The 72,089-nt window shown below is 40.6% G+C and overlaps 1 protein-coding gene and 2 pseudogenes across 1 annotated transcript; 1 reads left to right on the top strand and 2 right to left on the bottom strand.

The window, feature by feature from the left end:
• The window catches only part of Hnrnpm-ps2 (heterogeneous nuclear ribonucleoprotein M, pseudogene 2), a 22,245-nt pseudogene extending 11,293 nt beyond the window's left edge, over positions 1 to 10,952 (top strand).
• A 3,560-nt stretch (positions 10,953 to 14,512) lies between these two features.
• Positions 14,513 to 55,388, bottom strand: Luzp4 (leucine zipper protein 4). Its single transcript, NM_001408923.1, has 8 exons — positions 55,204 to 55,388; positions 38,757 to 38,882; positions 37,966 to 38,045; positions 32,013 to 34,285; positions 23,149 to 23,230; positions 21,885 to 21,934; positions 16,535 to 16,655; positions 14,513 to 15,154 (listed from the first exon to the last, which is right to left on the bottom strand). The coding sequence occupies exons 1-8, from the start codon at positions 55,220 to 55,222 to the stop codon at positions 15,080 to 15,082; spliced, it is 2,826 nt and encodes a 941-aa protein (NP_001395852.1). The 5' UTR covers positions 55,223 to 55,388; the 3' UTR covers positions 14,513 to 15,079.
• On the bottom strand, positions 40,861 to 44,028 carry LOC134484101 (heterogeneous nuclear ribonucleoprotein A3-like; annotated as a pseudogene).
• Positions 55,389 to 72,089: the final 16,701 nt, after the last annotated feature.

The raw sequence follows: 72,089 nt of genomic DNA, 5'->3' as shown, positions 1-72,089 counted from the left end.
TGCCAAGACGTTGTACCACTCCCAGTTTTCAATGGATTCATAGGGAGCGTTACAGGAGTTCAGATAATTATATTCCTAGCTAGCGACTGTGTAGCTTCATTTTGACTGGATTGAGAAACACGTAAGAGATAAAGCACAGTATTGATCAGAGCATTTTCCAGGGAGGATTGACTAAGAGGGGAAGTCCCACCCTGAATGGGAACCACACCTTCCCATGGGCTTGGTGGAAAGAAATAGATGGAAAAAGGAAGAGGGAGGAGATTGCCAAGGTGGACAGGTGTTGTCTCTGCTTCTGGGCCACCAGGTAGTGAGGAAGAGAAGACACTCCTTTACAGTGCAGCCCCACCTCCTTGGCTGAGCTAAGCACATAGGGCTCAGTGACTCGGCACTGAACTCTCTGAAACCTTAATTCAAGACAAATCCTTCCTTCAAGGGTGTAACAACAGAGGCACATACACTTAACTAAGGACAACTAAACTAGGGCTAGAACCCGAACCTGTCAACTTTTCATCCAGCTCATCTGCCATTGAGGGAATCCTACAGTGCAGTCACAAATTTCCTAAGCATATATTTCTTTATTACAACCCAACAACAAACATCTTGCACCTCACATGTTTTAATGTGCATTTGTTCTGTTTAAAGCTTAGTGACCTTATGTATAAATTCTTTGATTTTTCTAATTGGCACCATTTCTCTAGCATAAAGTTGACCATTCAATGAAAAGTCATTTGTTTTATTATATAAAGTTAAAAGTTAAGTAAAGAGGTATTTTCACATACACTCCTCCATTGTTGGTGGGATTGCAGACTGGTACAACCACTCTGGAAATCAGTCTGGAGGTTCCTCAGAAAATTGGACATTGAACTACCTGAGGACCCAGCTATACCTCTCTTGGGCATATACCCAAAATTGCCCCAACATATAACAAAGACACATGCTCCACTATGTTCATAGCAGCCTTATTTATAATACCCAGAAGCTGGAAAGAACCCAGATGCCCTTCAACAGAGGAATGGATACAGAAAATGTGGTACATCTACACAATGGAATATTACTCAGCTATCAAAAACAATGACTTTATGAAATTCATAGACAAATGGATGGAACTGGAAAATATCATCCTGAGTGAGGTAACCCAATCACAGAAAAACACACATGGTATGCACTCATTGATAAGTGGCTATTAGCCCAAATGCTCGAATTACCCTAGATGCACAGAACTCATGAAACTCAAGAAGGATGACCAAAATGTGAAATGCTTCACTCCTTCTTTAAAAGGGGAACAAGAATACCCTTGGGAGGGAATAGGGAGGCAAAGATTAAAATAGAGGCAGAAGGAACATCCATGCAGAGCCTGCCCCACATGTGGCCCATACATATACAGCCACCCAATTAGACAAGATGGATGAAGCAAAAAAGTGCAGACCGACAGGAGCCGGATGTAGATCGCTCCTGAGAGACATAGCCAGACTACAGCAAATACAGAGGCGAATGCCAGCAGCAAACCACTGAACTGAGAACGGGACCCCCGTTGAAGGAATCAGAGAAAGGACTGGAAGAGCTTGAAGGTGGCTTGAGACCCCATATGAACAAAAATGCCAAGCAACCAGAGCTTCCAGGGACTAAGCCACTACCCAAAGATTATACATGGACTGACCCTGGGCTTCAACCTCATAGGTAGCAATGAATAGCCTAGTAAGAGCACCAGTGGAAGAGAAGCCCTTGGTCCTGCCAAGACTGAACCCCCAGTGAACGTGACTGTTGGGGGGAGGGCGGAAATGGGGGGAGGATGGGAAGGGAAACAGCCATATAGAAGGGGAGGGGGAGGGGTTAGGGGTATGTTGGCCGGGAAACCAAGAAAGGAAATAACAATTGAAATGTAAATAAGAAATACTCAAGTTAATAAAGAAAAAAAGAAAAAAAATGTTAATATGATCCACACCCTACAACCTCGCCTATTTCCCAGGAGACCTGCTCTAACCAGGGATACAGAGATACAAGTGAGACCTCTGCCTGGATAACCCCATCTGCTGGGACCACACAGAGTTTTGCAGACATGGGCTCTGCCCTGCCCTGTTGGCGCTCCATCTGCCTACTTGCCCATACCTCCACCTACACTAGATGCAGATGTGAGACCAAGGAAGCATTGCAAAGCTTGCTATGTAAGCCAGCCATCACCGTATGTGCTGTGATAAATAAATCCTATTTAGACTCCCCCCAAGCATCACATGTCCTTCCGTGGGTTTTGCCTCAGCAAAACACCATGTGAGTCTGTATCAGCTGACATATCTGGAAACTTCCACTTCATTCTGCCAATCAGCTCAAGTCTGAGGAAGTCACAAGAAGCCACCAGAACACCACCAGAAATTTTTTGGTGTTTCTTTCTATGAAGTTACAAGAATAACCACGGAGGAATGGCAAGGTGTACCAATACCATCCAGTGTCATCCACCGTCTGTTGGGTTATATTTATATTCCTTCTTAAAGTCATGTATCCTCTTTTGTGCTTCCTTTAGCAAAACAGCCTTCCACCTGTCTGCTCCAGTGAAACATTCCTTCACGAGTCTGCTTTAGCAAAACATCCTTTCACCTAAGTGCCCCAGAAAAACATTCTTTGACATAATTGTCTTTCCAAAGAAACCAGAAGTATCCACTACAGATGATGGTTGCCTATAAAGAGGCTATAAATAATTCCTTTAGAAATACAGGAAAACACAATCAAACAGGTAGAAGCCCTTAAAGACATACAGGAAAATACAGTCAAACAAGTGAGGGAAAGGAGCAAGGGGGTCCAAGAACTAAAAAATAGAAATAGAAGCAATAAAGAAACCACAAATGGAGTTAACCCTGAAGATGGGAAACCTAGGAAAGAGAACAATAGCAACAGATGCAAACATCATCAACAGAATACAAGAGATAGAAGAGAGGGTACCATAGAAGGAAGTCTCAATTCTGAACACCTATGCCCCAAATTCATAAAAGAAACACATTCATAAAACAAACTTTACAAAGGCTCAGAAAACACAGTGAATCTCATATAGTAAAGTAAGAGTCTTCAATACCCCACTCTCACCAATGGCCAGGCCATTGAAACAGAAACTAGACAAAGACACAGTGAAACTAACAAAAGTATGAGACAAATGGATTTGATAGATAACAACAGAAACTTCCATCCAAAAAAATAAAAGAATATACCTTCTTAGCACCTCACAGAACCTTCTCCAAAATTGACCATATAATCAGACACAAAACAAGTCTCAATAGATACAAGAAGATTGGAATAACCCTATTCATCTTATCAGCTCACCATGGGTTAAAGCTGGACTTCATCAACAACAGAAACACTGGAAAGACTACAGCATTCATGGAAACTGAACAACTCTCTACTCAATGATAACTTGATCAGGGAACAAAGAAAGAATTAAAAGTCTTTCTAGAATTAAACGAAAATAAAGGCACAGCATACATAAACTTATGAATGATAAAGAAAGCAGTGCTAAGAGGAACATTCCTAGCACTAAGTGTCCCCATAAAGAAATCGGAGAGATCTCCTATTAGAAAGTTAACAGTTCACCTATAAGCTCTAGAACAAAAAGAAGCAAACACACACAATAGGAGTAGATGGCAAAAAGTAGTCAAACTCGGGCTGAAACCAATCACTTAGATTCAAAGAGAAAACAAGAATCAACAAAACCAAGAGCTGGTTCTTTGATAAAATCAACAAGATAGACAAACCCTTAGCCAAACTCACTAAAAGGCACAGAAACAGTATTCAAATTTACAAAATCAGAAATGAAAAGGGAGACATAACATCAGAAAATGAGGAAATTAAAAAATCATCAGGTCTTACTTCAAAAGCCTGTAGTCGACAAAACTGAAAAACTGGAATGAAATGGCTGATTTTCTAGACAGATACCACATACAGAAGTTAAATCAGGAACAGATAAACCAGTCAAACAACCCCATAACTCCTAAGGAAATAGAAGCAGTCATTAAAGGTCTCCCAACCAAAAAGAGCCCAGGTCCAGACGGGTTTAGTGCAGAATTCTATCAGACCTTCATAGAAGACCTCATACCAATAATATCCAAACTATTCCACAAAATTGAAACAGATGGAGCCCTACTGAATTCCTTCTATGAAGCCACAATTACTCTTTTACCTAAACCACACAAAGACCCAACAAAGAGAGAGAACTTCAGAACAATTTCCCTTATAAATGTTGATGCAGAAATACTCAATAAAATTCTTGCAAACCGAATCCAAGAACACTTCAAAATGATCATCCATCATGATCAAGTCGCTTCATCCCAGGGATGGGGATGGTACAATATATAGGGAAATCAATCAACGTAATCCATTATATAAACAAACTCAAACATAAGAACCACATGATCATCTCATTAGATCCTGAGAAAGCATTTGAAAAAATTCAAGGCTTCTTCATGATAAAAGTCCTGGAAAGATCAGGAATTCAAGGCCCACACCTAACCACAGTACAAGCCATATACAGCAAACCAGTAGCCAGCATCAAACTAAATGGAGAGAAACTTGAAGCAATCCCACTAAAATCAGGGACTAGACAAGGCTACCCACTCTCTCCCTACCTATTCAATATAGTTTTCGAAGTCCTAGCCAGAGCAATCAGACAACCAAAGGAGATCAAAGGGATCCAAACTGGAGAGGAAGAAGTCAAAATATCAACATTTGCAGATGATATGATAGTATATATAAGCAACCCCCAACATTCTACCAGAGAAATCCTACAGCTGATAAACACCTTCAGCAAAGTGGCTGGACACAAATTAACTAAAAAAACAAGAACAAGAACAACAACAACAACAACAACAACAACAACAACAACAACAACAACAACAGTCCTCTTTTATACAAATGATAAATGAGCTGAGAAAGCAATTGAGGAAATCAGCCCCTTTCCAATAGCCATGAATAATATAAAAAATACCTTGGTTGGTGAAAGGCCTGTATGTCAAGTTTGTTATTGCTAAACACAAATGACCGTGAAGCCCCCAGAGCCCCGGAGGTAAGAGAGGAGGCCTGGATTTACTTAGTTCAACTGCTTGCTAGCCCTTGAGTCAGGGATAAGTTATTAAACTCCTTAGCTTCAGACTTCTTTCCAAAACAACAGAAATCCCAGTCATTTTATTACTTTTCAAATTTAAAATTCTATGACCATTCATTCCTTTTGTTCTAGGGATATGTCAAATTTAAAAGGGAACAAATGTTTGATATTCCCCACTTACCTGACAAGGGAAAGTGGCTTGGGGGAGCATTAGTTAGACCTGTGGGGGCAGAAGTATTGTTTAGGGGTCTGAATTACCCCTGCCCCTCTTTGAGCAGCTGCAAAACATATTCTCTAAAGGCTGCTCTTGAGGACAACTGTCAGATGTGGCTCTGAGAATGCCATTAATGCTACCATTCCTCTTGTTTACAAAGTGTCATAAGACAAATCATTAAACAGCCCCAAGATCATCTACCTAGATGAAACTGGGGAACAGCCCTGAAGAGCAGCTACTTTACAGTTTCTTTCCATTGTCCATTTTTGTAGTATCCAATGTGTTTAACGATAAAAGGACTATTATTATTATTATTATTATTATTATTATTATTATTATTATTATTATTATTATTATTATTATAATATTATTCACTTAAAGATTTTCATCATTAGGTTCTAAGTTAGGGCCAGGCTAATTTTTTTGGAGGTTGAATGCCGCCCTCTGCTGGCACTCTTTCAGACACAACAAAATGCAAACCCCACACAGCCACGTGCTCAGAAGTGAAAGCCAGAGTTAACATAATTTTACCCACAAAAATGATTACTTCTTTTATGATGTAAGTAAAATACGATTCTTTTAGAAAAGTATAAAATGTAGAAAATGCGAATAAGGAAACGTATACATTTCCCATCACTCTTCAGTCCTACACCTTGTTGAATTTTTTTTCTTTTCTTCTTTCCCTCTTTCTTTTCTTTGATCCCCCCTTCTGTGTGTGTGTGTGTGTGTGTTGTTTTGTTTGCTCGCTTGTTTATTTTGAAGTAGAACTTCCTATATAGCTGAGGCTGACCTTGAAACTGTCCTTTCTCCTGTGTGGGCTTCAGAGTACTGGGATATCAGGACATCACTACTCCCTGCCACGCAATCTGTATGTGCTCAGTGACCTCAGTAGATGCTGAAATGGTACTTCACTATTAAGCCCACCTGTTTTTTTTTTATTTTTTAGATTCTAAGACAAAAAGCATAACTTTTCTTGGTGGTCATGACATCTCATAGCTCTAAGCACTCAGGAGGTAGAGGCAGGAGGATTGCCATAAGTTCCTCATCTCATGTGGCAAGTTTGAGGCCCGACAGACACACATAGGGAAAAGGCGTGTCAGAGCAAAAGCAAACTCCACTATGAACGTAGAAATGAGTGGAAGAGCGCTTGATATATTGTTAGCTTACAACCTCCTGCAACTTCAGCTCTAGGGAACTCAACACTCCTCCATTCCCATATCCACACGCACCAACATCATTCAAAATAAAGCTGTTCTTTATCATTAGAAATGAACAGATTGAGACAGAGGGAGGACACAGAGCCCCACACAGAGACTTTAACGTCAACCATCCCAGGCAGCACTCTCAGTTGCTAATCATAATCGTTGCAGTGTGTCATCTGAGAGATTAAGTTTTTTTTTTTTAATGTGGGATTCTGAGGCCTGTAACTGGAGTCTCTTATTCAAGAGATAGGAAGTGGTGCTTTGGAACGTGCAAGTTCCCAGGTGATGCTGTCAATACTGCCCTGATGACCATCCTTGGAACATTACGTTCAAATGAGACAAGCATCGGGAATCGAGTTACTGTTGCTTTGTTCATGTACAGACAAGTGGAAGAATGCTTGGCTCTTTGAAGTGTTCAATATTATGATTTGTATTCCCTTGTTACTGTGTTAGTCAAGGCAAATAAGGAGAGACTTGTGAGTGAGTGAGTGACGCGGCTGAGGTTTAATCACTCATTGGTAGCAATTCTGTATTCTCAAACTATTAACATATGAGAAAATCTACCCTTTATAGAAGTAGAGCTGTCTGTTAAATAGTTCAATCTTTCAGAGCTGCCATTTATTATAATATATAGCATTGTACACACCCACCATTTGGTCTAGCCGTCTTCTAGAAACTAACCATATACAATGAATTAAACATATGTTGCAAATACATAGTAATGGAACTTCTCTATGAGCATAATTTAGCAAAAATCACTCTGGAAACAGCTTTGCAGTCCAGCAATGGAAATTGGATACATGCAATGGAGAACTTCATTGTGGAAGAAACCTCAGTGACAAGAAAAGAAAGGCGAAAGTAGAGAGAGCAAGTGGTAGATACTGTCCCTGTCCTTCCTCACTGCTCCCACATCCTGTGATGCCATAGGCAATCACTAGTTGTGCACAGTACACATTGAGTGGCAATGGGAAAAAATTGTAAACTGGTGGTATGCTATTTCTTACTCAGTGCTGCCATTCGTGTTTGATGCTCTCCTGCCCCCAAAACAGATTTTACTTTTGGGAAATAGATGCATTATATTGTGGATTCAAGTACTCTAGGAACCAAATTGTAAGAGAACATTATGCTGGAAAACAGGAAGGGCTGTACAGTTTGCAGACATCAACTATGTCCCTACTAAAGAAAATGGTAGAATAAGTACCAGGCTGGTGGCTGTCATACTGCTGGAACATGGAGATAGGGAGATAGCTATGACGTATTTAATGAAAAGGCCCTATTACTTCTGGGTTTGCATAAATATTTAGTTTGGTGATCTTTGAATTATGGTTTAAATTTCAAATTTGTTACTCCCCTCTCATACATAACAGAGGAAACTTTTTTTTTTACAAGTCAGACTGTTAAAGGAAAAACCTTTGGAGATGTGTTTTGTGGACTGCTTTTGGATCCCATTCTGCAGGCCAACAAGGTCGAGCCACAACTCTTCCATCTATGAGACAGAAATTGCCCAGCAAGTACTCTTTACCTGCATCCCAGAGATGTTATCTTGTCTGAATCCTGGCATAATCTATTGATGCTTCCCAGGTATGATACTCAAGGTGAGAGAGGATGGAGACTTGACATACATAAATCCTGGGTTTGATCCCCAGAATTTTACAAGTGTGTGTGTTGCAGACCTGTATTCACAATGGCAGTAGGAGGTAGTAGCAAGAGAATCAGAAAGTCATCTGTGCATACATAGCAAATTCATAGCTACAGGGGAAGGAGAGAACCTGAGCTAGGCATGCCCATGCACCCTCACTCACACTTGTCAATACAACACCCAAAAGCATGACAACATCATTTTTTTAAACAGTGACAAGGGGCCAGTGAGATGGCTCAGGGCTTAAAGAATGTGTCAGGCAAACCTAGAGACTTGAAGTCAATCTCCAGAACCCAATAAAGGTAGAAGGAGATTGATTGGATCCGCCAAGTTGTCTTTTGCTCTCCACATGTGAGTCCCGGAAGTATTCACACTCTTGAGAATATGCAATCCCATACACACAAATAATAACAATTTCAACATTTTAAAAGTGTTAAAAATTCAGTTTGAAACCTTTGCATCTTGCAGGAGAAAGTCTGAAGGACTTCATGCACTAGTCAATTATCAGTATTAATAAAGAAAAATAGACACAAAGCCCAGACGCGGAGAAAATGGCGGCAGGGGTCGAAGCGGCAGCCGAAGTGGCAGTGACAGAGCCCAAAATGGAGGAAGAGAGCGGCGCGCCCTGCGTGCGGAGCGACAGCGGAGCTCCGGGCCTGAAGGGTGAAGAACGACCTACTCAGAAAGAGAAGAGGAAGGAGAAAAACATAAAAAGAGGAGGCAATCGCTTTGAGCCATATGCCAACCCAACTAAAAGATACAGCGCCTGCATTACAAACATACCTTTTGATGTGAAATGGCAGTCACTTACAGACCTGGTTAAAGGAAAAGTTGGTGAGGGAACATACGTGGAGCTCTTAATGGATGCAGAAGGAAAGTCAAGGGGATGTGCTGTTGTTGAGTTCAAGATGGAGGAGAGCATGAAGAAAGCTGCCGAAGTTCCAAACAAGCATAATCTGAGCGGAAGGCCACTGTAAGTCGACGAAGATCCTGACGGTGAACGTGCAAGGAGAGCAATGCAAAAGCCGGGAAGACTTGGAAGCACAGTATTTGTAGCAAATCTGGGTTATAAAGTTGGCTGGAAGAAACTGAAAGAAGTATTTAGTATGGCTGGTGTGGTGGTCCGAGCAGACATTCTGGAAGATAAAGATTTGAAAAGTCGTGGAAGATGCACGGTGACGTTTGAACAGTCCATGGAAGCTGTGCAAGCTGTATCTATGTTTAATGGCCAGTTGCTGTTTGATAGACCGACGCACGTCAAGATGGATGAGAGGGCTTTACCAAAGGGAGACTTTTTTTCCTCCTGAATGCCCACAGCAGCTTCCCCATGGACTTGGTGGTATCGGTATGGGGTTAGGACCTGGAGGGCAGCCTATTGATGCCAACCACCTGAACAAAGGCAATGGAATGGGAAACCTAGGACCTGCAGGAATGGGAATGGAAGGCATAGGATTTGGAATAAATAAAATTGGAGGTATGGAAGGACCCTTTGGTGGTGGTATGGAAAACATGGGGCGATTTGGATCCGGGATGAACATGGGCCGGATAAATGAAATTCTAAGTAATGCAATGAAGAGAGGAGAGATCATTGCAAAAAAAGGAGGAGGTGGAGCTGGAGGCAGTGTCCCTGGGGTCGAAAGGATGGGCCCTGGCATTTGACCGCATTAGCGGTGCTGGCATGGAGCACGTGGGCGAAGGCTTAAGCCATGGCATGGATCGAGTGGGCTCCGGCATCAAGCGCATGGGCCCACTAGGCCTTGACCACATGGCCTCTCCAGTATTGAGCGCATGGGCCAGACCATGGAGCGCATGGGTGCCGGTATGACCTTCGGCCTGAAGCGCATGGCTGCACCCATTGACCGTGTGGGCCAAACCATTGAGGGCATGGGCTCTGGTGTAGAGCGCATGGGTCCTGCCATTGAGCAAATCGGTCTAAGCATGGATTGAATGGTGCCCACAGGCATGGGGGCCGGCCTAGAGCGCATGGGTCCTGTGATGGATCCTTTGGCCACCGGCCTGGAGCGCGTGGGCACCAACAACCTGGAGTGCATGGGCCTTGAGTGCATGGACCTGGAACGAATGGGCGCCAACAGCCTGGAACGGATGGACCCTGCCATGGGCCCAGCATTGGGCGCTGGTATTGAGCGAATGGACCTGGCCATGGGTGGCACCGATGGTGCTGGTTTTGACCGAGGCATTGAGATGGAGCCGGACAACTTTGAAGGAAGCTTCGCAGGTTCCTTTGGCGGAGCTGGAGGCCATGCACCTGGAACAGCCAGGAAGGCCTGCCAGATATTTGTGAGAAATCTCCCATTTGATTTTACATGGAAGATGCTAAAGGACAAATTCAATAAATGTGGCCACGTGCTGTGTGCCAACATCAAGATGGAGAACGGAAAGTCCAAGGGGTGCGGTGTGGTTAAGTTTGAGTCTCCAGAGGTGGCTGAAGAGAGCCTGCCAGATGATGAATGGCATGAAGCTTGAGTGGTCGAGAGATTGATGTTCGAATTGATAGAAACACTTAAGCAGTTGCCTTTTTTAAACATCAATACCAGACCTCTGAATTTGTATTTTTTCTTGTTAACCATTTTAATTTGTTGGCTGGATATATAAAGATGTTTAAAAAATTCAGTTGCTTTTTGGGGTAATTTGAATTAATTTTTTAATGATTGGGGTTCCATTTGTTTGCATTGAGATTGCAATTGCACAAGTTTTTTTTTTTTTTTTTTTTGTAGTTGTGGCATATTGTTGACATCGAATATGACTTTGATAATAAATACCAGTTCCTGAAAAAATAGCTTATTTTTTCATAATTCAGCAGGCTTATGAAGACTAGTTTCTATTATTTACAAAAGGGACTGTCTAAATGTAAGATACATGCATAGACACTATACTCTCCATTTTATCATTTTATTTCTTTTTCTTGTTCCTCTTGAATAAGGAGGCACTATCAACATCTAGGCCCAGATAGCTATCATGAAAGTTTTTCCTGTACATTCTAGCATGTTTTAGCAGCATCTCTGGCGTGTACTCTCTAGATACTCCCTCATCTATCTTGGCAATTAAAAAATCCTGCCAACACTGTTACTTACTTGCTCCCTGGGAAGCAACTGTGCACCTGATTTACAGGTAATCCATTTCCTTGAATTTAAGTCCAATGTTTTGTTTAACCAGGAACATTTGCATACACCCACAACCCCAGCAACTTGGAGGTTGAAGCAGGACGATCTACCATTCAAATCTAGCTAAACAGCAAGGTTGAGTCCAGTCTGGCCTTTTTAAAGTGCTGTGTCAAAACAGTTGCTTTAAACTGTTTTGTTTTACTCCTTTATTTCCAGTCCCTAACACAGCAAAGGACCTGGAGTGCGACTTAGTAGATATTTAGAATTACAGGGGTGACAACTCTTTTTAGACCTGAGGCTAATCAGAATAGTGTGACTGAAAACTGTCTTTGAAATGATGAAACCTGGTTGACTGTTTTTATTCTGTCACTAACCTCTTTAAAACACACACACACACACACACACACACACACACACACACACACACACACGTATGTGACTGTTTCAGAAAGCTAGCTGAGGATAAGCCAGCTAGAGAGCCAGTAAGCAGCCTTCCTCCATTTTCTGCTCTATTTTCTGATTATATTCTAGCCCCAACTTCCTCCAATGAAGGATTGTAGGCTGGAAGTATAAGATAAATCATCCCTTTCCTCCCCAACTTGCTATTAGTCATGTTTGAATCACAACATCATAAAACAAACTAGAAGAAGGTGCAATATAGATGTTACAATGCTATGATTCATATATTTACTTTTGGTAACCTTCTTACTATGGTCTAGTGAGTTAATTTATTAATTTATTATTAACTTATTCATTAATATTAATATCAATAGAAATATCTTAGTAAAGATAGCTTGTTTCTTTTGTCACAATCACTTAGTGTAGAAATTTCAATTAGTCAGAGAGTTGTAGGGTTACGGGTCCTGGGTTCACTTTAGCCGCAGGGTATGGCCACTGGGAGGCAGGATTCAGGGAGTTTGACTGTGTTTACCCCATGCCTCAGCAGGCCGGGCAGACTGTAGGGAAGTGCCAGTGGGTGAGAAAGTGTAGTCTGAAGTACAGGACAGCCAGAGCTAGTAGGGGGTCCACAGGCCTGCAATGAGGTTCTCAGGCTCTTGGACACACAGGTGCCCTGGTAGCCTCACAAGAGTTGAGAATGGAGTTTGGGGCCTGCGGGCTGGGTCTAGTTCCTGGCCTGGGGGTAGCTCAGACCGATCCCACAGTGAGTCCTTGGTTTGGCTGGTGGTAGGCAGTGCAGAGAGGCCTTCTACAGATTAGACAGAAACTCTGTAGACAAAGACCTTTTCCATAGATCCCCACAGCGGATCCAGATGAAAATAGACAGTCTATGATTTCAAACCATTTATTGCCAAGTGTAAAACCATACACCATTTCTCAGGGTGGGCCTGAGATTAAATACCTTTTACAGGGAGGAGTGTCTGGGAAGGAAAGTTTATTGGCTAAGCCTCCAGGCCTCCAAGTATCTCATTAGAATGGAGATCTCTGTCTTGAGCCTACATGACCACAGGTCTGTCTTCTTTCCTATTGTCTTGGTCTGAGACGTTAGAGAGGCCTCATCTCCATGTGAGGGGGCTTGGGGCATTGCTCTTATGTGACTGATGCCACAAATCTATGGGGGCTGGGGAGCAGGCAAAGCTCCTACTGTCTCCAGGGCTTCAAAGAAAGCCTTTAGCTCAACAGAGGACTAGGCTACTTTCAATGTCCACTTCCCCACAGAGTGAGAACATTTTTCAACTCTTAGGAACACATTGCTAAGTGCAGTTTGCCAATAGGTAGCACTACAAGAATCACTTGGGTGTAGTCCTCTCACTACAGCCTTTTTAGCTTCGTGCAGAATTATTTAAAGATTTTTAAATAGGAACAAAATTGTGCTTTTTCTATTCTGAGATTCAACAGTCCAATTGCTACATGTGGGTATTTATGCTTTTTCAAATTTCTCTAATGACCATGTATTAATTTTGTATCATAAGAAATATTCTTGGGTTGAAGAGTCAGCTCATTTGGGAGAGTGCTTAGTTACCATGCAGAAAACTGTAGGCATCTATAACCCCAGTACTTGGTAAGTGGAGGCAAGAAGCCCAGAAGTTCAGTTATCCTTGGCATCATAGCAAACAGGAGGCCAGCCTGGAATACATGAGTCCCTGTCCCCCAAAATGAAAATACATACAAATCTGTCACAATTCAAAATCATTTTTGAAAAGGGGGAAGAAATATTTTCTCTCAAAGCAATTTTTCATACAAATGGTATTAGGGCAGGGTCAGGCAAGGCAGGGCACATCTATATTCCTTGGATCTGGGAGGCCGTGGCAGAATAGGCACAAATTTGAGGCCAGCCTGGTCTCTACACATTATCTTTGGAGTAAGGATCAGGTCTTTGTAATATAAAGATAGCCAATGCTTTTGATGTTAAATCAAATGAATGATCACTTCGTATTTCAACCCAGTAATATAAATAATTGTCAGTTATTACTGTTAATTTAGTTAAGGAAATAGTGTCAAAGTATAGGGTTGATTTTTTTTCTTGTATTGCCACAGTATATCTAATTGTCCATGCAGAAACTACTCCATGTGAGGACAGAACTTGCTATGTAATTCTTAAAAGTACTGGCTGCTTATTTACATTTCATGTCATTGTGCTAAAATACCCAGGTAAAAGCAACTCAGGGAAGAAAGAAAGAGGTACTGTAGCTCACTTTTAAGGTTACAGACTGCCAGGGGGGATGAAATCACAGCAATAGGAACTTAGGGACTTCATCTCCTTTTCATACAGTTAACATTCACAGCCCAGGGAATGGTGCCACCCACAGTGGGTGGATCTTCCTACCTTAGTAGACCTAACCAAGACCATCCCCCAGAATCATATAGAGAGATCCTCTCCCAATTGACTCTAGATCTCATCAAGTTAAGAACTGGGATTAATCATCATACAAGCCTTTAGAATGTCTAACTAGGGGCTGAGGTCCAAATCATATTTTGATAATTCATCCATGTCAAGAATATTATTACTTAGTCCAAGTATTAATGGTTAGGAAAGGAATGACATTTATATTTAAATGTTATTTGAGCTGGAGAGATAGCACAACAGTAAATAAAGCATACCTACCATGCTTAAGGCCTTGGTTCTTTTTAAAATTATGTTGTCTTTAGTATGTGTGTGTACATGTGAAGGAAGTTAGATGATAATTTGTAGGAGCCAGTTCTCAGATTTAGTCAGGCTTGATGGCAACAGTACTGTCTCACTGTCCCAAAGCCCTGCCTGCACTCTAGTCGGAGCACTGAGACAAAACAAACAAATAACAATGCTCAGTACTTTATTATCTTTCATGTGTTTGTAAAACCAACAATAAAAGAAGTTACATTTAGAATTATGACAAAAGTAAAAAAATTAAGCTGCTTTTCATGTTACAGTGTACATGTCTATAAAATGTAAAAGTATAAATGCTTCCTATTGCAATCCTCACACAGTTAAAGTCACTCACATGGACTGGTTTGTGCATAAAACCTTCTTATTGCTTGTATGGGTTCCGAGCTTAAGGATTACAGTAAATTACACACAGGTTCTCTAACATTGAAAAAAATCCATGTATTTCTGATAGCTGATTTCTTAAAATAACCCCATGGAAACCAGCTTTCTTCTTGCTCATCTCCTTGTTCATTTATGCAAACAGTGCTAAGCACTTATTATTCAAATTGCTTAATATGAACAGAATCCTGACATCTAAATCTATCTAAGAAAGAACATTAACAAGAACAGTCAGAAGTCTAACATTATATGACTGTATGTATGTTCTCAACTGTGGTTCCATGCAATTAGCTAGCAGCCAATGCCTGACAGGAAAAGGCAGTTTACTCTCCAGGTCTTCATATCCTATTGTTCATTCTGGCTTCTCTCAGATTCCTTAGTATGGTGAATCTAGCATGGAGCGACAGATCAGTCTGTAAAAGAGAAAATGTTTTAAGTTTGGGAGCTTAAAACTTAGTGAATACTCTTGAAATTTGGTTATTAAAAGTAGACTAGAGAGCCTAGTGTAGCACACACACCAGAATCTAGTACTTGAAGGTGGAGGCAGGAGGGCCAGGAATTCAACATCATCCTTTGCTACAATACTGAGTTAGACAGAAGTCAGCCTGAGCTACCTGTGACTCAAAAACCAAAAACAGAAAAAACAAGAAAGAAGGAAGGAAAGCAATCAAGCAGGCAGGTAGGTACATCGGTACATACCTGTACATCCAGATAATGGACGTTTGAAATTTGTTTGGCCAGAGAGTTGAAGGTACCAGAAAAAAGCAAAAGGAACATACTAGGATGGTTTGAGAAGACTGAGGAGGGCTGACATCTGTTTAGGTTTGGAGAATGTACGCCAACTCTCCTTGTGACTCTAGAATCTTGGGTAGTTTGCCTGACCCTTGGTCTACCCCTGAGGCTAATATTTAGTTCATCCATGCAAAACAGCAGACTCATAAACCTTTAATGGAAGAGAATATCACTACAAAGACCAAGCAGTGATATCTTTCACAGTGGAATGAATGGCAGGCTTAATTCTACATGCTCGAATTAAAATGTCTGCCCTATAATCAGAGGTTTTATAATCTATTGTGTGAGAGCACTCCTAGGTAGCAGAGTCTTCCTATTGTCTTTCTAGTATACAGCTGACTAGACTACCTCAAAGATTGCCTAAGTCAGACTTAATTCCAGTTTCATTTTAAATACATGACTACAAAGCCCAAGTTCTTTCCCCCGTATTTCAGACCTTCCCTTTTCAACATCATTTAAAACCCAAGTCAGAAAGTATTAGTATTGTAGTTTGTATGTTTTCTGTTTTCCATTATGAAACATAAAATTCATTCATTCATTCATTCATTCATTCATTCTCTCTCTCTCCCTCCCTCTCTCTTCTCCCTCTCTCCCTCTCTCTCTCTCTCTCTCTCTCTCTCTCTCTCTCTCTCTCTCACACACACACACACACACAGACACACACACAGTGAAAGAGATAGAGATAGATAAATAGACAGACAAGACAGACAGACAGATGATACATAGAAAGAAACAGAGATAGAGACTCAGAGACGAATGTACAGAGACAGGCAGACAAAGATAGATCAAATACACATAAAGATAACTGAGGTTGGCTTATTTTCCTAATTTTTCTGTCTTTCACAAAGGCAGTGAACAGGAAAAGGTTCTTTAGTGTATTACAGGGTTCTCATTTTTCCTTTACGTAGAAGATAACCTTATTGAGTTCAAGTTGACCTAAACTAAACATGGCTTCTTTAATATCTAGTGAGCAAGCAATTCTACAATTCCATCATAAGTACCCGATTACTCTGTGCTCCAACATCGAAGTTCAGTCTCACTCCTTTTGGATGGCGTGTCAGAGTCTTAATGGCAGTGTATGTACCATCAACAAATTCAGCATCAACTTCAGGTCTCCAGCAACTGTCAATTACAGCATAATAATTACTAAGTCATTATAGTGACCTCTAATCAGATGAGCAACTTTGGGGCCTTCAACTTAGTGTCTGTAAGTTTCTTTTTTAGAGGTCTAAAAGAAGATACATTCAAATATCATCGATGCTCCCTTTAGAATCCATGGTCTAAATCAGGGAGTATGTCTACAGAATGCATTAATATGGCTTTCCCCTGCTGTTGAGAAAACTCAGGGCTCTAATGGACTAAGTGTGTGCTTTCTCACTCAATTATATTCCTAACCCTAGGTGGTATTATTATTAATTTATTTTACATCTTTAGGTGAGTTTTCACCTGTTAGATAGGGATACAGTTTTACTCTTCTTTAAGTATAGTATATTTTGGGACAAAAGTAATCACAACTTGCATAGGAAGAAAATGGATTTGTGAGTGCCTTGCACTGGGTTGCGGAGAACAGGGGAAAGAATGGTCTGAATGAGGAGCATGGCATTTTTGAGGTCAACAGTAAAAATATTCAAAAGTTAGATCATGATGAAGAATGCACATCTCTTAACCTACTAAAAGCCACAGACTTGAGTTGTCGAACTATATAATATACAAATTATAGCTTAGAGAAATTGTTTGAAGCTGTGCCTATAATCGTAGAACTCAGTAGGTAGAGGCAGGTTGATAAGGATTTAATGAATATCCTTGGAAACAGAAAGCTTGAGGCCAGTCTTGGCTGTGAGACCCTCTTAAAAAGAACAAAAAAAGAAACAAACAAAGCAGCTACTTGCTGATATGCACCTACCTACTTGCCTGAGTCCTAACTTCAAAAGTGTCACGTTCCCTTTCCCCATTTCTATCACTTTTTAAATAGTGGTTAAGTCCTAAGCCTGTTCTGACAGTCTGGGTATTCTTATTCTTTCTCTGCAGACTACTCTTCCCCATGAAGATGATTAATATGTTTGTTTTCTTGTGACTTCCTCTCTTTTGCTTCTCCATCTCCCTCCTCCTGGAAGCTGCTGATTTTTACAACTTGTCTGCCCTGTCTATGTCTTTTTTCTAACTCATAAAATTATTCTTAAAGTTAAACAAAAAAGAAATATAAAAGGAAAAAAATTACAAAAATGTTAGCTGGAGGGTTAAGGGTCCAGAAAAGTGGTAGAACACTTGCTTAGCCTGTGTAAAACCAGACTTCCATTCTTAGCACAATAAATATTCCAAATGAAAATGGGACCAAAACGTCAGTGTGGGAGGACATATCTAGAATCCCCTAAAATCTGGAGACTGAGGCAGGAGGATTTGTATTTAAGAGCTACCTGATTACATAGAAGGTTGAAACTCTCTTATGATATCAAGATCTTGATGTCTCCCACCCAACAAAGAGACAATGGAAGACAATGTGGTAACACATACCAAGAATCCCCCAAACCAAGATTTAGGGCAAGAGAATCTTGACTTTAAGGGCAGCTTGGTTATATAGGAAATACTACAAAAGCCAGATTGGCTTACTTCAATATTTGTTGCAAAGGACCTCATTCATGTATGGCTGCTATTGAGTCTGGTTTGTGTTTTATTAGAATAGCTCTTCATGTAAGTAAACAGTACAGAAAAAAATGAGATAGCATCTCATGTAGCCAAGGCTGGCTTAATCTCATTATATACTTGAAGATAACCTTGAACTTTGGATACTTTTGCCTCTACCTCCTGAGTGCTGGGATTTCAGATATAGGCCAGTACACTTGGTATGCATTTCTGGATACTGACTTAAGAGATTTATACATGTTAGTCTACCATCTGGACTATATCCCTAGTCTAAGAAGAAAATTTTAACTGGGTAGCTAAAATAATATCAGGGAATAGGTTTATCATATGCAGTCTCACACTGCTATAAAACAACAAATGTCCAAAGGCTGCATAATTATTTTGATATTATTACTTGAGTCCTTGTAGTCAGTAGTTCTGCGTAAGCCAGATACTTTCTATAACGACTTTCTGTCTTGTAATGAATATTGTTCCTTTTAGGCTTTGAATAGACTAAACACTGTATGAGGAAGGGGATAAGTGTTCAATGTATAATTAGATCAATAATATTTCCTTTCTCCCCTCCTTCCTCCATCTCTTCCTTTGTCCTTGCTTCCCTCCCTTCCTTCTGCAGTGAGTGCTCGGTATGGAACTCAGGGCTATAAAATTCTAGGCAAGCACTCTACTGAGTATTTTCATGGTAGTTTCCTCATAAATTTTCTGTTATATTTTCTCTGACTAACCTTTCCTTCCTTCTTTCCTTTCTTTCTCTTTTCCTTTAACAATATACCACTAGGCAGTGGTGCCACAGGCCTTTAATCCCAGCATGTAGGAGACAGACAGACCTCTGAAGTCATGGCCAGCCTGGTCTACAGAGTGAATTCCAAGACAGTCAGGCCTACATCGAGAAACCCTGTCTTAAAAACCAAAAACTGAAAACCAAACCAAAAACAAAACAAAACGCCCCCCCAAAAACCCCCTCAAACCAAAAACCCACCAACTTCCCCCACAAAAAAAAAAACTCAAAAAAACAAACCAGACCAAAACCCCAACATATACCTTGGTTATCCTAATGCAATCATAGGACAAAGGTAGAAGTGGAAACCAGGATGACTGACTGACAGTGAGAAGGATGTGTGGGTTGTGCTGAAGATGAAGCTGGTCTCTTTACAAGATGGACATGGGGGTAGTTCAAGTTTTGTTTTTGGAAGAATGGATTCTAACAAGCAGCAAGAAACAAGATTCTGTCCATAGCCAGAATGATCTAGGAAGTAGACACTTCCCCAGAACCTTCTATTAAGAGGGGACCCAGGGCAAAACCACAATTTCAGGCACGTGAGTCTCTAGCAGACAACTGGCAAGCAAACTTGGACAAATTGGGACAAAAAAAATACCTGGACAAAAAAACCCTGGACGAACCTACCAAACTGGGAGATGATGTATGGGGTCCTGTACTAAGGTATGGGGTGGTGAAAGGGCTACTAATGTTTTGAATGTCTTTTAAAATAACCCTAGCTTTCAAATCTGTTGAGTGACTGTTTGAGCTGAAGCCTTTGAAAAAATTTTGAGTCTGTGACTCATTCACTTCAGTTGACCCTGAGTACATTTTTTACATTGTACTAAATTCTCCACCTAGAGACATTTTGACATCATTTTTGTTTTGTATTTTAACATAAGGTATAAGATCTCTGAGCATGTTGTATAATATGCTAGGTTCCAAAGCAGCAGGTCTAAGAACATCCTTTCTGGAGGCCAAGGACATCAGGAGAATTCTATTTCTTGGTTTAGTATCTCTTCATTGTGCCTGGAAGCTCTGCAGGAAGAAGTGACTTGCGACAGAGGATTTGCCAGACACCACCTACTGGACTGACTTTCCTTCCCTAACCTCACATCAGCTTTTGTCCTAAGTTCTTAAAATAATCCCCAGAGTAGGACCTCAATGGTCCCCTGTCCCTGGAGAACCATCTTTCCTCTATAGGAACCATGCCTTCTTTCTTTTAAGCTCACTACAACAACATGCTTCTTCCTAAAACTCACCCCCCCCCGGCCCTGTGGCCCAGGAAGGTCATTCTTCAAATGTGCAAGACAAGAATTAGAAAACAATTGTCCTTAGTGGATACTGAGTTTTCCAAGAGTCTACCTCTCTAATGCTGAGCTCACCAAGAACTGAAAAAGATACATGCCCCCACAACATTTCCCACATCACTTACTTGTTCAAATAATAAACCTCTTTACACTCCTGTTTCCTGGTTATGGTTATCCTTTTCCTACTCACCAAGACTGAATCCAATGCCTACAGCTATAGTAATTATTTAAGCAACAAAAGGTAATGAATATTCTAGTATTGCAAGAATCGCACCTCCTTTGTACTTCTTGTTGTGGAAAGACAATACTGACAGTAAAAACCCATATGGGCTTTGTAGAAACACAAACTGTATTTGACTATACCTTTTAGCTTTTATTAGCTAGATGATTTGGGTGAAGTTACAAAACAAAACAACACAAAACAAAATATCCCCTTCCTTGGCTGGAGCAGAAGTCCATGGCACAGTGGTATATCTTTTCACTTAGTGTGTGCACGTGATCCTAGGTTTGATTCCCAGTAGTGCCAGAATAAAAAACAACAACCACCCCTTCTTCAGTTTCAATCCATCATTGTAATATGGAAATGAAGTTCTAAGGCTAGATTAAACCCTGAATATAAAAGTACTTATTTAGAGCTTTCAATTATTTCGCAAGTACCTTTGCTTAGGTCCATTTCAAAGCTAGTATAGCAACATATTTCTCTTTCCCGTTTGTATAAATTCTCCTGGTATCTTTGGTAGAAAGATACCAGTGTATGAAGCCAAAATATATCATCCATCAACTAGCCTTTTCCCTGTAACAAATTAGTCATTTTGAGAAACACAAGACACATAAGCAGTTGTGGAAACTAAAGGAAAAAGTAAAAGTTGCCCTTTTATGACAGCTAGTCTCCCGTTATAAGCGTTTCTCTTCCTGCTGTATGAAGCGGCAGAAAAGCAATAAAGGCAGCCCTTGTTTTCCCTTCTTTTCCTGACCATCTCCCTGAACAGGCCTTTCCCTGTATCTCTGTTGCTTCAGCGCATGTTCAGCTCTGCTCTCGTGGTGTACTTGTGGTGAGCCTCACTGTCTCCCACATGTAGAGCAGGCAGTCATGTTACAGAACTTCAGCTTTTCTTATGTTTGCATTTCTTCCTGGTTTTGCTACAGGGGTTGATATCAACTGAGATATAAGAAAGTGTAAATAAACACAGAATTCTTGCCTCTCCAATGTCATCACAGGCTAAAGCCTTGCTACTAAAAGGTATGTTGCTATTCAAACAGACTAAAATGCCTGTTGTCATTCATTTAGCTTGTCTAGCACACACTGTTATTGCACAGAAGAGTTTTAAATTTTATGATTGAAATGAAGAAACAATAACCAAAGAGCATTAATTTTACCAGTGATAATTCCTGTAGAGCCATCCAGTTTAAATGCAAAATTATGATATTTTAGATGTGGTATCAGAATATGTTATATAAAACCTCAGAAGTAAAAATAAAGCTGATCCAGGCAGTTATAATTAAAGCTTTTCTAATGTGAGTAGGATTATTTATACAAATTGTTAAGGAGTTTCCAAAGTCAGATTGTAAGTCTATGTGCTGATTTTATATTTGATGCCAGTTTTTATATTTTCCTCTAAGAACTACACAAAGTCTGTCTAAAACTACCTGTCAAAACTTTCATCACTCTCTTCAGCGCTGCTGTAGCCGTCTTCTATCTAAATGGAAAAAGTTGAGATCAATTATTGAAATTACATCTTTAATCAACACAAGGTGATTTTTTAAAAATATAAATTGCAAGTCTTAGCATTTAAATGACAATATTTCCTCCTTTTCCTTGGTTCTTAATATTGTTAACTATGATCTTGGATATTTATTTATTTATTTTCACACTCCAGATTTTATTCAGATTTTATAAAGTAACCACATTTTCTGTATCCATTCTTCTGTTGTGGGACATCTAACTTGTTTCCAGCTTCTGACTATCACAAATAAGGCCATTATGAACATAGTGGAACATGTGCCCCTATGGCATGGTGGGGCATCTTTTGGGTATACTCCCAAGAGTGGTATTTTTGGTTCTTTTTTTTCGGAGCTGGGGACCGAACCCAGGGCCTTGCGCTTCCTAGGTAAGCGCTCTACCACTGAGCTAAATCCCCAGCCCAAGAGTGGTATTTTTGGATCTTTAGGTAGGTCTACTTCCAATTTTCTGAGGAACGCCCACATTGATTTCCAGAGTGGTCTTGGCCATTTTGTAAAGCTTTCACATCTTGGTTAACCATGCAAATTCCCACAATGAAGTGATTTTATTCCTATAACTATAGTAAACTGTTTTTCGAGATTCCTGCCTCTTTTACTGTTTGTGCTCTCTAGTTATGGTTAGTCAAGTCATATTGATCCTTGATATTCTTTAACTGAACACTGACTGGCTACTCTTAGCAATGACCAAGGTCCAGTCAAAAAGGAAGATTTCTGACCCCTTCTCCCTTTCCCACTTTCTAACTACTCTTGTGTCTAAGAGGGCTACTGGCTCTCTAGTTTCTTGAACTAGAGATCTCTCCACTACACATCTTTCCCCAAATAAAGCCTATGCTGTTATAGAGTGCCTCAGTCCTGTGTCTGTCTTTCATTCTTGCTAATCTTACAAGTGTAACATTTAATTTGATAGTGTACACACATGCAAGACTTTCAAAGGCAGTGTGCTCTTAGACATAAATCAGTCTAAGACTCCTTAACATGGCAGAAAACTGCAGCTTATAAGGTGACTTCCTCAAATCACAATCATGAATATAAATAAATACTAAAATTTTGAAGAAGTAAAAACAAAAAAAAACAAAAAACAAAAGACGCAAAAGGAAAGCCTATTAAAAAGAAAACACCACATGGAACCATGTAGCATTTTGAGGTGGAAAGTAGAAAGTATTACACTTACCCCTGCGTTCAGATTAAGTATCTCATTTCTTCGCCGTTCCTGAGCCCATAAGTATTCAGTTCTTTCTCTTATTGTAGAAAGTCTGGTATTTGTTATGAAAAATTAGACAAACATTAAAAAATCCATATCATTGACAGATTAGTCAGTATATGCAAAGGATTTATTTAATTTCATGTATGCATGCATGCATCTCTGTGAGAGTATACATATGTGTTGATGCATGTTCCTATATACACATGCAGATTCCAGACGAGGGCAGCATGTTTCCTCCATTATCAATCCCCACCTATTGTTTGAGGTGGGTTTCTCCTTGACAGTGGGTTTGCATTTTCTTGGCTAGTCTGGAATCTAGTAAGCTCCAGTGACTATCTTGTCTTTCCCTATTTCAGCAATTGGGCTACAGATTTGTGTAAGAACCCTGGTTCTTTGTATGGGTGCTGGGACTTGAACGCTACTCTCCATGGTATATCAAGTGCTCTAACTGCTAAGCTCCTATTTAACACTTTAAAGGAGAACATTGCTAATTATTTCTCTTTGCAATATTTATATGCAATCAGTTACTATCTGTATGCTACATCTATGAATTTTGCAAGGAAATATACCAAGTGAGGTAACCCAGATTCAGAAAGACAAATGCTGCATGTTCTACCTTTGCGGATTATCTGAATCCTTAGATATGAATATATAACCTCAGAAACCAGGAAAGTACAAGGGAACCTAGCAGGATGAGGAAGTCTAGAAAACAGGACAAAGGTGCTATGAAGGAATAATGAGAAAACAGGGGAGGGATTTAACTGAAAACGGGGAAGGAAATACAGAGGAAGAAAGGAACCCTAAATAGCACCAAGAATGGTTAACAAAGCCATAGGAAAACCTCAATTTTGTTTACTTAAAATACATACGTGTGTGCAGGTTGAAACAGATGTATGTAGTTGGAATGAAGTTATACAAGTCTAAGTGCCAATTCTCCCCACGAGGATCATAGACTACCCAAGAAAAACCGTGTGCTAGGTATGGGAACCTCCTCTTCAATTGTTAGTCATAGGAATAGAAGAGACTTCCAAAATAATATAGGCTATTGCTGTTGCCCTGTTTGCTTCATGTAACTTGAAGGTACAGCTGAAGACAGCTTACACTTCGCAAGGTGGGTTTGGAGGAACTGCTCAAAGATATACCTGGGCTGAGCTTGTGGCTTAGACGTAAATCACTTGCCTAATGTGCACAAGCTCTGTCATGATTTCAACAACAACAACAACAACAACAACACATACATGCACACTGTCTCTCTCCAATACACACACATACACACATACACTCACACATATACACATACACTCTCACATACACACAAACACACACAGAGGGGGAATCATCTGTCTGATAAAGACTTTTACGACTCTTTAAGAAAGGGTATAAAGGTAAGAAACAGATTGATTACCCTTACTTATATCCTATCATATCAATTTAGCATAATTTTTGATATATTATCTTGCCCACCAGCTTGGAAGATGCAAAAGCAATAGCTACTCTGAGTAGCAGATAGGCTTATTAGGAAGGGCCAGAAACTGGGAAACAAATTTAGGCAACTGCATGTGCATGTGAGTTTATATCATGAGCCACATAATTGTTCCAATGCTTGTCTGAATTGGAACAGGGTCCAGTTATAATACAAATTTGCTTATTAAGACATAGAAATGGGCCTTTCTACTGGGACAGACTGCTAGCTACTCTGCTCCCTGGAAGAGGCTATATCCTGAGGCATACCAGAGGAGCTGCTGCACTCAGCATTTGGTAAGAACCACACTCGCCCAGTCCCACAGCTGCCACTGGGGGCTAGTGGACTCAGGGACCCAACATCCTCCCACCTGACCAATCCCAATCCCCTTCCACCTGTTACTGCTAGACAGACTGCTAGTAAGTCTGCTCTCTGGAAGAGGCTCCACCCTCAGACATACCAGAGGACCCGCTACACTTACAACATTTGACATCATACCCTGAAGCATACCAGAAGAACCACTGTAAGCAAAACATTTGATACTACATCCTGAGGCATCCCAAGAGATCTGCTGCACCCAGGGCATCTGATATCACAACTGGAGACATTCCAGGAGAACCACTGTACTCAGGACACCACAGCTTGAAGGCATCCCAGGAGTACCTCTGAACACAGGGCAACTGGGCAATTGATACCACAGACTGAAGACCTTCCAGGGGGCTCTGAGGCAAGCAGGGCAACTGACCCAAAAGACCGAAAGCCTCTGTGAGTGTGGCTACACACAAGGGAACAGAAACCACAGTCCATTGACTCCTTCCAAACTCCCTCCCCCAAGAACAGCTTCTCACAGTACAACAGTGTAACTGTTCCTCTGAAGACCCAACAGTCTGAAAGTCTCCCAGGAGATCTACTGCACTCAGTGCAACAAATCAGCACCCTCCAGTTGGAAGGCACCACAGGAGGTCTGCTACAGCCAGGACCACAGGCCTACCAGGAGACCTGGTGCAACCCAGGGAAAAAAGAGGCAGACTCCACACAAAGTCACCCAGACCAGCAAACAGTAGGGATAAACAGATGTCAAGAGGCAAGGGCAAGACTATACGCAACAGAAGCCAATATACGTGGTCATCTTTAGAACCCAGTTCTCCCACCACAGCAAGCCCTGAATACACCAACACCCTGAAAATCAGAAAGCTGACATAAATCCTATCTCACGAAGATAAGAGTCCTTTAAGGAGGATATAAATAAGTCAATGAATGATATACAGGAAAACACGGGTAAACAGGTACAAACCCTTGAAGAGGAAATAAATAAATCCCTTAAAGAAATGCAGGTAAACACAATCAAACAGGTGAAGGAATTGCATAAAGTGGTCCAAGACCTAAAAGTGGAAGTATAAACAATACAGAAAACACAAATGGAGGCAAACAAGGAAATGGAAAATTTAGGAAAGAGGTCAGGAATTACAAATGTAAGTATCAACAGCAGAATACAAGAGATAGAAGAGAGAATCTCAGGTGTAGAAGATACAGTACAAGAAGTGGGCACAACAATCAAAGAAAATTCAAACATAAAAAACTCCGATCCAAAACATCCAGGAAATTCAGGACACAATGAAAAGAACAAATCTAAGAATGATCGGAATAGAGGAGAATGAAGATTCCCAGCTCAAAGGACCTGAAAGCATTTTCAACAAAATCATAGAAGAAAACATCCTTAACCTAAAGAAAGAGATGGCTGACCCAAGTTCCATAGGGGAGTGCTGAACACTCAGAAGTGCAGACACTCCTGAAAACTCAGAGGAGACTACTCTCTGCCCACATTCCCAACCCAAGAGGATATCGCCTAGTGCCATCTGGTCCCCTGGGCACAGGGACCTAGGAGCAGTCAGGGGCAGAACCTTTCTGGTTTCTGACTGTGCTGAGAGCTGAAAGCCAGTTGCCAGGAATAACTGTACACCTGAGAACAGAGGTAAACCCAACTTTTCGCTACAAGTGACCTGTCTGGTGGACTCAGGACACAAAAAGGCAGAAGTCTTCTGGGACAGAGCACTTCCAGTTTCTGACTGTGCCTGGAACTGAGCTGAACTGATTCAACAGTTCCCCACACCCAAATCCTGTGGGGGAGAGAGCTGAACGGCCCGAAGTTTGGACAATCCTGAGACCACAGGACAGTGCACCACTTCTGCCCACCTCTCCCACATCCCTGGCACAAGGGGAACCTGAATAGTGCCCCCGAATAGAGGAATATAGGAGCAGTCAGTGGCAGGAACCTGTAGGGTCCGGCCTGCGCCCAGATCTGAACTGAACCTGTCACACAGCTCCCTGAACCCAAATCCTTTGTAGGAGAGAGCTGGTTCCTCAGAAGTGCAGACATTCCTAGGAACTCAGAGGAGACTACTCTCTGCCCACAGTCCCAACCCAAGAAAAAATCGCCTAGTGCCATCTGTGCCCCCTGGGCAAAGGGAGCCAGGAGCAGTCAGGGACAGGACCCTTCAGTTTTCTGCCTGTGCCTAAAACTGAAAGCCAGCTGCCATGCACACCTACACACCGGAGTAGCACAGCTTTCTGTTCCTAGATCTAGCTGAAAGAAAACAGGTCTACTGGAGTGCTGACACACAGGCCTACAGGAGGGTCAAGTCACTGTCAGAGACAGCAAGACAAGCTAACACCAGAGACAACCTGATGGCAAGAGGCAAGTACAGTAAACTAAACAACAGAAACCAAGACTACTTAGCATCATCAAAGTCCTCCCACCAAAGAAAATACTGGATATTCACACACCCCAGATAAAAAGACTTAGTTATAAAATCACATTTTATGATGATGATGGAGGACTTTAAGAAGGACATAAATAACTCCCTTAAGGAAATACAGGACAACAGAAGTAAATAAGTAGAAGCCCTTAAAGAGAAAACACAAAAATCCCTTAAAGAATTACGGGAAAACACAACCAAACAGGTGAAGGAATTGAACAAAACCATCCAGGGAGACAACTCTGGAGATAGAAAACCCAAGGAAGAGACAAGGAGAAATAGATGCAAGCATCACCAATAGAATACCAGAGATAGAAGAGAGAATCTCAGGGGCAGAAGACACCATAGAAAACATTAACACAACCCATCAAAGATAATGTAAAACGCAAAAAGCTCATAGCCCAAAACATAGAGGAAATCCAGGACACAATGAGCAGATCAAACCTAAGGATAATAGGTATAGAAGAGAGTGAAGACTCCCAACTTAAATGGCCAGTAAATATCTTCAACAAAATCATAGAAGAAAACTTCCCTAACCTAAAGAAAGAGATGCCCATGAAGAAGATACAAGAAGCCTACAAAACTCCACATAGATTGGACCAGAAAAGAAACTCCTCCCGTCACATAGTAGTCAAAACAACAAATGCACAAAACAAAGAAAGAATATTAAAAGAAGTAAGGGAAAAAGGTCAAGTAACATATAAAGGCAGACCTATCAGAATCACACCAGACTTTTCGCCAGAAACTATGAAGGCCAGAAGATCCTGGACAGATGTCATACAGACCCTAAGAGAACACAAATGCCAGCCCAGGTTACTGTATCCAGCAAAACTCTCAATTAGCATAGATGGAGAAACCAAGATATTCCATGACAAAACCAAATTTACACAATATCTTTCTACAAATCCAGCCATACAAAGGATAATAGATGGAAAACTCCAACACAAGGAAGGAAACCACACCCTAGAAAAAGCAAGAAAGTAGTCTTCTTGCAACGACACAAAAAGAAGAGAAACACAAATATAATTGTACCTCTAACAACAAAAATAACAGGAAACAACAATCACTATTCCTTACTATCTCTCACCATCAAAGGACTCAATTCCCCAATAAAAAGACATAGACTAACAGACTGGATACGTAAACGGAACCCAGAGGAAATAGAGAATGGATTGAAAGAGCTGAAGTGGCTTGCAACCCCATAATAACAATGCCAACCAACCAATGCTCCCAGGGACTAAACCACTACCCAAAGAGTATACATGGACTGACCCATGGTTCCAGCTGCATATGTAGCAGAGGATGGCCTTGTTGGGCACCAATGGTCCTGCCAAGGTTGGAATCCCAGTATAGAGGAATGTCAGGGGGAGGGTGGGAAGGAAGGGTCAATTAGGAGGGGAACACCCTTATAGAAGAAGAGAAGGGGGATAGGTTATGGGGCTTATGTCCAGGAAACTGGGAAAGGGAATATCATTGGCAATGTAAATAAAAATATCCAATAAAAATTTTATATGCATAAAAATTCACATGATCATATCCTTAGATGCAGAAAAATATTTAACAAAATACAACACCCCTTTATGTTAAAAGTATTGGAGAGATCAGAAATTCAAGGCCCATACCTAAACATAGTAAAAGCAATTTACTGCAAACCAACAGCCAATATCAGACTAAATGGAGAGATACTTGAAGCTATCCCACTAAAATCTGGGACAAGACAAGGATGTCCACTCTCCTCTTATCTATTCAATATAGTACTCAAACTGCTAGCTAGAACAACAAGGCAACAAACAGAGATCAAGTGGATACACACTTGCAAAGAAGAATTAATGGTATCACTATTTGCAGATGATATGATAGTATACATAAGTGACCCCAAAAATTCTACCATAGAATTTCTCCAGCTGATAAACAACTTCAGCAAAGTGGCTGGATATAAAACTAACTCAAGTAAATCAGTAGCCTTCCTTTATACGAATGATAAACAGGCTGAGAAAGAAATTATGGAAACAATTCCCTTTATAGCAGTCACATATAATTATAAAATATCTTGGGGTAACTCTAACCAAACAACTGAAAGACCTTTATGATAAGAACTTCAAGTCTCTCAAGAAAGAAATTGAAGATGATCTTGGAAAATGGAGAGATCCCCCATGCTCACGAATTGGCAGAATTAACATAGTACACAGATGGCCATCCTACCAAAGGCAAGCTACAGATTCAATGCAGTCGCCATCAAAATCTCAACTCAATTCCTCAAAGACATGAAAAGAGCAATTCTCAAATTCATCTGGAAAGGCAAAAAACCCAGAATAGAGAAAACAATTCTTAACAATAAAATGGCTGGGGAATTAAAAAAAACCTGCATGGTTTTGGTACAGAGACAGGCAGGTCGATCAAGGGAATAGAATTAAAATAAATTCTAGAAATAAACACACACTTGATCTTTGACAATGAAGCCAAAGACATACAATGGAAAAAGAAAGCATCTTCAATAAATGGTGCTGATCTAAGTGGATGTTTGTATGTAGAATATTTACCCATGTTTGTCACCATGCACAAAGCTCAAGTTCAAGTGGATCAAGGACCTCAACATAAAACCAGATACCCTGAATCCAATAGAAAAGAAAGTGGGAAAGATCCTTGAACTCATTGGCACAGGCAGAAATTTCCTAAACAGAATTTCAATGACGCACGCTCTAAGATCAAGAGTTGATAAATGAGGCCTCATGAAACTGGAAAGCTTCTGTAAGGCCAAGGATATCGTCAATAGGGCAAATCAGCAAATCGCAGACTAGGAAAAAATCTTCACTAACCCCACATGCAACTGAGGGCTAATATCCAAAATATATAAAGAACTCAAGAAGTTTACCACCAAAAAACCAAACAACCCAACCAAAAAATGGGGTATAGAACTAAACCAAGAATTCAAAATAGAGGGATCTGGAATGGCTGAGAAGTTCCTAAAGAAATGACCAAAGTCCTTAGTGATCAGAGAAATGCAAATCAAAATGACCCTGAGATTCCACCTTACACCAGTCAGAATGGCTAAGAGCAAAACCTTAGATGTTAATAACACATGTTGGCAAGGATGTGGAGAAAAAGCAACATTCCTCCATTTCTGTTGAGATTGTAAACTGGTACAATCACTCTGGAAATCAATTTAGATGTTCCTCAGAAAATCGGAAATAGACCTACCTAAAGATCCAGAAATATCCCAATATGCCCCACCCTGCCGCAGGGGCACATGTTCCACTATGTTCATAGTAGCCCTATTTGTGATAGCTGGAAACAACCCAGATGTCCCACGACAGAAGAATGGATAAAGAAAATGTGGTTCATTTACACAATGGAATACTATTCAGCTATTAATATTGAGGACATCCTGAGTTTTGCAGGCAAATGAATGGAACTAAAAAATATCATCTTGAGTGAGGTGTGTGCATGGTATGTTCTCACTAATAAGTGATATTAGCCAGAAAAGTACAGAATACCCAAGATACAGTCCACAGAACTCAAAAAGGTGTACAATCTAAAGGGTCCAAGTGAGGATGCCTCAGTTCCACTTGGGAGGGAGAAGAAAGCGACCACAAAGGGAGAGGGAGAGAGGGACAGAGGACGGAAAGGGGATGGCGGTAGGGGAAGAGGGAAACATGATCTGGTATTGGGTGGGGGGGGAAAGGACTGAAGCCCTGAGGCCAGCAGAAAGAATGGAAACAGGTCACCTTGGTAGGAAGGAGGTTGGGAGGACCCTTAGAATGTACTAGAGACCTGGAGAGCAAGAGATTCTGAGGACTCAAAGGAGGGGCCCTAAATGAAAGGCCCTTTACTGGATCCACCTCCAGCAGAAAGACAGGACATCAAGTGAGGGATGGGGTTGCTATCCCACAGCAAAAGCTCTGACCTATAATTCTTCCTGTCTGAAAGAAATGCATTGATGGAAATGGAGAAGATTCAGAGAAAAACAAAGTCCAATTACCTGCCCAAATTGGGATCCAGCTCAAGGGTAGACCCCAAGACCTGACACCATTACTGAGGCTATGAGTCACTCACAAAAAGGGACCTATCATGACTGTCTCCATAAGATCCAACAAGCAACTGAAAGTGTCATATGCAGATATGTGCACCCAGCCAATGAACAGAAGCTGTCAACCCCTCTGGCTGAATTAGGGAAAAGCTGGAGGAAGGCCACCATGTAGGAGGACCAGCAGTCTCAATTAACCTGGACCCCTGAGATCTCTTAGACACTGGATCACCAACCAAGAAGCACACACCAGTTGAGATAAGGCCTCCAACATGTATACAGCAGAGGACTCTTGGGTCTGGGTTCAGTTAGAGAAACCCTCCAGAGACTGGGGGCCCCAGGCAATTTAGAGGTCTGGTGGGGTGGGAGGGGTGGGAACATCCTTGTGGAGATGGGGGGTATGGGATGTGGAACCCTTTGGCAGTAGAGGGGAATAAAATCTGGAGTGCAAAAACAAACAAACAAACAAACAAACAAACAAACAAACAAGACAGCAAAAAAAGACACAGAAATAGAAAGCATGCTTAAATATTTCTATATCATTCAAAACATTGTACTAACATTGATAAAGTACTAATTTTGTTTCTACCTGTCAGTTTCAGACTCAGATTCTGGTGGTGATGCATCCCATGCTCCAATTCTTCCTCTTCGACCATGGTATCTTTCTTCTTGATTATGAACCACCCATGACAGGTTGCTACCAGCTCTCCATGAGCGGTCATAACGATCTCTCCGTGACTGGTTGTTCTGAGCTCTCCGTGACTGGTTGTTCTGAGCTCTCCGTGACTGGTTGTTCCGAGCTCTCCGTGACTGGCTGTTCCGAGCTCTCCGTGATGGGTTGTTCCGATCTCTCAGTGATGGGTTGTTCCGATCTCTCAGTGACGGGTTGTTCTGATCTCTCAGTGACGGGTTGTTTCGATCTCTCAGTGACTGGTTGTTCCGATCTCTCAGTGACAGGTTGTTCCGATCTCTCAGTGACAGGTTGTTATGAGCTCTCCATGACTGGTTACTATGAGCTCTCTGTGACTGGTTGTTTCGATCTCTCTGTGACTGGTTGTTATGAGCTCTCCATGATTGGGTGTTACGATCTCTCAGTGTTTGGTTGTTACGAGCTCTCCATGACTGGTAGTTTTGAGCATGGCCATGATAAGCTCTCCCTGAGTGGTCATGATGAGATCTGTTATCATGGTTGTGATGAGCTAGCACTGTGTGGTTATCATGAGCTCTCCCTCTGTGGGCTCGATTATCTCTCTCTGTGTGGTCATGATGAGCTGTCCCTGAGTGTCTAGGAAAAGCTCTCTCTGTATGGCTAAGATGAAACCTATTTGAGTGGCCATGGTGAAACCTACCTGCATGGTCATAATTTGGTCTACCTGAGTGGTTATGAAGTGGTCTAACTGAGAGGTTACGGTGTGGTCTATCTGAGTGGTCATGATTTGGTCTATTTGAGTGGTCATGATATGGTCTTACTGAGAGGTCATGATTTGGTCTACCTGAGTGCTCAGGGTGTGATCCTCCTGGGTGATCATGAGGTGGTCTAGCTGAGTGGTCATTAGGTGGTCTACCTAAGTAGTCATGATGTGGTCTATCTGAGTGGTTATGATGTACTCTAACTGAGAGGTCATGATGTGGTCTATCTGAGTGGTCATGGTGTGCTCTACCTGAGTTGTCATGAGGTAGTCTACCTGAGTGGTCATGAGGTGATCTACCTGAGTGGTCATGAGGTGGTCTACCTGAGTTGTCATGATGTGGTCTACCTGAGTTGTCATGATGTGGTATACCTGAGTTGTCATGAGGTAGTCTACCTGAGTGGTCATGATGTGGTCTATCTGAGTGGTCATGAGGTGATCTACCTGAGTGGTCATGAGGTAGTCTACCTGAGTTGTCATGATGTGGTCTACCTGAGTTGTCATGAGGTGGTCTACCTAAGTAGTTATGAGGTGGTCTACCTGAGTGGTCATGAGGTGGTCTACCTGAGTGGTCATGAGGTGGTCTACCTGAGTTGTCATGAGGTGGTCTACCTTCATTAAGTGGCCTACCTGAGTGGTCATGAGGTGGTCTACCTAAGTAGTCATGAAGTGGTCTACCTGAGAGGTCATGAGGTTGTCTACTTGAGAAGTCATGATGTGGTCTACCTGAGAGGTCATGATGTGGTCTAACTGAGAGGTCATGATGTGGTCTAACTGAGAGGTCATGATGTGATCTAACTGAGAGGTCATGATGCAGTCTATCCGAGAAGTCATGATGTGGTCTAACTGAGAGGTCATGGTGTAGTCCATTTGAATTGTCATGTTGTGGTCTAACTGAGTGGTCATGGTGTGGTCCATTTGAATTGTCGTGTTGTAGTCTAACTGAGTGGTCATGGTGTACTCCATTTGAATTGTCATGTTGTGGTCTAACTGAGTGGTCATGTTGTGGTCTAACTGAATTCAGGTCATGGTGAGATCCATCTGAGTGGTCATGTTGTGGTCTAACTGAGAGGTCATGTTGTGGTCTAACTGAGAGGTCATGGTGTGGTCTAACTGAGTGGTCATGTTGTGGTCCAACTGAGAGGTCATGGTGTGGTCTAACTGAGTGGTCATGTTGTGGTCCAACTGAGAGGTTATGATGTGGTCTATCTGTATGGTTATCAGTTCTACCTGAGTAGACATGAGATCTATCTGAGCGAACAGGAGGTCTCCTGAATCGGCTATGTGACCTTCTGGAGTAGTGGTCATGAGATCTGCTAACATGGTGGTCATTAGATTGGGAGAGGCCATGAAGTCTCCTGAAGAAAAATTGGTTTCTTTGTAGTTGTAACTGTCTCTCTTCTGATTGGTTTCCATTCCTTCTTGTTCGATGGTCTCTGCTGACTTGTCTTAACTGCAAAGGATCCCAGTTATAGATTATAAATGAGACAGTCTATGATTTGATTAAGGGATATGGATATTTCTCAAAACCCTTCCTTCACTTCTTCCTTCTTTCATCCATTCCTCCCCTCCCTTCCTTTTTTTTTTGAGAGATCTTCATTATACTGTTTAGGTCAGCTTGATACTTTTGACTCTCATGAAAATTGGAATTATAGGCTTGTGCCAACCACATCAGCTTCTCAAGACTACTTCTATCAGTGATTTTCACCTAGAATGACACTATACCTACTTTTTATGTACTAGTTTATAGAACTAACCTATAGACCTAAGTCTGATGTACCATGTCACTTTCACAAGGATAATTATATGCATGTAACATAAAAATATGGTAAATTAGCTGTCTTGTGAATTTTACCAATGAAACAAACCATGACTTCCTAATTGAGGAGAGAGAGATATTGGGAGGGGGTGGTGTTACAGAATTGTTTGACAGTCAGTAACTCACACTACATACATGTCCAATTGTGAACTTGAACTTCTAACCTCCTGCTTCAACTTCTTCAATGCTAGGATTAAGGATACTTGCTACTACATATGATACTATATGATAATGATGATTAAACCTAGGGCTTCATGCATGCTAGTCAAGTACTCTACCAACTGAGCTACATCTACATTTAATAATGTTTTGTAACAAGTCCTTAAGATCAAAGGAAAACATTCCAAATTATTTGACAATTTCCCTTTCCAGTCATCATTAAAATTTACATTTGAATACAAATACTTAATTCTTTTTTTCAAATACTTAATTCTAAGGAGAAAAACTGAGTGGAAAAGGAATGGTATAAAGGTAGCAAAGAGTTGGCTTTCAAATAAATGGATCTGGTAATAACTCTTAAATCAAAAAGGCAGTAAGGTAAGCCACTCAAAAGGAAACAGTAGAAACTTTGACAAATGTCTGATATCCATAAGAGTAAATGAATAACATCATATGGACAGTGCTAAGAAAGCTAGCTTTATACTAGTATATGTTGCCTAGCAAGCAAAACTTCCCCTATATTTAACATTACCATGACCTGCTACAACACTGCTAAACAGTCAAAGTAACTGATATTAGGAGGAAGGTACTAGCACAAAGAATATTATAAGCACATACCTTGAATACAATTATAATCATACTTATGTAAGGAATATTTCCAGGGCTGAGATTGTAGCTCAGGTGTACAGTGCATACTCAGCATGACCAAGGCTATAGTTCCCATGAGAAATTATTTACATCAATATAGGTGCTATAAGATTTATAAACTTAAGAAAAGAAATACTCATTTTCTTTTAAGAGTGAAAAATTATTGTGTGTTTATTCATCTATGATATGTGTGGGTGTGTATGCCGTGGTGTGCATGCAGAATTCAGAAGTCAACTTTGCATGAACCTACATTTTCCATCCACTTCTACCAGGATCCCAGAGATCCAAATGAATTGGCTAAGCTTGTGGGTCAAGAACATTTACCATTTTCAAACCTATCAAAAATTATATATAGTCAGGGTATAATAGCTCATGCCTATAATCCCAGTGCTGTGGGATTGCCTTAGTGCTACCAGAACTTGGTTTGCATGCATGGACCACTATCCCCACTTTTGATTTCTTTACTTTTTTCAATGATTTCTGGTATGAAACCCTTGAATGTTTGAAAACTATTTGCAATGATAGATGATTTCAATTTCAATATACTTTATAATATTTTTAGTTGGGTATATCTTGGACTACAGTAAAAGGAAACACATGTTTTTCTTTCTAAACTTATCAATTGTACTCTAAACCTTGGGCTGAGGATACAGTTTAATTGGTAGAGTCCTTGTCTATAATACATATCTCCCTGGGCTGGAACCTCTGCACTCCATAAAACTAGGGGTAGTGGTACAGTGTCTGCAATTCCAGCAGATGGAAAGGAGAGAATCTGGAGTTAATGTCATCCATACACAGGAAGTGCAAGACCAGCTTGGCCTCCATGAGACATTGCAAACAAAGACAAAAATCAAGAGAGCCTTTAAGGAGCACGCATGTTGCTCAGTGGTAGAACACTTGCTTAGCACGTTTAAAGCCCTGGTTCCAATTCATGAAAATAAACAAAACAAAGAAAGAAAGAAAAATCGAAACCTAAACCAAACCAAATGAAAAGCAGCAACACAAATTTCATCCTACAAGATCTAGACCACGTTCCATCAACCTCTCAATTCTTCCAAATAGAAGGAAAATATTTCATCTCTGCAACACAGAATGCAGACTGTGCTTAAAATTGTAACTTGTTCTTTGCCAAAATAATGTTCCCAGAATCACCAGTGTGTGTGTGTGTGTGTGTGTGTGTGTGTGTGTGTGAGAGAGAGAGAAAGAGAGAGAGAGAGAGAGAGAGAGAGAGAGAGAGAGAGAGAGAGAGAGAGTGAGTGTGCACATTTACTTATGAGCTTCAAGGAGGTCAAGTGGGGGTGTCATCAGGTTTCCTGCTTTTACTTTTGAAATTATTTGGAAGATAGGGTCTCTTACAGTACTTGAAGCCAGGTCATAGCTAGTCACACCCTATCTCCAGTCCTACAACACTGGGATTACAGATGCATCCTTGACCAAGCTTTGCTTTTTGTTTGGGTTCCAGGTCCTCATTCTTTTGTTGCAAGTGATCTTACCCAGTAAGCAATTTTCCTGTTTAACCACTGTTTATCACTAAATGCTCATATCATGGCTTAAGGATAACTAGTTCTCATTGATAAGCTGAACAACTGATACCTTTCAAAATTTTGCCCCATGACCCATTTACCCAAACAAGTTAAATGTAAAGGGCAATACAATTTTTCCCCCGGGGTGGGTTCTGGAGTGTGTTTCACATCCTATTTCAATTATTTCATTTTTCTTTATTTATGTGTGTGTGTGTGTGTGTGTGTGTGTGTGTGTGTGTGTGTGTGTGCGCGCGCGCGCCTGTGTGTGATTATGTGAGTTTAGGCCATGTGTGTGTGGGTGCTCACAGAACCTAGAGGAGGGATTAAAGCCCTTGAATCTGAAGTTATAGGACATTGGGTGTTGGGAACTGAATTTGGGTCGTCTGGAAAAGCAGCAAGGGCTCTTAACCACTAATATATCTCTCTAGTCCTGATTTCTGGTACATCCAATTCATTTTTAAGGGTAGTAAACTATTTTCACACTATAGCTTAAGATAAAAATTTATGAGGACAAAAACAGAATAATTATTTATGATGAATGACAATCACCTACTATCTATTTTTTGCACTTTATAAATTCAAAATTCCTGATGATTAACATAAAAGATGTTCATTGAAATAGTTGTAGAGGCCTGCTTCCCTGCTGCCATACACTGCCCACCCCATGATGATCATGGACTCTAACCCTCTGGAACCATAGGGTTTGGTAAACTCGTTTGTTTATAAATTGCCTCGATCATGGTGTTTTGTTATATAGAAAAGTAATTATGATACCTAACATACAACACATGCTTTTAGTTTCAGCACTCTGGAAGACTGAGGCAGGAGGAAGATCAGAAGTTCCTTGCCAGCCTCAGCTACACAGTAAATAATATACTACCTTATTCTATATAGCTTTTTGCAAGACCTTGTCCTCAAACAAATGAACACATGCATCTTAAAAAGACCTATGTTATATTTCAGACTCAATTTCTGTTAACTTACCAGATGAATTAGAGGATGATTTGCTGGATATCTTTGTCTGAAAAAATTACCATTTCTTCCCCTACTGCCACGTCTGTGTCCTGCATATTATTTGACAAAAATTATTTTTCCATATTTGCATTAGTGAATTTAGAATCTTTCAGAAACAGTTTTTCAATGCTAGGCCTTGTTTCGGAAAACATATCGTATTTCATCACTCTGCCAGTGTCTGCTTGTCTCACCGAGTACTATACAACAGTGTTTGCCCGTCCTATCTATACTCAGCACTTCAAAGGGGCAATTTTCAGTTTACACAGTATTCAAGATTTGGTTGTATATGGCACTAAACTTGAGACCTATCTAGAATTAATATAAAGACTATGCCAACATAAAAATTATATTAAAATATGTTCACTGTCCCAAGCAATGCTGTTAGGGTTTAAGATATTTTTCACATTTGACATCATTCCCTTCACCCAATGACATTTCTTTCTAACAAAATGTCTTTGCTATAGTGCTTAGGCTATTGATCATGCACTTAACATTCCTGTATTGCCTCCCAGAAGTGGAGCAGCCAGGCTAATTGAAAACAATTACCTCCATTGTTAATTTCTCACTCTGCTCTCCATTAGAAAAGCAGCTCTTATCAATTAAACATTTCTTTCATCTGAACTGGAATAAACTCTTACCAACCTTGTACAAGTCCGTGTCTGAAAAAAATGAAGCATGTAACACAATATAACGTTAGAACAGTGCAAGTTCTAAAATCTGCATGTTCCTTTATACCACACGTGCTGTTTAATGTACTTTACCTCTGCTCTGCGGACACCTAGGAGTAACTGCTTGCCCTCTGGAGCTTTGTGACTGTGCGCCACTCTCCACATTGTGTTCTTCTTCCGTGTTAGTGGTTTCTAGATGTCTAAGCTGTCTAATTTCATCTGCACCAGATTATAGGAAAAAGTAAAGAAACTGAAAAGTCAAATGACAATAATGCCTTCTTAGCCACCAATCTACATCATAATTCATCAAATTAAAGAATATATATAGAACTGTTAACCCTTAAAGAGTCCTAACACAATATAGTTATAGGAATAATAATTTGTGATTGTAATAAATTTGGAAATCCATAGCAAAAGCAAACAATATAGAGCTTTTAAGGTCCCCCTGTCTGTCTGTCTGTCTGTCTGTCTGTCTCTTTCATACACACACACACACACACACACACACACACACACACACACACACGCACACACAGGTGCGTCAGAAGAACATGTTAGATCTCTTCTCCTGGAGCTGGAGCTGGAGTTATAGGCAGGTATTAAGCACCCTGCTTAGATGTAGGAACTGAACTCCAGTCCTCTGAAAGAACAAACACTCTTATAAAACCAGTTAAACCTTTTTTTCAAAAATGAATTCTTTTAGAATTTCGTAGATCTATTTTGATCATATTCACCCTACTCCTCCCAGATCTACCTTCCCTTCCTTACCCACTCGACTGTGAGTCCTCCTATTTTTAAAACTCATTAAGTCCAATCTGTGTTGCCTATATACCCTTGGACATGCAGCGATCCACCGGAGTGTGGGTAACATGCTAGCCACCACACCCTTAAAGAAAACTGACTCTCTCTCCATCCAAGCAGCTATCAGTTGCCAAGAGAAATTGCCCACCTCTCCTCAACATGCCAGGAGTTTGTTTGGCCTGAGGTACTGGGCATTCTGGCACTACCGTTTCTCCAGCTTCATGAGATTTGGCAAGTTATTGTAAAGTATTTAACAGTTTCCACACTTATTTTAAATTCAAATAAGCATTGTTCATTTATTTGGTCAATTGACAATGATCCTGTCCTAGGCATCCCTACAACACAGAAAATTTCAAGAATCACCAAATGAATTCAGCAATATTCAGCAATTCTACAGGTTATAGAATCAACTAGGACATTTCAGTAGCTTTTCTATACACAAACAATAAACCTACAGATAATAAATGTCTTGTATATGTACATTATGCAATATTACTCTGCTGTGAAGAAAAATGAAATCATGAAAACTTTGAAGGCCAATGGCTGAAGATTTAAAGAAAGATCATTTTGAGTGAAGTAACTCAGACTCAGAAAGATCAGTGGTGCATATTGTCCCTCTCTCTTCTGAGGTTCCTAGCTCTAAATATTCAGATATGAGTATATATCCTAGAGTAACTACAGAAAGTAGGAAAGAAAAAGTCACCCTTGCTGGGGTGGGAGCGTAGGGGAGCTACAGAGAGGCGGCTCTAGTATATAAATAATCTGGTCAGGCAAATACATAAGAGACCTCTAATTACCCAAAAGTGAGTGAGATAAATATAGAAGGGGTACAATAACAGTAAAGATGTTTAGGAAAGGCATGAGGAATAACTTGAATCTATCTATGTAAAGAAACACTTATAACACATACAATTCTATAGACAAATGCACATATATAATTTAAATGACAAATTTTCATCTCTGCTGAAAATGCTTCTTACAAGAGCCAAAGGCAACCTAACAAACTCACCAATGCCCACCAAGACATGCCCTTTTTTGAGTTATTTGTCAGGGTTGTTCAGGAGACTTCTAAACATTACAAGCCATTTCTATTGCCCCTTAATGCAACTCAGAGTGAAAGGTAAGTTCATATTGGTGAAGAGACCATGCACATCAGATGCTGGGTCCAGAGACCTCTGAGCTGAAACTGACCTAAAAGCATCCTCCCTGAGGCCTAGCACTCATGGTACCATAAGGACATCCAAGTTCCTAATGAATAGAAGCAACCAACAGTCCTACCCACTTATGATACCTAAAACCCACACCAATCAGCATGGCGTGGTAACTCTAAGAGTATAGTTTTAGTACCAATCCTTGCAGTAACTGACTGCTCTTTAATCAGACTTAAAGACTCACTCAACAAGTGGGAAATTGTGCCTGGTACTTTATTTTTTTTGAACAGTTAAAAATTCCTTAATTTTTTATTCCTGGTACCACTACAATTTACAGGGCAATAAACCTGATGTAATGAAAAGAAAAAGAAAAAGAAAAAGCTACAACAGATAAAAGACCTCAGGAATGTACATCTAATCTCCACTACAGTGCATTAGTCAATGGCTGCACTTTTGCAAACTGTGGTTATAACAGTCCTGAACAAGAAGAGCTTCCTGTTTAAGCTGCAGTAACTTCTCTGACTAGGGATCATCGTTCCTTCTGTGGCAGATTTTTACAGTTCCTCTAATGCATTTAGGACAACTGTCTCAAAGTAACCTGCAGCTTTCCTGACAACTCCTTGCTCTCTCTCCTGCTAAGAACTGTAGCCATTTGTTTGTTTTATTTTAAAACCTTCTGCTACCATAGCCACCACTTCCACCTCCAGATCCATAGCCACCACCACAGGGACTGCCTGAGCTTCTTCCACCAAAACTGCCCCCTTCGTGGGTCCACAATTAGATTGTTGCTGTCCACTATAATTTCCAAAGTCATTATAGTTCCCACCACCACCATAGTTACCTCCACCAAAATTTCCTCCTTCATTGTAACCATCATATCCTCCTCCTCCACCACCATATCCACCACCTTGGTTTACATATCCTGGTCCACCACCTCCATAACCTCCTCTACTACTGTAACCAGGACCACCACCATAGTTGCTACCATCACATCCAAATCCATGATATCCACCATCACCACCTCCATAACTGCCTCTGCTGCCAACCTCCACCACCATAGCGTCTTCTTCCACCAAAGTTTCCTCCATGACCAAAATTTCCTCTGCCACTACCAAAGTTTCCTCCATGTCTCATAAAGTCGCCAGATCCTCCTCCACGACCTCTCTGTGACCCAGCAGACGGCATCTCTTGTTTAGAAAGGGCCTTTCTCACTTCACAATTATGCCCATTAATAGTGTGGTACTTCTGAACAACAATTTTATCAACTGTGTCATGATCATCAAAAGTCAAAAAAGCAAATCCTCTCTTTTTCCCACTCTGCCTGTCTTCCACAACTTCTATGGTTTTAATATTGCCATAACTTTTCAAAGTAGTCTCTCAGATTATATTCTTCTGTATCCTCTTTAATACCACCAACAAAAATCTTCTTCACCATTAAATGGGCACCAGGCTTTACAGAATCCTCTCTAGAAATAGCTCTCTTTGGTTCCACCACATGCCCATCAACCTTGTGTGGCCGAGCACACATTGCAGCATCCACCTCTTCCACACAAGAGTAGTCACAAAACCAAAGCCTCTGGAACGTTCTGTTTGAGGATCTCTCATTACCACACAGTCTGTAAGTGTGTCCCATTTCTCAAAAATGTTCTCTTAAGCTATCATCTGTGGTTTCAAAGCTTAGACCACCAATAAACAGCTTCCTCCGCTGCTCTGGTTCCTTTGGATCATGGCCCTCCATTTTGAGACCGGACTCGCCTCTTCCAATAATATATGCCTGGTACTTTAAATCTAGCCAAATACCAACGTCTAATGAAGCCATGGATCATGAAGAAGAATCTACGACTACTATATTACTTAATCAGACTAATCTCTAATTTCTTTTTAAATGTTTCTTTTTATAATCCCCAGATAAATACGATCCATATCAAGAAAAATTCTCTTTGTAAAAGATTGAGACAATTACAGAAAACTAAAAGTAATCCAAAGATTTGTGGATTCTAGTCTAATGCATTAATACACCAATAAAACAGAGAGCATACTTGAATATTAAGCAATATCAGGGAAGAGAAAGATGAAAGATTTTTAAGAGTCAGAGGAATAGTGAGTTTGTTGTCATAATATATCTGCCCAGAATGCCAGAAGCTAAACTCTGTCTGCTTATGCGAGAACTGAACAAGAATGTCGACAACGGACATGTTAATGTGGACAGTGAACACTCAAGGGGACTCAACACTACATAAAGAGCTTCAGGCAACTGAAGAACACTGAGAGGAAGAGAAATTCTCTTTTCCAGGGAAGAGCACAATTTGTTTATCACAAAGCAAACTTCAACATAGAAGAAATATTAAAAATACTTCTCATGTTGTATTTATATTTTAGGAATGCACATTAACACATATACATACACATGATGGGTGGTTTGTGACAATTCAATGAGTAAAGAGGACAATATATTTGAAAATAGCAAAGAGGGGTAATATGGTAGGTTTGGGGAGAAAAAAGGGAAGGGAGAAATAGTGTAATGATATTATATCAAACATTAAGTAAAGGTACACAGAAAAATAGTAATGTAAAGTAAACAAATGTAAAAACTACATTGCTGGATGAGCCTGCATTACTATGTACTGTCTCAGCACTTGGAAGGCTGAGGCAGGGGCTTCCTTCCAGGCTAGCCAGGCTGCAGAGTGTGTTTTAGGTCAGCCTCATCTGCACATAAATAACCTATCTCAAAAAGAAAAATAAATCCAGCAATATTTAAACTGAATTGTTATGAAAATGATTATTAAAAGTGATATATATGTTCCCATATTAGAAAGGTGTAATGAAACCAAAAAGAAACATTTTAAATTGCTTCATGAAAATATATCAAATATTTTAACAGTGACAGCCCTTTAAATTTATAAAATAATTTATTTTCTAGATCCTTTTAGCTAGACAACAAACTAGAAGCGGGAGGGGAATACTTCTGTTTCTTACACGTTCTGTTGGAGGACATTTGTCACAGTTGGTAAACACTTGCCAGGCAAGATTTAGGACCTGAACTGGATCACCACAGTTCTGGCAACCTTCCCCTTTGTGAGGACCTGTGTGATAGTTTAGTGGGTAAATACATTTCTTGCCATGCCTGACCACTTATATTAGATTCTTGGGACCTCCATGTTGAAAGGAGAAGAGCAGCTACTGCAAGTTGATCTCTGATCACTATATGTACACCGCAGCATGTCACAAGCCCTGAACCCACACAAAGGAAACTAATAGGAACCTTAAAAGGTTTCAGCCATAGGGTAAATACATTGTAGACTACTAGGATAGAAAAAGACAGGAGAATCCCTGAGACTCACTGGATAGTCAACCTAGCCTAATCAATAAACTGCAAGTCTCAGGGAGAAGCTTCTTCTTCTTCTTTTTTTTTTTTACCATCCTCTTTTTTTTTTTTATTAACTTGAGTATTTCTTATATACATTTCGAGTGTTATTCCCGGTTTCCGGGCAAACATCCCCTTCCCCCCTCCCCTTCCCTATGGGTGTTCCCCTCCCAACCCTTCCCCCATTGCCGCCCTCCCCTCAACAGTCTAGTTCACTGGGGGTTCAGTCTTAGCAGGACCCAGGGGAGAAGCTTCTTTTAAAAGAAACTGAAACATGTGCATGGCTCCTGGGGAATAACACTCCAGGTTGGCCTCTAGTTTGTTTTCAAACTTTTACAAGAATTCCTACAAATAACAGTTAGTTTGGATGCACACACATGCTCAAATACATGTACAGACAGACCTACAAATGCACATGTATACACGCCCACACACACTAAATTCTGTTAGGAAAAAAGCAAAAGAAAATTTCTCAAGTTACACAGTATTTGATCACAACATTAAATGGGATTGGTATGTGATATTTTTTAAAAAATTGTTTTCTTAAGTGTCTCCATATGGCATGTCAAAAATACTGTATATTATTTGTGCCCCTGGAACAGCACACATTTCAGAGCAGGAAAAAGTAACACAAAGCCCCAATCAATTCTGCCTGGTTTGGTGGCGTACTGTAATAAATTCCAACACTAGAGGGCAGCAAAGACAATAGGAAAATAAGGGGCAGCCTGTGTTATACAGCCCGATACTGTCTGTCTAAAATAGGACATCCAGGATCACAGCTCAAGTCCGGGTGGATCAAGGACCTCCACATAAAATCAAATACACTGAACCTAACAGAAGAGAAAGTTGGGAAGAGCCTCCAACACATGGTTTCAGAGAAAAATTTCCTGAACAGAACACCAGGACTTCATGTTCTAAGAGCAACAAAAATTGAAAAGCTTCTATAAACAGCTGGGGCTGTCCCACAGTCCTCAGACACAAAACCTGCCCGAAGAGATCTTGTCTTCCAGGAGTACTCTCACTCCTAAGCTCATGGCCCAACTTTCTCTCTATTACCTGTCAAAAGACATTACTAGGGCGAGTGCACAGGGCTCAAGAGTCACGGAGTGGCTTGGGGCTGGACATTCTGGTCTCTATCTGTGCAGAGCTGGGGCTGTCCCACAGCCCTCAGACAAAAAAACCTGCCCACAGACAGCTGGTTTGCCTGGAGTACTCTCACTCCAAATATCATAGGTTCACAGGCCCACAGAAGGGACAAGATCCAGTCAGAGGCAGCAAGACCAACGAACATCAGAGACAACCAGATGGAGAGAGGCAAGGGCAAGAACATAAACAACAAAAACAAAGACTACCTGGCATCAAAAGAACCCAGTAATCCCATCACAGCAAATACTGGATATCCCATCACACTGGAAAAGCAAAATTTGGATTTGCAATCACATCTCATGAAGAAAGAGGACTTTAAGTAGTACATAAATAACTCCCTTAAAGAAATACAGGACAACACAGGTAAACAAGTAGAAGCCCTTAAAGAGGAAACACAAAAATCCCTTAAAGAATTACAGGAAAACACAACCAAACAGGCGAAGGAATTGAATAAACCATCCAGGATTTAAAAATAGAAACAGAAACAATAAAGTAATCACGAAGAGAGACAACCCTGGAGATAGAAAACCTAGGAAAGAGATCAGGAGTCACAGATGCAAGCATCACTTACAGAATACAAGAGATGGAAGAGAGAATCTCAGGGGCAGGAGATACCATAGAAAACACTCACACTATAGTCAAAGAAAATGCAAAACGCAAAAAGCTCCTAACCCAAAACATCCAGGAGATCGAGGACACAACAAGAACAACAAGCCTAAGAATATTAGGTATAAAAGAGAAAGAAGATTCCCACCTTAAAGGGCCAGTAAATATCTTAAAAAATTATAGAAGAAAACTTCCCTAAACTAATGAAAGAGATGCACATAAACATACAAGAAGCCTACAGAACTCCACATAAATTGGACCAGAAAAGAAACTCCTCCTGTCACATAGTAGTCAAAACACCAAATGCACAAAACAAAGAACGAATATTAAAAGCAGTAAGGGAAAATGTCAAGTAACATATAAAGGCAGACCTATCAGAATCACACCAGACTTCTCGCCAGAAACTATGAAGGCCAGAAGATCCTGGACTGATGTCATACAGACCCTAAGAGAACACAAATGCCAGCCCAGGTTACTGTATCCTGCAAAACTCTCAATTAACATAGATGGAGAAACCAAGATATTTCATGACAAAACCAAATTTACACAATATCTTTCTACAAATCCAGCCCTACAAAGGATAATAGATGGAAAACTCCAACACGAGCGGAAAATCTACACCCTAGAAAAAGCAAGAAATAATCTTCTTGAAACAAACCCCAAAGAAGATAGCCACGCAAACATAATTCCACCTCTAACAACAAAAATAACAGGAAATAATCACTAATCCTTAATATCTCTTAATATCAATTGACTCAATTCCCCCAATAAAAAGACATAGACTAACAGAAAGGATATGTAAAGGGGACCCAGCATTTTGCTGCCTAGAGGAAAAGCACCTCAGAGACAAAGACAGACACTACCTCAGAGTAAAAGGCTAGAAAACAACTTTCCAAGCAAATGGTCCAAAGAAACAAGCTGGAGTAGCCATCCTAATATCAAATAAAATCGACTTTCAACTAAGAGGCTTCAAAAAAGATGTGGAAGGACACTTCACAGTCATCAAAGAAAAAATCCACTAAGATGAACTCTCAATTCTGAACATCTATGCTCCAGATGCAAGGGTACCTACATTCATAAAAGAAGCCTTAATAAAGCTCAAAGCACACATTACACCTCACCCAATAATACCCCCTGTCACGAATGTACAGATCACAGAAACAGAAACTAAATATAGATACAGTGAAACTAACAGAAGTTTTAAACCAAATGGATTTAACAGATACCTATAGAACATTTCATCCTAAAACAAAAGAAGATCCCTTCTTCTCAGCACCTCAAAAACTGACCGTACCATCGGTCACCAAACAGGTCTCAACATATACAAGAAGACTGAAATAATCTGATGCATCCTATTAGATCACCACAGACTAAGGCTGGTCTTCAATAACAACAAAAATGACAGAAACAACACTTACACATGGAAGCTGAACAACTCTCTAATCAATACTGACTCCGTCAAGGAAGACATAAAGAAATTAAAGACTTTTTAGAATTTAATGACAATGAAGGCACAACATACCCAAACTTATGGGACACAATGAAACAGTGCTAGGAGGAAAACTCATAGCTCTGAGTGCCTGCAAAACAAAACAAAACAAACAAACAAACAAAACTGGAGAAAGTATACACTAGCAGCTTGACAGCACACCTAAAAGCTCTAGAACAAAAAGAAGCAAATACACCCAGGAGGAGTAGAAGGCAGGAAATAATCAAACTCAGAGCTGAAATCAACCAAGTAGAAACAAAAAGGACTATACAAAGAATCAACAAAACCAGGAGCTGGTTCTTTGAGATAATCAACAAGATAGATAAACCCTTAGCCAGACTAACCAGAGGGCACAGAGAGTGTATTCAAATTAACAAAATCAGAAATGAAAAGGGAGACTTAACACCAAAATCTGAGGAAATTAAAGAAAATAATGAGATCCTACTACAAATCCTATAATCACGAAAACTGGAAAATCTGGATGAAAAGGACAATTTTCTAGACAGATACCAGGTACCAAAGTTAAATCAGGATCAGATAAACCATTAACAACCCCATAACTCCTAAAGAGATAGAAGCAGTTGTTAAAAGTCTCCCGACCAAAATAAAACAAAACAAACAAACAAACAAAAACCAAACAAAACAAAAACAACAACAACAACAAAAAACCGCCCAGTACCACATGGGTTTAGTGCAGAATTCTATGATGACCTAATACCAATAATGTCCAAACTATTTCACAAAATAGCAACAGAAGGAACACTACCCAATTCCTTCTATGAAGCCACAATTACGCTTATACCTAAACCACACAAAGACACAACAAAGAGAACTTCAGACCAATTTCCCTTATGAATACTGATTCAAAATTACTCAATAAAATACTTGCAAACCAAATCTAAGAATACATCAAAATGATCATTCATCATGATCAGGTAGACTTCATGATCAAGGATGCAGGATGGTTGTTCAATATGTGGAAATTTTGTCAATGTAATCCACTATATAAACAAACTGAGAAAAAAACTCCACACGATCATCTAATTAGAGGCTGAGAAAACATTTGACAAAATTCAACACTCCTTCATGATAAAAGTCCTGGAAAGATCAGGAATTCAAGGCCCACACCTAATCACAGTACAAGCAATATACAGCAAACCAGTAGCCAACATCAAACTAAATGGAGAGAAACTTGAAGCAATCCCACTAAAATCAGGGACTAGACAAGGTTGCCCACTTTCTCCCTACCTAGTCAATATAGTACTTGGAGTCCCAGACAGATGAATTAGACAATAAAAAGAGGTCAAAGGGATAAGAATTGGAAAGGAAGAAGTCAAAATATCACCATTTGAAGATTATATGATAATATACTTAAGTGACCCCAGAAATTCCACCAGAGCACTCCTACAGCTGATAAACAACTTCAGCAAAGTGGCTGGATATAAAATTAACTCAAACAAATCATTCACCTCTGTCTACTCAAAGGATAAATAGGGTGAGATAGAAATTATGGAAATGATAACCTTTGCAATAGCCACAAATAATATAAAATACCTCAGTATGACTCTAACCCAATAAGTGAAAGATCTGTATCACAAGATATTCAAGTCTCGGCTATTAGCCCAAATGCTTGAATTACCCTAGATGCACAGAACACATGAAACTCAAGAAGGATGACCAAAATGCAAATGCTTCACTCCTTTTTTAATAGGGGAACAAGAATACCCTTGGCAGGGAATAGGGAGGCAAAGATTAAAACAGAGACAGAAGGAACACCCATTCAGAGCCTGCCCCACATGTGGCCCATACATATACAGCCACCTAATTAGACAAGATGGATGAAGCAAAGAAGTGCAGGCCGACAGGAACCGGATGTAGATCTCTCCTGAGAGACACAGCCAGAATACAGCAAATTCAGGGGCGAATGCCAGCAGCAAACCACTGAACTGAGAATAGGACCCCCGTTGAAGGAATCAGAGAAAGGATTGGAAGAGCTTGAAGGGGCTTGAGACCCCATATGAACAACAATAACAACCAACCAGAGCTTCCAGGGACTAAGCCACTACCCAAAGACTATACATGGACTGACCCTGGACTCTGACCTCATAGGTAGCAATGAATATCCTAGTAAGAGCACCAGTGGAAAGGAAGCCCTGGGTCCTGCCAAGACTGAACCCCCAGTGAACGTGATTGTTGGGGGGAGGGTGGTAATGAGGGGAGGATGGGGAGGGGAACAGCCATATAGAAGGGGAGGGGGAAGGGTTGGGGGATGTTGGACCGGAAACTGGGAAGGGGAATAACAATCGAAATGCAAGTAAGAAATTCTCAAGTTAATAAAGATTAAAAAAAAAACAAAAAAACCCACCCACCCACACACACACACACACACAGAAATTCAAGTCTCCAAAGAAATAGAAGAAGATCTCAGAAAATGGAAAGATCTCCCATGCTCATGGATTGTCAGAATTAATATTGTAAAAATGGCCATTTTGCCAAAAGCAATCTATAGATTCAATGCAATCTCCATCAAAATTTCAAATTAATTCTTCATAGAAATACAAAAAGCAATTTGCAAATTCATGTGGAGTAACAAAAAATGCAGGATAGTGAAAACTATCCTCAACATTAAAAGAATTTCTCAGGTAATCACCATCCCAGACCTCAAGCTGTATTACAGAGCAATAATGATAAAAAGTGTATTGTATTTGTACAGAGACAGGCAGGTAGATCAATGGAATAGAATTCAAGACCCAGAAATGAACCACCCAGTGGAAAACAGACAGCATTTTCAACAAGTGGTGCTGGTTCAACTAGAGGTCTGCATGTAGAACAATGCAAATTGACCTTTTCTTATCTCCTTGTACACACTCAAGTACAAGTGGTTCAAAGACCTCCACATAAAACAAGATACACTGAAATTAATAGAAGAGAATATTGGGAAGAGCCTTGAACACATAGGCACAGGGGAAAAAATTTCCTGAACAAAACACCAATGGCTTATGCTCTAAGATCAAGCATCAACAAATGGGACCTCATAAAACTGCAAAGTTCTGCAAGGCAAAGGACACTGTCATTAGGACAAAATGGCAACCAACAGATTGGGAAAAGTTCTTTACACATCCTACATCCAATAGAGGGCTAATATATATTAATACATCAAATATTAATCTAATATATACAAAGAACTCAAGGAGTTAGACTCCAGAGAGCCAAATAACCCTATTAAAATGTACCAAGCTAAACAAAGAATTCTCAGCTGAGGATATCGAATGGCTGAGAAGTACCTAAAGAAATGTTCAACATCTTTAGTCATCAGGGAAATGCAAATCAAAACAACCCTGAGATTCCGCCTCACACCAGTAGAATGACTAAGATCCACTCACAAGTGAATATATACCACGTATGTCTTTTGTGTTGAGACCAGGTATCACTTTGCATCTCAGATTTAACTCAAACTCATATAAACCTGCTTCACCTGCTCTACTCCTCTGGCTACAGGGTGAGCCACCATGCTCAGTCTTCTGTGAAGAGCCTGGATAAAGTCTGTGGATTCTTGCGTATTAAACTGAGGGTCTAATGAATATAAAGTTCAGGCATCTATCACTATGCTCCATTATTGAAGGGAGGGGATTATAGACATATACGATTACATTCAATCCAGGCATGTAAAGTACCAACTGAACTACATTTCCAATTCTATGCTCTCCTGTTTTAGACAAGAATGATCCCATAAAAATTTATTGAGATCGCAAGCACAAAAGTCTTAGACTGAGGAATCTGATTTGCATATAAATTCTGTTAATATTTTTATCTTAAGGTGTGATTTTCTGAATAAAGCATTATTCTGTAATTACAAAAAAATTAAAACACATTTTTTTCTACACACTGAATCACAGCTGAGAAAGAATTTCATATCGTGGACAGTCCAAAGAATGTGACAGGGGAGATGGGGGGATAATTCATGAGTCTCTGCTCCAGTGTATAGGAGATACCGGGTGTCATCGCCTGCATGGACAGAGGGGAATTAAGTGACAAGTTCCTCTCACTTTCTGAGATTCAAGCTATACACACTTTCAGAACCCATAAAACAATGGGGATTGTATATATTTGCTTAGTGGCATTCTTAGCTAGACTATTGGATATTTACGAAGAGAGCATTGCTTATATAATATAAGACTGCCAAGTGGTGAATTCATAGTATACACTCCATAAATCCTTGTGTGACTGTGGTTAAGCACATCTGTTAGGTTGTTTTTTAAAGGCAAGAGAATACCACAGAACTTTTAACTAGGGCTCTTTTGCCTTAGTGTCCAACGGATAGATATGGTGAACAGAGAATGATAATATTAAGCATTTTTGCCTCTAATTCCAGTTTTAATTCCAGTTAAGGCAATAACAACACTAACATGGCAGCCCATGAAGTGGCTCTTTCATTCCTTCCTCCTCAGTCAACTTCTCTCCAGGCTAATCTACTTACATATCCCAGATAAAAACATATCTAACCGTTCTTCACAGGACATCATTCATTACTTACATCAAATATTTCCCTCTAATACCAAAGCCATTCTATCTTTCCTAGAAAACCACCTATATTTCACCCCATTATTTAGGACTTTTAAACAATAGAACCTAGGATGTATGTCAGTGGACTAAACTGCATCCACTTTACAACCTGCAAGTTATAAAGGCCTGAATATATAAATAGTAGTCTGAGGATATAAATGCAAGTTGTAAATGTCTAAGGAAAGTATTATAATATCCGAGGATATTAAAGCTTATATAAGGTATAAGGGTCCCAGAAACTGATTTAAGGTATGAGTCTGAAAATATGATTCAAGATATATGAGAAGTCGGGGCTTGGGGATTTAGCTCAGTGGTAGAGCGCTTGCCTAGCAAGCGCAAGGCCCTGGGTTCGGTCCTCAGCTCCGAAAAAAAAAAAGATATATGAGAAGTTGTTTCATATTTCTTCCCCTCACTCTATACCATTGTGTAGGTTCCCAAACTATGACTCTAAGACATGCACCTACTGCCCTTTCTCCAATATGGATTTTCATAGATTACAAACAGTAATAAAACTTTTATCTCTTTTTGTAAACTTAAAACAATTGTTTTAAGTTTCAGGAAATGTACCTAAATCTACCTGTCACAGGTCAAATGGAGTCCAGATAAGTGCTCTTGTCAACACTGTTTCTTCATCTGCCTATTCCTGGGGTTGGGATCTCTCCCTCTTTCCATGACTATCACCCCCTTTCTCTGATCTTGGGACTCTCCTCTCCCAACTACCAGGGCTACATGCTTAAAAGTTTCAAATGTACACCCAAGATAAAAAAAATGTCCCCTAGACTCCTTAAAGTTTACCTTCTGTTCCTAGTAAATGTACTAGCAGATTTCAAATCAAATTACAGACTACTTCAGCAAATTGACAGCCCCAGATTCTCCCTCAGAATCTGCATCTTAGTCAGCTCCAACGTGGCTAGTTCTAGATGGGCCATCTGAACAGATTTGGTTGAGCACTGCACACAATGCCCTAGCCCCAGATGTTTCTACAGAGCCTGGACAGCAACTGCCATAACCTGCCCTTCTAGGCCTTGTCCAATATTACACATTCCTTGGGTCTCTAGGAGTGATGCCCCCAAATCAGCAGGAAATCCGCTAGAAGACTGATGCCCACGTACCCAAAAACTCAATAATAAAACAAAAGTGTGGGAACGAAATGTCCTCTAAGAAGTCCGAGCATTACAAACATAGTACTGACAGGTTTTGCCCTTCTCACTTCCCTCCCGCTTGCCAAGCTATTAGATTACATTTCTAAAGGGAGCCTCCAAGGCCTAGTCACTTGTTTTGAGACAGCCTCATTCCTGAAACTGAACACCACAGTCTACTTATCCAATCACCAAGGGCCACCCATCAAAATTCATTATTTGACTAAATACTGCCTAACCTGTCCAATCTGGATTTAGCAATTAATTCTAACACAAACTCCCTCTTTTCTCCTGAAAACCCCACTTCTGCAGAAACACGTTTACTGTCTTTGTCTGATCCAGAGGCAACCCTCAGATGATTGTCCCTCCACGGTGATAAATCTATTTGTCCTAAAAACTTGGTGTCTGGGTATATTCTGTGCTGATTACAGGGTCCCAGTATGAGGGAGGGTCAACAATTATGAGAAAATGGAAAAGACATGAAAATTACAAAACATTTTTAATGGATTATTTTGGAATACTTAGATATGACACCAAAACATATAACAACAACAACGACGACGACGACAACAACAACAACAACAACAACAACAAAATCCAGAAATTGATCTATCACCATTAAAGGCTGCTAGGCTGGTAAAATTGTTATGCATAAAATAATAACAAAAAACGGAATTTTCTGGAGGAAATATTTCTAAGCTGTATAAAGATCTAAACCCGCAATATATACTATCTCAAAGAACTCAATGATGAAGAGACAGTACGTTTTCATTTTGAACAGTGATATTTTTGTTCTCTAGTCTCCCATACTGATTTCTAGGGTTCTCATGGCGGCCTGATTTACTTGCATATGTCGTTCTCTTAACACATATTTCTAGACTTCCTTCTCCCTATTTACTGAGACATTTTCAAAGTACACATTCCCTGCTACTTCATTCAGTTGCCATATATAAAGACAGCTCCTATTAACACGGTGATCTTCTCTCTCTCTCTCTCTCTCTCTCTCTCACTCTCTCTCTCTCTCTCTCTCTCTCTCTCTCTGCATTTGGAACATGCTTCTCATCTGCATATTCTAAACAGGCATCCACTCTTTACCATTGACCTAGCACACAAGTCTTGCTCTTAAGTTTTCTGTGGTCTTCCATCCCTTTTCTACCTTTCCCTTTAAAACAATGGCTGCTTTCTCCCCCACTGCATCACTGAGAACTTCCCTTCTTCCTCCCTTCCTGTTCCTGAGGTCTCCTGTTACCTACTCACCATCTGCTCTCCTGCCCATACAGCATTATCCTTGTGACAAGAACTTGCTATCATGCCCAAGCAGCCTTCAAACTACCAGGGTCAATCACTCCCCGGCCTCCAAGTTTGAGTAGCTGACACTACTACTGAAGCTACTGTATCACTGTTAAATTTGTCTCCTGACCCGCAAGGATTTGTCCCACCTATGTCCCCTTCATTTTTATTGTTCAGTCTAAGTACAATCCCATTTCCAGCCCTGAGCTCCTACTTGGCTCCACACCATCTTCAAACCTCTATTTCCTATATTATAGATTTTCCTATATTATACCCTGCCCTCCTCCCCACTGTGCCTTATCCTACTTTGGCAATCATCTCTCTGTCCCTTACCTGCTGCATATACTGACTGGAGCTGGCTGACAGAGAGGATGGACTTGGAGGACCACAAAAGAGCAGGAGAAGGGCAAAGGCAGGGGTAAAACAAGTAAAGGGTCCAGGAAAAAAAAGCTGGTGGGGGGAAATTGGGGGGGACATGGTGTGGTACATTGTGGTCAAGGAAGAAATGTCAGGTTAAGAAGCTACTTAGAGTTATTACACCATGCCAAGCTACCAAGCAAATAACCCTGCATATCTTTCTGGCATTTTAATTCGCAGATACCTAGAAAGCTAGCCCTAGGCTCCAGCTATGCGATCCTGTGGTTAGGAACTCAGAAAGCCCCTTGACTTCACTCGAAAATAAGGGCCGTTTTACTCCCTGCCCCTTTCAACAACCATCAATCCCCACGACATTTTAAAGTTTCCCTTCTAGAACTTAGGGATGGACGTGGTAGAGGGGCGCTGGTCCAGAAAGGCTGAAAGCTCCTCCTGGAGTGAGGAACTCGGAGAGGCAGAGTGAGAGTCCTCCCTGGGAAGCTCTACACCACCAGGCGCCATTTTGTGAGACCCGCGCTATGCCGAGGTCTCCCAGTCAACTTCCTTTCTGACCTGGGGGGACCCCGAGGAGGGACAGGGGTCAAACTGCTACTTTCAAATTGGAAAGAACGATTACCTTCATGGTTTGTCATCATGTTGCCACCTCCTGTGGGATTCCCAGCCACCTCAAAGCACAGTGAGCCCCATGCTGAGGTGTCTCTTCCCTGGACTAGTCTGGCGTTCTCAACACGTCCCTAAAGCCATCCTCCAATCACTGTGCTTCCTACACTGTTGCCAAGGCTCAGTGGGTAGAGTTCAGTTTATGCCAGTCCACGCCATGCCTCCAATCACAATGGAGGGGCGGGGAAAGCAGCTATCACATGCCTGCGACTCTGCTCCCGAGGGTTATTTTCACAACTATCAACGGCTGGAAAACGTCTAAGAACCGAATCATGCCACAAGCTTTTCTACCTGCTCCTTAAATGTATTCTCTGTTGCATACTAGGAATATCGTGATCATTACTATTGGGCCTTATATGTCACTGTTCCTTTGATCTGAATTTGTTTTATTTCTTTTAATTTTTAATTTTCAGTTCACAGTTTTGGTTATTTTTGCCTCCGTGTTGCCTGTGACTCAAGTGTGTACCTGATCTTCTACAGTCCAGAAGAGGGCTCGATTCTGTTGGAAGCTGGACATGTACATGGTTGTGAGCCAGGTGCCTGGAATCAATCTGTATTGTCTGGGGAACAGCCCAATGTTATTAATCATTGAACTAATAATCCACCCAGTGTTTTCTTTTCTTGGAGTGTGTGTGTGCATGTGTGTGTGTGTGTGTGTGTGCGCGCGCGTGTGCACTCGTGTGCATACTCATGTGCAGGCACCCAAAAAAGGGCGCATGTGCACACAAGTCCACAGGCACAAGCAAGAGAGCTCACATTCATGTGGATCTCCGAAGTCTGTACTCATTGTCCATTTCCACTATGTGGAATCTAGGTTGTTAGGCAAGTCTCTAGGTGCCTTAACCACTGGCTTGTCTCATTTGTCCAGTGTTGTGTTTTGTTTTGTAATTATATCAAATAGCTCCATATGGTGTCACAATCAGAATAAATAGCATATAACTAAATGCTTCCATCAAGTCGCATAGAATCCAGACTATGGTTTTATAATTGTAAGCCCTAATTAAAACCAAATGAGGGGGAACTTTTAATCTTTAACATACTTCACATTCACCATGGAAGGAAAAGATATATGTGACGTACATTAGTTATTTATGTTTTTGTTGTAGCCTATTCTGCCCTTGAACTTGTGCTATAGTGGGATTCTGTAAAATGTAATCTTCCTGCTAGACATTACATTTTTGAACCACCAAATCTTCCATGACACTATGTTTTTGTGCATTTTCCTGTGGATTAAACTCCCATTTCGCATGCTTGCTAAGCATGAGCTATATCCCAGAGCTCAGCCTAGACAACATCCATTGAATGTTCCATTACATTACATAAGCCTGGTACTTGGAATTTTTTTTTAAACAATCGCACCACATTGTTGGAGACTCCAGGTAGCATGGTGCATAGCTAAAATGCCAGCAGTTGTTAAGAGCCGATAGAGCAATTTACTCTCATCCTCTGCCATAGTGTGTATCTGTAGCCAGTGTGTTTTAAAGGAGACTCCTTCTTTTGAAAACATCCCAAACAAATGAAATTCTTACATTTGTAAATGAGCTTTGCATGGTGGATTATATTTCTAATCATAGGCCTTAAAATGGTGAAGCAAAAGGACTGCATTTTGAGGCCAGGCTCAGGACCTACTGGGTTTTAGAACAGCCTAGTCACATCATATTATTTCAAGACAGCTTCAGATACACTATGAGAACTTGGGACCAAAGAAGTAAATGAATTAATTAATGTAGAACTGTCTAACCTGAAGTCTAAGAAAATGGTAAATAGATAACATTTCTTTGCTCCCAAATTATAAATGTACCAATGAAAGAAGAGTAAACTACTTAAATGTATTACCTGAAAATAGAATGATTTACCAAAGATATTCCTCTAATTTTTTCCTAGTAAGTGGTCATTTGATTTTCTGTGTACTATCTTGCTAGCTAGATTGGAAAAAAACAGGAAATACTTGGTTTTTTTCCTGTTAAATGAACAAGAGAGCCTTCTGGTTTCTGCTTGTGCCATGAGCTGACCCTATGCCTCAGCTCTCTATACCCAGATCCTGAGGTGGGGGAGAGGTGGTCTCTCCAGAAGCTGACACACTCAAGAGCATAAATGAGACCACTGTTTCTGCTCACATTCCTGGCCCAAGAGGAACCCATCTGGAGCCCCCAGGACACAGGTAATGAGGAGTAGTCTGGGACAAGGTCCTTCCTTCTTCTGCCAACACCCTGAGCTAACCCTGTGACACAGTTCTGTGTACTCGGATCCTGCTGTAAGGAAGCTTGTGTCTCAGGAATGCTGACACACCTGAGAGCACAGGTAAGACAATCACTTCTGCTCTCAGTGACCAGCATGGGGCCCTCAGGACACAGGAACTGAGGACCAGTCTGGGAGAAGATCATTCTGGTTCTTGTCTGCGAGCTGAGCCACAGATCTCTGCATCCAGATCCCCCTGGGAGAGAGCTGGTCTCCGAGGAGTGCTAAAACACAGACTTACAAGAGGGCCAAGGCACTGTCAGAGAAAGCAAAAACAGCTAACATGGTGAGAGTCAAAGGCAAGAAACTAAGCAACAGAATAGAAGACTGCTTGGCAATATGAGAACCCAGTTCTCCCACCACAGCAAGCCCTGGATACTGCAACACACCAGAAAGCAAGATTTTGGTTTAAGATCACAACTCATGATGATGTTAGAGGACTTTAAGAAGACTTAACAGCCTTAGAGCAGTAAAGGACAACATGTGTAAACGGGAAGAAGCCCTTAAGGAAGTAACACAAAAATCCCTTAAATAATTACAGAAAATCACAATCAAACAGGTGAAGAGATTGACCAAAACCATCCAGGAACTGTAAGTGGAAATAGCAACAATGAAGAAATCACAAAGTGAGAAAACCATTTGTGACAGAAAACCTAGGAAAGAGATCAGGGGTCATCGATACAAGCATCACCAACAAAATACAAGAGATAGAGGAGGGACTATCAGGGGAAGAACATACCATAGCAAATATCCACAAAACAGTCAAAGATTATGCAAAACACACTTCCGGTTTCTGCCTGTGCCCAGAGCTGAACTGCTACCACAGTTCTCTGTACCCAAATCCTGTTGGGGCGAGGGCTGTACTCTCAGAGGTGGGCAATCTTGAGAACTCAGGGTAGACTGCCACTTCTGCTCACATTCCTGGCCCAAAGGGAACCTAACTACTGCTCTCTGGATACGGGAACCTAGGAGCAGTCAGCAGCAGGAACATGCTAGTTTCTGCCTGAGCCCAGAGCTGAAAGCCAGTCCGTTAGAGCACTGACACACCTGAGAACAGAGGTAAAACCAATTCTTCTGCTCCAAGCGACCTGCCACGAGGCTTCAGGACACACAAAATAGGAGCAGCTCTCTGTTCCCAGATCCAGCTGAAAGAAAACAGGTCTACAGGAGTGCATATACGAAACACACCTCAGAGACAAAGACAAAAACTACCTCAGAGTAGAAGGCTGGAAAACAGGTTTCCAAGCAAATGGTCCCAAGAAACAAGCTGGAGTAGCCATTCTAATGTCAAATAAAATTGACTTTCAACAAAAAGTTATCAAAATAAGCAAGGACACTTCATATTCATCTAAAGAAAAATCCACCAAGACGAACTCTCAATCCTGAATGCCTATGCTCCATATGCAAGGGCACCTACATTCATAAAAGATACCTTACTAAATCTCAAATCGCATACTGCTCCTCACCTAATAAGAGTGGGAGACTTCAACATTCCACGCTAAGCAATGGATAGATCATGGAAAGAGAAACTAAACAGAGACAGAGAAACTATCAGAAGTTATGAAACAAATGGATTTAACAGATATCTATAACAAAAGAATATGCCCTCTTCTCAGCACCTCATGGTACCTTCTCCAAAACTGACCATATATTTGGTCACAAAATAGGTCTCAATAGATACAGGAAGATAGAAATAATCCCATGCATTCTATCAGATCACCACAGATTAAAGCTTGTCTTCAATAACAACAAAAATCGACAGAAAGCCCACATAAACATGGAAGTTGAACAATGCTCTACCCAATGATAACTTGGTCAAGAAAGGAATAAAGAAAGAAATTAAAGCCTGTTTACAATTTAATGAAAATGAAGGTACAACATACCCAAACTTATTGGGCACAATGAAAGCAGTGCTAAGAGGAAACCTTGTAGCTCTGAGTGCCTCCAAAAAATAAATAAATAAAACCTAGAGGGAGCACACAGTACCAGCTTGACAGCACTCCTAAAAGCTCTAGAACAACAACAAAGAAGCAAATACACCTAAGAGGAGTAAATGGCAGGACTAATCAAACTCAGGGCTGAAATCAAGAAAGTAGAAACAAAAAGAACTATACAAAAAAATCAACAAAACCAGGAGCTGGTTTTGTCAAGATGGATAAACCTTTAGCTAGACTAAACAGAGGGAAGAGAGAGAGAGAGAGAGAGAGAGAGAGAGAGAGAGAGAGAGAGAGAGAGAGAGAGAGACAGAGACAGAGAGAGAGAGACAGAGAAAGAGAGAGAGAGAGAATATGAATCCAAATTAACAAAATGAGAAATGAAATGGGAGACATAACAATAGAATCTAAGGAAATTCAAAAAATCATGAGATCCTACTAAAAAAGCCGATACTTGACAAAACTAGAAAATCTGGATGAAATGGACAATTTGCTAGACACACACATGGTACCAAAGTTAAATCAGGATTAGATAAACCATTTTTAACACTTTAAGATCTCCTGAAGAAATCAAAACAGTTATTAAAAGTCTCCCAAACAAAAAAAGCCCAGGACCAGACGGGTTTAGTACAGAATTCAATCAGACCATCACAGAAGACCTAATACCAACACTGTCAAACTATTCCAAAAAATAAAAACAGAAGGAACAATACCTAATTCCTTTTGTGAAGCCACAATTACTCTTATACCTAAACCACACAAAGACCCTACAAAGAAAGAGAACTTCAGACCAATTTCCCTTATGAATATTGATGCAAAAATATTCAATAAAATTCTTGCAAAGCGAATCCAAGAGCACATCAAAACAATCATCCACCATGATCAAGTAGACTTCATTACAGGCATGCAGGGATGGTTTAATATACAGAAAACCATCAAAATAATCCACTATATAAACAAACTGAAAGATAAAAACCACATGATCACTTCATTAGATGCTGAGAAAGCATTTGACAAAATTCAACACCCCTTCAAGATAAAAGTCCTAGAAAGAACAGGAATTCAAGGCCCATACCTAAACATAGTAAAAGTCATATACAGCAAACCAGTAGCTAACATTAAACTAAATGGAGAGAAATTTGAAGAAATCCCACTAAAATCAGGGACTAGACAAGGCTGCCCACTTTCTCCCTACTTATTCAATATAGTTCTTGAAGTTCTAGCCAGAGCAATCAGACAGCGAAAGGAGCTCAAGGGGATACAGATCGGAAAAGAAGAAGTCAAAATATCACTATTTGCAGATGATATGATAGTATATTTAAGTGATCCCAAAAGTTCCACCAGAGAACTACTAAAGCTGATAAACACCTTCAGAAAACTGTCTGGGAATAAAATTAACTCAAATAAATCAGTAGCCTTCCTCTACACAAAAGAGAAACAATCTGAGAAAGAAATTAGGGAAATGACACCCTTCAAAATAGTCCCAAATAACATAAAATCAGTGTGACTTTAACCAAGCAAGTAAAAGATCTGTACAATAAGAACTTCAAGCCTCTGAAGAAAGAAATTGAAGAAGACCTCAGAAGATGGAAAGATCTCCCATGCTCACGGATTGGCAGAATCAATATAGTAAAAATGGCCATTTTACCAAAAGCGATCTACAGATTCAATGCAATCCCCATCAAATTACCAATCCAATTCTTCATAGAGTTAGACAGAACAATTTGCAAATTCTTCTGGAATAATAAAAAACCCAGGATGGCTAAAAGTATCCTCAACAATAAAAGAACTTCTGGGGGAATCACTATCCCTGAAAACAAACAGTATTACAGAGCAATTGTGATTAAAAAAAACTGTATGGTATTGGTACAAAGACAGGCAGATCGACCACTGGAACGGAATTGAAGACCCAGAAATGAACCCACACACTTTTGGTCACTTGAATTTTGACAAAGGAGCCAAAACCATCCAATGGAAAAAAAGATAGCATTTTCAACAAATGGTGCTGGTTCAACTGGAGGTCAACATGTAGAAGAATGCAGATCGATCCATGCTTATCACCCTGTACAAAGCTTAAGTCCAAGTGGATCAAGGACCTCCACATCAAACCAGACACACTCAAACTAATAGAAGAAAAACTAGGGAAGCATCTGGAACACATGGGCACTGGAAAAAATTTCCTGAACAAAACACCAATGGCTTACGCTCTAAGATCAAGAATCGATGAATGGGATCTCATAAAACTGCAAAGCTTCTGTAAGGCAAAGGACACTGTGGTTAGGACAAAACGGCAACGAACAGATTGGGAAAAGATCTTTACCAATCCTACAACAGATAGAGGCCTTATATCCAAAATATACAAAGAACTCAAGAAGTTAGACCGCAGGGAAACAAATAACCCTATTAAAAAATGGGGTTCAGAGCTAAACAAAGAATTCACAGCTGAGGAATGCCGAATGGCTGAGAAACACCTAAAGAAATGTTCAACATCTTTAGTCATAAGGGAAATGCAAATCAGAACAACCCTGAGATTTCACATCACACCAGTCAGAATGGCTAAGATCAAAAACTCCAGCAACAGCAGATGCTGGTGAGGATGTAGAGAAAGAGGAACACTCCTCCATTGTTGGTGGGATCGCAGACTGGTACAACCATTCTGGAAATCAGTCTGGAGGTTCCTCAGAAAATTGGACATTGTACCACCTGAGGACGCAGCTGTATATCTCCTGTGCATATACCCATAAGATGCTCCAACATACAACAAAGTCACGTGCTCCACTATGTTTATAGCAGCCTTATTTATAATAGCCAGAAGCTGGAAAGAACCCAGATGCTCTTCAACCGAGGAATGGATACAGAAAATGTGGTACATCTACACAATGGAATATTACTCAGCTATCAGAAACAATGACTTTATGAAATTCATAGGCAAATGGATGGAACTGGAAAATATCATCCTGAGTGAGGTAACCCAATCACAGAGAAACACACATTGTATGCAGTCGTTGATAAGTGGATATTAGCTCAAATGCTCGAATTCTCCTAGATGCACACAGAACACATGAAACTCAAGAAGGATGACCAAAATGCAAATGCTTCACTCCTTCTTTAAAAGGGGAACAAGAATACCCTTGGCAGGGAATAGGGAGGCAAAGTTTAGAACAGAGGCAGAAGGAACACCCATTCAGAGCCTGCCCCACATGTGGCCCATACATATATAGCCACAGATGGATGAAGCAAAGAGGTGCTGGCTGACAGGAACTGAATGTTTATCTCTCCTGAGAGACACAGCCAGAATATGGCAAATACCTGGACAAATGCCAGCAACAAACCACTGAACTGAGAATGGGACCCCCGTTGAAGGAATCTTAGAAAGGACTGAAAGAGCTTGAAGGGGCTTGAGACCCCATATGAACAACAATGCCAAGCAACCAGAGCTTCCAGGGACTAATCCACTAACCCTGGTCTCCAAATTCCTAGGTAGCAATGAATAACCTAGTAGTGGCACCAGTGCAAGAGGAAGCCCTTGGCCCTGCCAAGGCTGGACCCCCAGTGAACGTGATTTTTGGGGGAAGGGTTAGGGTGATGTTGGCCTGGAAACCGGGAAAGGGAATAACATTTGAAATGTAAATAACTAATACCCATTTTAATAAAGATGGAGGGGAAAAAAGGATAAGCAAATTGGGATTCTTCAGACCTTCTTAGAAGGGGATCATACATATTCATAGGAAGAAATTCAGAGACAAAGTTTGGAGTAGAGACTGAAGGAAAGGGGTTCCAGTGTCTGTTCCAGCTGGAGTTCCAGCCCATATACATACAGCCACCAAACTGAAACACTATTGCTGATGACAAGAAGTGCATGCTGATAAGAACCTGACATAGCTATCTCCTGAGACGCTCAGCCAGAGCATGACTAATCCAGAGGTGAATGCTCACAGCCAACCATTGAACTGAGAATGGGGTCTGCTTTGGAGAAAATAGAGAAAGGACTGAAGGAGCTGATGGAGTTTGCAAACCCCATACCAACCAACCAGAGCTCCCGGGGAATAAACCACTACCCAAAAAGTACACTTGGACAGACCCATGGCTCCAGCTGCATATGTAGCAGAGGATGGCCTTGTTGGGCATCAGTGGAAGGAGAAGCCCTTGTTCCTGCCAAAGCTGTACCCCCCAGTGTAGGGGAATGTTAGGGTGGGAGGCAGGAAGGGAAGGAAGGGTGGGTGGGTGGGTTGGGGATCACCCTCCTGGAAGCAGGGTAAAGGAGGATGGGATAAGGTTTCATGGACGGGAAACAAAGAAATGGGATAACATTTGAAATGTAAATAAAAAATATAATAAAAATGAAAAAAATCAAAAATCCATGTATGGCATTGTAAACCAATAAATATATAAATAGATTTTTAAAAGACCATTTTTTAACCTCTTTCCATGGATGCTTAGGACCTGAATTAGATGCCCAGATTCCCTGCACAATCCACACAGTTTTGGCCCACTGAGATGGTTCAGTGAGTACATGTACTTGCTGTTATTCCTATCACCTAAGTTGGATCCCTGGGAATTGCATGGTAAAAGGAATGAACCAACTCCGGCACTTTATCGTCTAACCTAAATATATGCACCGTAGCATGCTATATGACAACTGACACCATAGCAACAGAAACAATAAATGGACAGAATATGTGGAGCATGGTGGTTTGCAGCAGTAATCCCAGGGTTGGAAAAGCAGAAAGAAGAAGAAGTAGTGGAAAGGCAACCTGGCCATTCTGCTAAGCCCCAGGTCCCTATAAGAGTCTGGTCTCAGCAGACCTGAGGAGGAATCCTGGGAACCACAGACAAAGTTAACTTCGCTTCCATATGTAAGTACATACCCATAAAAGCACACCTAGAAAGACACTTGTGCACATAGAAACATAACCACACAGAGATGTCACCACACCTCCATGAGTATACGCACACAAGAAATTCTGGCAGAGAAAAAAAGAAATTACGTTAGGTTCACAATGGGCATGAAATTATTTCTTAAAAGTCTTGTTAAGGAATAATTTGAGACACTTAAAATGCTTTATCATATTTCTCCACGTGGCCTGTAAAAAGTACTTAGTAACCGATTGTATCCGTATCCTAGATATAGCAGACAACTCATTTCATGGCACGAGGAAACAAATCAAGGTGAACAGCAAAGCTGGGATGGGGGCTATGCTAAAATCTTGCACTAGAGACAGACAAAAGCAATACAGAAAATTGAGGGCCAGCCTGTGCTATATATTCAGAACACACACACACACACACACACACACACACACACACACACACACACATATCTACAAACATACACATACTACATAGACATATATATATATATATATATATATATATATATATATATATAAACAAGGTCTTAACTTGTTCAGAAGTGAGGAGGGTAACTTTTTAGGCAGAGTGCTTGACTAGATTGCACAGAGCACTGAATTTGATCCAGGACAACCTCCAGTCAGCAAAGACAGCATCGGCCTTGATGGAGGACAAATTGGGGATGAGACCCTGTTTCAAAAGCAGTATCATGGTCACAAAAAATTAAATTTTACTTTTTGGCACATAGCTTTGGTGACAAGAATATTTGTTGCTGTTCAGATTTCAACTTTAGCTTCTTTTCTCATCTCTAGCCCAGCTCTGTTCTCATTGATCTGAATCCTCTATACCTATCTACATTCCTTTGTTTTACCTTTTTTTTTTGTTTTGGTTTAAGTTTTCATTTTGGTTTAATGTGACAGGGTTTCTCTGGGTAAAATCCCCCAGTGGCCTTATACATACAAATATGCACTTGCCACAGACTCTACAATGCTGAGACTGTGTCCTGCGCTAACATGCCTAGCAACCTCTCCTCATTTCTGTTTGTGCTCCTTTCTGTGTCTACCTTTTTGGAGTTCTGTGCCTACATATATTCTGAATTCTGTGATTTCAGTTACATACTCACTTCTCACCCATGTGCAGATCTACCTGTTTCTGTAGCCTGTCTTTCTTGCTACTCTTTTTATCCCACATTTACATTCACACACTCATACCCATACATACAGACATGCATACACGTACTCACAAGCACGTGCATGCACGCGGCCGCGTACACGCACGCGGCCGTGTACACACACACACACACACACACACACACACACACACAAACACACTGTTTCTCTGATTTCTTGTGGCCTGCTGAGAGGATGTGCCAGGAAAAGTTCGGGGTTTAAAACAAGGAATCCTAGAGAAATGACTGGGCAGTGAGTGGCAGTGATTTCAAGCCATGGATGGAGAAAAAAAATTGGAGTCTATGTCCAGACTTGGGCTAATAATGGTTTCTAAAAACAACGAAAGAAATCCACCAAACAAATAACCCTGCATATCTTTCTGGCATTTTAATTCGCAGATACCTAGAAAGCTAGCCCTAGGCTCCAGCTATGCGATCCTGTGGTTAGGAACTCAGAAAGCCCCTTGACTTCACTCGAAAATAAGGGCCGTTTTACTCCCTGCCCCTTTCAACAACCATCAATCCCCACGACATTTTAAAGTTTCCCTTCTAGAACTTAGGGATGGACGTGGTAGAGGGGCGCTGGTCCAGAAAGGCTGAAAGCTCCTCCTGGAGTGAGGAACTCGGAGAGGCAGAGTGAGAGTCCTCCCTGGGAAGCTCTACACCACCAGGCGCCATTTTGTGAGACCCGCGCTATGCCGAGGTCTCCCAGTCAACTTCCTTTCTGACCTGGGGGGACCCCGAGGAGGGACAGGGGTCAAACTGCTACTTTCAAATTGGAAAGAACGATTACCTTCATGGTTTGTCATCATGTTGCCACCTCCTGTGGGATTCCCAGCCACCTCAAAGCACAGTGAGCCCCATGCTGAGGTGTCTCTTCCCTGGACTAGTCTGGCGTTCTCAACACGTCCCTAAAGCCATCCTCCAATCACTGTGCTTCCTACACTGTTGCCAAGGCTCAGTGGGTAGAGTTCAGTTTATGCCAGTCCACGCCATGCCTCCAATCACAATGGAGGGGCGGGGAAAGCAGCTATCACATGCCTGCGACTCTGCTCCCGAGGGTTATTTTCACAACTATCAACGGCTGGAAAACGTCTAAGAACCGAATCATGCCACAAGCTTTTCTACCTGCTCCTTAAATGTATTCTCTGTTGCATACTAGGAATATCGTGATCATTACTATTGGGCCTTATATGTCACTGTTCCTTTGATCTGAATTTATTTTATTTCTTTTAATTTTTAATTTTCAGTTCACAGTTTTGGTTATTTTTGCCTCCGTGTTGCCTGTGACTCAAGTGTGTACCTGATCTTCTACAGTCCAGAAGAGGGCTCGATTCTGTTGGAAGCTGGACATGTACATGGTTGTGAGCCAGGTGCCTGGAATCAATCTGTATTGTCTGGGGAACAGCCCAATGTTATTAATCACTGAACTAATACACTCCCCACATATGTTTTTCTTCTCTTCACTCCCCCTTTCTCTTTCTCTATTTCTCCCTCCCTCTCTCTGTCTCTTTCTCTTTATGTCTGTCTCTGTCTCTCTGTCTTTCTGTCTCTGTCTCTCTCTGTCTGTCTCTGTCTCTGTCTCTGTCTCTCTCTCTCTCTGTCTCTCTCTCTCTCTGTCTCTGTCTCTGTCTCTGTCTCTCTCTCTGTGTATAGATCTCTGAAATCTCTACTCATTCTTGCACCTATGTGGAATCTACAGTTAAGCTGATCTCCAGGTGCCTTTACCACAAATGCATCTCACGTGTACCTTATTCTGTTTTGATTTTTTTAGAAAACATATCTCTATATGGTGTCTCATTTGAAATAAATAGTATATAACTTAGGGCTTCCATCAAGTAGCATAGATTCACAAGAGGAAACTGTATAAGGACTCTCGGTTCCCGTAGGGGAGGGCCCAGGAGCGGCAGGACCCCTGCGCCTGAGACACCGCCGGAACCTGAAGGAAACAGACCGGATAAACAGTTCTCTGCACCCAAATCCCGTGGGAGGGAGAGCTAAACCTTCAGAGAGGCACACACGCCTGGGAAACCAGAAGAGACTGCACTCTGCACACACATCTTGGACGCCAGAGGAAAACACCAAATGCCATCGGGAACCCTAGTGCACGGAAGCTCCCGGAAAGGGCAGCGCAGATCTTCCTGGTTGCTGCCGCCGCAGAGAGCTCGTGGGCAGCACCCCGCGAGCAAACTTGAGCCTCGGGACCAGAGGTAAGACCAACTTTTCTGCTGCAAGCGACCTGCCTGGTGAACTCATTACACAGGCCCATAGGAACAGCTGAAGACCTGTAGAGAGGAAAAACTACATGCCCGAAAGCAGAACACTCTGTCCCCATAACTGGCTGAAAGAAAACAGGAAAACAGGTCTACAGCACTCCTGACACACAGGCTTATAGGACAGTCTAGCCACTGTCAGAAATAGCGGAACAAAGTAACACTAGAGATAATCTGATGGCGAGAGGCAAGCGCAGGAACCCAAGCAACAGAAACCAAGACTACATGGCATCATCGGAGCCCAATTCTCCCACCAAAATAAACATGGAATATCCAAACACACCAGAAAAGCAAGATCTAGTTTCAAAATCATATTTGATCATGATGCTGGAGGACTTCAAGAAAGATGTGAAGAACTCCCTTAGAGAAACACAGGAAAACATTAATAAACAAGTAGAAGCCTACAGAGAGGAATCGCAAAAATCCCTGAAAGAATTCCAGGAAAACACAATCAAACAGTTGAAGGAATTAAAAATGGAAATAGAAGCAATCAAGAAAGAACACATGGAAACAACCCTGGATATAGAAAACCAAAAGAACAGACAAGGAGCTGTAGATACAAGCTTCACCAACAGAATACAAAAGATGGAAGAGAGAATCTCGGGAGCAGAAGATTCCATAGAAATCATTGACTCAACTGTCAAAGATAATGTAAAGCAGAAAAAGCTACTGGTCCAAAACATACAGGAAATCCAGGACTCAATGAGAATATCAAACCTAAGGATAATAGGTATAGAAGAGAGTGAAGACTCCCAGCTCAAAGGACCAGTAAATATCTTCAACAAAATCATAGAAGAAAACTTCCCTAACCTAAAAAAAGAGATACACATAGGCATACAAGAAGCCTACAGAACTCCAAATAGATTGGACCAGAAAAGAAACACCTCCTGTCACATAATAGTCAAAACACCAAACGCACAAAATAATGAAAGAATATTAAAAGCAATAAGGGAAAAAGGTCAAGTAACATATAAAGGCAGACCTATCAGAATCACACCAGACTTTTCGCCAGAAACTATGAAGGCCAGAAGATCCTGGACTGATGTCATACAGACCCTAAGAGAACACAAATGCCAGCCCAGGTTACTGTATCCTGCAAAACTCTCAATTAACATAGATGGAGAAACCAAGATATTCCATGACAAAAACAAATTTACACAATATCTTTCTACAAATCCAGCACTACAAAGGATAATAAATGGTAAAGCCCAACATAAGGAGGCAAGCTATACCCTAGAAGAAGCAAGAAACTAATCGTCTTGGCAACAAAGCAAAGAGAAGAAAAGCACACAAACATAACCTCACATCCAAATATGAATATGACAGGAAACAATAATCACTATTCCTTAATATCTGTCAACATCAATGGCCTCAACTCCCCAATAAAAAGACATAGATTTACAAACTGGATACGCAACGAGGACCCTGCATTCTGCTGCCTACAGGAAACACACCTCAGAGACAAAGACAGACACTACCTCAGAGTGAAAGGCTGGAAAACAACTTTCCAAGCAAATGGTCAGAAGAAGCAAGCTGGAGTAGCCATTCTAATATGAAATAAAATCAATTTTCAATTAAAAGTCATCAAAAAAGATGAGGAAGGACACTTCATATTCATCAAAGGAAAAATCCACCAAGATGAACTCTCAATCCTAAATATCTATGCCCCAAATACAAGGGCACCTACATATGTAAAAGAAACCTTACTAAAGCTCAAAACACACATTGCACCTCACATAATAATAGTGGGAGAATTCAACACCCCACTCTCATCAATGGACAGATCATGGAAACAGAAATTAAACAGAGACGTAGACAGACTAAGAGAAGCCATGAGCCAAATGGACTTAATGGATATTTATAGAACATTCTATCCTAAAGCAAAAGGATATACCTTCTTCTCAGCTCCTCATGGTACTTTCTCCAAAATTGACCATATAGTTGGTCAAAAAACGGGCCTCAACAGGTACAGAAAGTTAGAAATAATCCCATGCGTGCTATCAGACAACCACGGCCTAAAACTGGTCTTCAATAACAATAAGGGAAGAATGCCCACATATACGTGGAAATTGAACAATGCTCTACTCAATGATAACCTAGTAAAGGAAGAAATAAAGAAAGAAATTAAAAACTTTTTAGAATTTAATGAAAATGAAGGTACAACATACCCAAACTTATGGGACACAATGAAAGCTGTGCTAAGAGGAAAACTCATAGCACTGAGTGCCTGCAGAAAGAAACAGGAAAGAGCATATGTCAGCAGCTTGACAGCACACCTAAAAGCTCTAGAGCAAAAAGAAGCAAATACACCCAGGAGGAGTAGAAGGCAGGAAATAATCAAACTCAGAGCTGAAATCAACCAAGTAGAAACAAAAAGGACCATAGAAAGAATCAACAGAACCAAAAGTTGGTTCTTTGAGAAAATCAACAAGATAGATAAACCCTTAGCCAGACTAACAAGAGGACCCAGAGAGTGTATCCAAATTAACAAAATCAGAAATGAAAAGGGAGACATAACTACAGATTCAGAGGAAATTCAAAAAATCATCAGATCTTACTATAAAAGCCTATATTCAACAAAACTTGAAAGTCTACAGGAAATGGACAATTTCCTAGACAGATACCAGGTATCGAAGTTAAATCAGGAACAGATAAACCAGTTAAACAACCCCATAACTCCTAAGGAAATAGAAGCAGTCATTAAAGGTCTCCCAACCAAAAAGAGGCCAGGTCCAGACGGGTTTAGTGCAGAATTCTATCAAACCTTCATAGAAGACCTCATACCAATACTATCCAAACTATTCAACAAAATTGAAACAGATGGAGCACTACTGAATTCCTTCTATGAAGCCACAACTACTCTTATACCTAAACCACACAAAGACCCAACAAAGAAAGAGAACTTCAGACCAATTTCCCTTACGAATATCGACGCAAAAATACTCAATAAAATTCTGGCAAACCGAATCCAAGAGCACATCAAAACAATCATCCACCGTGATCAAGTAGGCTTCATCCCAGGCATGCAGTGATGGTTTAATATACGGAAAACCATCAATGTGATCCATTATATAAACAAACTGAAAGAACAAAACCACATGATCATTTCATTAGATGCTGAGAAAGAATTTGACAAAATTCAACACCCCTTCGTGATAAAAGTCCTGGAAAGAATAGGAATTCAAGGCCCATACCTAAATATAGTAAAAGCCATATACAGCAAACCAGTTGCTAACATTAAATAAATGGAGAGAAACTTGAAGCATTCCCACTAAAATCAGGGACTAGACAAGGCTGCCCACTCTCTCCCTACTTATTCAATATAGTTCTTGAAGTTCTAGCCAGAGCAATCAGACAACAAAAGGAGGTCAAGGGGATACAGATCAGAAAAGAAGAAGTCAAAATGTCACTATTTGCAGATGATATGATAGTTTATTTAAGTGATCCCAAAAGTTCCACCAGAGAACTACTAAAGCTGATAAACAACTTCAGCAAAGTGGCTGGGTATAAAATTAACTCAAATAAATCAGTAGCCTTCCTCTACACAAAAGAGAAACAAGCCGAGAAAGAAATTAGGGAAACGACACCCTTCATAATAGACCCAAATAATATAAAGTACCTCGGTGTGACTTTAACCAAGCAATTAAAAGATCTGTACAATAATAACTTCAAGACACTGAAGAAAGAAATTGAAGAAGACCTCAGAAGATGGAAAGATCTCCCATGCTCATGGATTGGCAGGATTAATATAGTAAAAATGGCCATTTTATCAAAAGCGATCTACAGATTCAATGCAATCCCCATCAAAATACCAATCCAATTCTTCAAAGAGTTAGGCAGAACAATTTGCAAATTCATCTGGAATAACAAAAAACCCAGGATAGCTAAAACTATCCTCAACAATAAAAGGACTTCAGGGGGAATCACTATCCCTGAACTCAAGCAGTATTACAGAGCAATAGTGATAAAAACTGCATGGTATTGGTACAGAGACAGACAGATAGACCAATGGAACAAAATTGAAGACCCAGAAATGAATCCACACAACTATGGTCACTTGATTTTTGACAAAGGAGCCAAAACCTTCCAATGGAAAAAAGATAGCATTTTCAGCAAATGGTGCTGGTTCAACTGGAGGTCAACATGTAGAAGAATGCAGATTGACCCATGCTTATCACCCTGTACAAAGCTTAAGTCCAAGTGGATCAAGGACCTCCACATCAAACCAGACACACTCAAACTAATAGAAGAAAAACTAGGGAAGCATCTGGAACACATGGGCACTGGAAAAAATTTCCTGAACAAAACACCAATGGCTTATGCTCTAAGATCAAGAATCGACAAATGGGATCTTATAAAACTGAAAAGCTTCTGTAAG

This window comes from Rattus norvegicus, chromosome X, assembly GCF_036323735.1.
Source record: "Rattus norvegicus strain BN/NHsdMcwi chromosome X, GRCr8, whole genome shotgun sequence".
Classification (NCBI taxonomy): Eukaryota; Metazoa; Chordata; class Mammalia; order Rodentia; family Muridae; genus Rattus; species Rattus norvegicus.
The sequence above is the reverse complement of the archived record's forward strand: the minus strand, read 5'-3'. Positions and strand labels throughout refer to the sequence as shown.

Bases quoted from the DNA above. Each gene is read 5' to 3' on its own strand.
- Luzp4 (NM_001408923.1), bottom strand. The intron at 21,935-23,148 runs GTAAGTGTAATA...TTTTCCATTTAG, and splicing joins TACTTAATCTGAACGCAGGG to ATAGAAGACGGCTACAGCAG. The intron at 15,155-16,534 runs GTACTTATGATG...TCTCTTTTACAG, and splicing joins TTGGAGCACAGAGTAATCGG to ACTGATCTGTCGCTCCATGC.